The sequence below is a fragment of the Oncorhynchus gorbuscha genome, linkage group LG09 (assembly GCF_021184085.1).
Source record: "Oncorhynchus gorbuscha isolate QuinsamMale2020 ecotype Even-year linkage group LG09, OgorEven_v1.0, whole genome shotgun sequence".
Taxonomy (NCBI): Eukaryota; Metazoa; Chordata; class Actinopteri; order Salmoniformes; family Salmonidae; genus Oncorhynchus; species Oncorhynchus gorbuscha.
Genome location: NC_060181.1, coordinates 28050599 through 28122687, shown reverse-complemented (window position 1 = coordinate 28122687; position 72089 = coordinate 28050599). Strand labels below are relative to the sequence as shown.

General features: G+C 43.5%; 4 protein-coding genes across 7 annotated transcripts in view; 2 read left to right on the top strand and 2 right to left on the bottom strand.

Moving 5' to 3' along the window:
- Positions 1-29722: 29722 nt before the first annotated feature.
- On the top strand, positions 29723-43375 carry LOC124043344 (glycoprotein-N-acetylgalactosamine 3-beta-galactosyltransferase 1-like). Its single transcript, XM_046361870.1, has 4 exons — positions 29723-30040; positions 30341-30533; positions 35321-35985; positions 41868-43375. Exons 2-4 carry the CDS (start codon positions 30365-30367, stop codon positions 42042-42044), a joined length of 1011 nt encoding a protein of 336 aa, XP_046217826.1. The 5' UTR covers positions 29723-30040; positions 30341-30364; the 3' UTR covers positions 42045-43375.
- LOC124043346 (collagen alpha-2(V) chain-like) lies at positions 42331-60482 on the bottom strand. Its single transcript, XM_046361871.1, has 6 exons — positions 60426-60482; positions 60121-60165; positions 57597-57668; positions 57376-57442; positions 48938-49012; positions 42331-43474 (listed from the first exon to the last, which is right to left on the bottom strand). Exons 1-6 carry the CDS (start codon positions 60441-60443, stop codon positions 43245-43247), a joined length of 507 nt encoding a protein of 168 aa, XP_046217827.1. The 5' UTR covers positions 60444-60482; the 3' UTR covers positions 42331-43244.
- Positions 60483-70032: 9550 nt separating this feature from the next.
- On the bottom strand, positions 70033-70992 carry LOC124043343 (replication protein A 14 kDa subunit-like; the record flags this gene model as incomplete). Its single annotated transcript, XM_046361869.1, has 3 exons — positions 70033-70272; positions 70632-70743; positions 70939-70992. Coding segments are annotated over 3 exons (249 nt in total), but the record flags the coding sequence as incomplete, so codon positions are not given.
- A 676-nt stretch (positions 70993-71668) lies between these two features.
- The window catches only part of umad1 (UBAP1-MVB12-associated (UMA) domain containing 1), a 16341-nt gene continuing 15920 nt past the window's right edge, over positions 71669-72089 (top strand). The window contains exons 1-2 of one of the 4 annotated variants that reach the window (XM_046361868.1): positions 71669-71828; positions 72005-72033. The gene's annotated coding sequence lies outside the window, so the exon portion shown is untranslated. Of the gene's footprint in view, positions 71834-72004; positions 72034-72089 lie in introns of all 4 variants that reach the window. The other 3 variants (XM_046361865.1, XM_046361867.1, XM_046361866.1) reach the window with 3 other exon arrangements.

The following is a 72089-nucleotide window of genomic DNA, read 5'->3' as shown; positions in this document are numbered from 1 at the left end:
GAGCTAGTTTCTTATGAGAAATGTTTTTAGTTTTTAGGGGTGCAACTGCATCTTGGGTATTGCGCAAGGTTAAATTGACGTCTCTCTGACGTCCTTGGGTAGACAGAGGGAGTCTGGAAGGACAACAAGGAATCTTTGTGTTGTCTGTGAATTTATAGCACGACTTTTGATGTTCCTTGGTTAGGGTCTGAGCAGATTATTTGTTGCAATTGCAAACGTAATAAAATGGTGGTCCGATAGTCCAGGATTATGAGGAAAAACATTAAGATCCACAACATTTATTCCATGGGAAAAAACTGGCTCCATAGTATGACTGTATGACTGAGTAGGTCCAGAGACATGCTGGACAAAACCCACTGAGTCGATGATGGCTCCGAACGCCTTTTGGAGTGGGTCTGTAGACTTTTCCATGTGAATATTAAAGTCACCAAAGTTAGAATATTATCTGCTATGACTTCAAGGTCTGACAGGAATTCAGAGAACTCAATGAGGAATGCTGTATATGGCCCAGGAGGCCTGTAGACAGTAGCTATAAAAAGTGATTGAGTAAGCTGCATAGATTTCATGACTAGAAGCTCAAAAGACGAAAACGTCATCATTTAAAATATATTTTATTTAAACTTGCTATCGTAAGTGTTAGCAACACCTCTTCCTTTGCGGGATGCACGGGGGATATGGTCACTAGTGTAGCCAGGAGGTGAGGCCTCATTTTACACAGCAAATTCATCAGGCTTAAGCCATGTTTCAGTCAGGCAAATCACATTAAGATTATGATCAGTGATTAGTTCATTGACTATATTTGCCTTTGAAGTAAGGTATCTAACATTAAGTAGCCCTATTTTGAGATGTGAGGTATCATGATCTCTTTCAATAATGACAGGAATGGAGGAGGTCTTTATCCTAGTGAGATTGCTAAGGCGAACACCGCCATGTTTAGTTTTGCCCAACCTGGGTTGAGGCACAGACACGGTCTCAATAGGGATAGCTAAGCTGACTACACGGACTGTGCTAGTAGCAGACTCCACTATGCTGGCAGGCTGGCTAACAGACTGCTGCCTGGCCTGCACCCTCTTTCATTGTGGAGCTAGAGGAGTTAGAGCCCTGTCTATGTTGATAGATAAGATGAGAGCACCCCTCCAGCTAGGATGGAGTCCATCACTCCTCAGCAGGTCAGGCTTGGTCCTGTTTGTGGGTGAGTCCCAGAAAGAGGGCCAATTATCTACAAATTCTATCTTTTTTTTGGAGGGGCACAAAACAGATTTCAACCAGCGATTGAGTTGTGAGACTCTGCTGTAGAGCTCATGTCGTGGAAATTTCCTCTATTTACCAAATCATGGGAGCAAACCACACACACACGTCAGAGTTAGTTATAAAAGTCCATCTTTAATTATATGAGCTCTATCACAATCCTGTGACTCTCAGATAAATTCAGTGTCTCTCAGTGAATTCTCTGAGAGCCCCCTTACAATGCAACTGAGTTCCTTTAATAGCAAAGACGCACATAGTCAGACAGCATAGACATAATTCATCGTTCAGCTTTGTCACCTTTCCCAAACCCCAGAACCATAAACCAATCCTCCATATCAACAGGCATATATCAAATTGTCATTTAGATACAACTAACTCTAAATACAACCAAACCTGGAAAAACTCACGGAGAGGAGAGTGAGGCTATAGGTTAAGATAAAAGCAACATTAGAGGGAGCATAGAATGATTCCAGACACTGCAACCCTCCTTTCCCCACTGGGAAAGGTAAGGAGTAAAAGATATGTTTACACATGATGACACTTTGACCTCTCCCCTCTCAGCGGCCCATGCAACTTAGTCTTGACATAGAACAGATAACTTCAACCTCACCACAGTATTATACAAAAATACCATTCTGATGAGAAGTAACTTACACACATTTGATGAATATAATGTTACCAACAAATTTTGAATCTTCCACGACATTCCCCTCTCAAGGGCCTCAGTCCCTTTTGAAGAATCAGAATATTAATTACATACTCAATATTTTAAAATTCAAATCCCCTCAATGTCAAATACCTTAGCTTATATGTAAGCTTTCTCCCTTCTGAAAGTAATATTACAACCTTTATTCTACAAGACAAACTTGCACATGTTTAATAACACAGAATAATCCATTTGAGGAAAATAAAAACATAACATATTTATGCTCTTTAAGTTACATGAGAACCAGTGTCTAAACACAGGCCTCCTCACAACATATAGGACAGACATCCCTCTAAGTCCTCATGCTCAGAAATATACTTAGGAATAGAGCATAGGGCAGTGAAATCATTCATATTCCAAATCATAAGTAACAACCCAACTATTTATCCAACATTCCTCAGTGATTCAAATGGGTCATTATCACTTAAAGTAAAAACCTCAATTTTACACACATCAATATTAGCAGATTTACATACAGTATAATTATCCCATAATTCTACTATTAACTTTTTAAATCATGATTTTAATACAGATCAGTATCTCAATGCATTCTTAATCTAAATTACTACAATTTACATGGTGTAGACCTCTTCAATCAATCTGGTACCACAAAAGTATAAACAATTTTAATGGCACAGTTTGATTAAACCCCCTATACACAGGCACGGCATCTTCTGGCATCTTCGTTTTTCTTCAGATAGCTTTACAGTTCAAAATGGACGGCCCATGATAATGTCCCAATTTCAATGTCTCATCTTTACTACTCATGTCTTGTCCATTCGTCAACCAATATACCAGCATCATAAGAAAATGTTAGAACAGATCTTTCTCCATGATCACTCCAAGTGGACTCATCACAGTATGACAGAACCATAAAAGAAAAGCAGTTGATAGCTTAGATCTGATACTGTACACCAATTTCTGGCTTGGATCTTTTCTCTCGGTAGAAGTGGTTTGGAAAGCCTCCTTCAATGCCTTTGTCTCTCTTCTTCAGCCAGGTAGAGGGGGTTTTGAGGTACACACACCATTCGGTCCAAATGATCTATTCCATGCATTAAGATACCGTCTGATGTCACCTTTCATGATAACCTTGAAAGAACAGATCAGAACAACAGTTTAGTTCAGTTCATTAACTACATGATAAATTATTACTTTGACCAATTATTCTTAATACATTCTTAATAATTCAATTAATTCTTAAAACTGTAACTGATAGAGAGGCTGTGTCCCGATTATCCATCCTTATCCCAAAGTAGGCACATACACACTCTGCATCCTTGGGAGAGTTGGGATGCAGCCATAGATAGATAGGATCCCATGTCCTCAGTGCATCCCTCTATCATCAACATTGGGAAATGTGCAGGCTTTGCACACGGCCCAACTCTCTTTCAACAAAGCACAACTGTCTGTTTCTTGCGAGAACTGGTTTTGTAACATTATGATGTAATCTGAACAAGGAAACAGATCTGAGCCTACCATCCCACGCAGTGAGAATAGTTGGGATGTGATGACATTATCTATAGCGTTTAAATAGTTTACTGTAATACTGTAACTATGGTGACTGCTTTACATGCAATGCATTTTCACACGGTTTAAACTCAAATACTTACATTTTAAATAATCACTGCTCTCTCACAGACTTCATAAACTAAAGGGTTATATAAAGGTTTTTAACATTATCGAGTTATTGTCAAAGCAATTTTGGCCCTGTTCCATGCCGATCTACAGAAGTCAAGACATCCCCATCACAAACCCCTTAAGGGGCTCTTCCGGGTTGGAGCGGGTTGGAGCGAGCGGTCGCATCGGCATTTCGCTCCGCAGGTAGTATAACTTTTTCATTACATTTCATTACATTTCATTATAGTACAACGGTTTGATTTGTCTAATCTTAGCAATTTCTTCTTAGCTAGCTACATAGCCGTCTTTGTATCAAAGATAATTGCGTAATTATCGTATTTCGTCGTCCTAACGTAGTCTTCACTGCTCTGCCCAGCAGCTAGCCAGCAAGCCAGCTAGCCAGCTAGCAAACGTCCACCGATTAGCAGCACTGTAGAAACTATTACACTCAACTGAACGACTTGATTAGTGTAGTGTTAGCTAGCTACATAGCTGTCTTTGCTGTCTTCGTATCCAAGATAATTGTGTAGATTAGAGTGTGTTGTCTTGATTATCTTAATTTACCGAGGTTAGCTAGCCAGCTATTTGTCATCCTTAACGTAGGTGACTCTGCTAGCTAGCCAACAGCTAGCCAACGTCTTCCGAATAGAACTTCGCACTCAACAACCCGGTCGCATTCACAGGTAGTATCACATTTTCATTTCATTTCATTACAGTACAACGGTTTGATTTGTTTGATCGTAGCTAGCTACATAGCTAGCTACATAGCCGTCTTTGTATCTAAGATAATTGTGTAGTCTAGTAGTCTACACATCTAATTGTGTAGTCTAGAGCGATTTTCTAGGTTAGTTAGCCAGCTATTGTCGTTCTCTTAACGCAACGTAACGTAAACAACACTGCTAGCTAGCCAGCTAGCCCCCGAATAGCAGCACTGAAGAAACCATTACACTCAACGGAACGACTTGATTAGTGTAGTGTCAACAACGCAGCCACTGCCAGCTAGCCTACAAAGTCAACAACGCAGCCACTGCCAGCTAGCCTACTTCAGCAGTACTGTATCATTTTAATCATTTTAGTCAATAAGATTCTTGCTACGTAAGCTTAACTTTCTGAACATTCGAGACGTGTAGTCCACTTGTCATTCCAATCTCCTTTGCATTAGCGTAGCCTCTTCTGTAGCCTGTCAACTATGTGTCTGTCTATCCCTGTTCTCTCCTCTCTGCACAGACCATACAAACGCTCCACACCGCGTGGCCGCGGCCACCCTAATCTGGTGGTCCCTGCGCGCACGACCCACGTGGCGTTCCAGGTCTCCGGTAGCCTCTGGAACTGCCGATCTGCGGCCAACAAGGCAGAGTTCATCTCAGCCTATGCCTCCCTCCAGTCCCTCGACTTCTTGGCATTGACGGAAACATGGATCACCACAGACAACACTGCTACTCCTACTGCTCTCTCTTCGTCCGCCCACGTGTTCTCGCACACCCCGAGAGCTTCTGGTCAGCGGGGTGGTGGCACCGGGATCCTCATCTCTCCCAATTGGTCATTCTCTCTTTCTCCCCTTACCCATCTGTCTATCGCCTCCTTTGAATTCCATGCTGTCACAGTTACCAGCCCTTTCAAGCTTAACATCCTTCTCATTTATCGCCCTCCAGGTTCCCTCGGAGAGTTCATCAATGAGCTTGATGCCTTGATAAGCTCCTTTCCTGAGGACGGCTCACCTCTCACAGTTCTGGGCGACTTTAACCTCCCCACGTCTACCTTTGACTCATTCCTCTCTGCCTCCTTCTTTCCACTCCTCTCCTTTTTTGACCTCACCCTCTCACCCTCCCCCCTACTCACAAGGCAGGCAATACGCTCGACCTCATCTTTACTAGATGCTGTTCTTCCACTAACCTCATTGCAACTCCCCTTCAAGTCTCCGACCACTACCTTGTATCCTTTTCCCTCTCGCTCTCATCCAACACCTCCCACACTGCCCCTACTCGGATGGTATCGCGCCGTCCCAACCTTCGCTCTCTCTCCCCTGCTACTCTCTCCTCTTCCATCCTATCATCTCTTCCCTCTGCTCAAACCTTCTCCAACCTATCTCCTGATTCTGCCTCCTCAACCCTCCTCTCCTCCCTTTCTGCATCCTTTGACTCTCTATGTCCCCTATCCTCCAGGCCGGCTCGGTCCTCCCCTCCCGCTCCGTGGCTCGACGACTCATTGCGAGCTCACAGAACAGGGCTCCCGGCAGCCGAGCGGAAATGGAGGAAAACTCGCCTCCCTGCGGACCTGGCATCCTTTCACTCCCTCCTCTCCACATTTTCCTCCTCTGTCTCTGCTGCTAAAGCCACTTTCTACCACTCTAAATTCCAAGCATCCGCCTCTAACACTAGGAAGCTCTTTGCCACCTTCTCCTCCCTCCTGAATCCTCCTCCCCCTCTCCCCTCCTCCCTCTCTGCAGATGACTTCGTCAACCATTTTGAAAAGAAGGTCGACGACATCCGATCCTCGTTTGCTAAGTCAAACGACACCGCTGGTTCTGCTCACACTGCCCTACCCTGTGCTCTGACCTCTTTCTCCCCTCTCTCTCCAGATGAAATCTCGCGTCTTGTGACGGCCGGCCGCCCAACAACCTGCCCGCTTGACCCTATCCCCTCCTCTCTTCTCCAGACCATTTCCGGAGACCTTCTCCCTTACCTCACCTCGCTCATCAACTCATCCCTGACCGCTGGCTACGTCCCTTCCATCTTCAAGAGAGCGAGAGTTGCACCCCTTCTGAAAAAACCTACACTCGATCTCTCCGATGTCAACAACTACAGACCAGTATCCCTTCTTTCTTTTCTCTCCAAAACTCTTGAACGTGCCGTCCTTGGCCAGCTCTCCCGCTATCTCTCTCTGAATGACCTTCTTGATCCAAATCAGTCAGGTTTCAAGACTAGTCATTCAACTGAGACTGCTCTTCTCTGTATCACGGAGGCGCTCCGCACTGCTAAAGCTAACTCTCTCTCCTCTGCTCTCATCCTTCTAGACCTATCGGCTGCCTTCGATACTGTGAACCATCAGATCCTCCTCTCCACCCTCTCCGAGTTGGGCATCTCCGGCGCGGCCCACGCTTGGATTGCGTCCTACCTGACAGGTCGCTCCTACCAGGTGGCGTGGCGAGAATCTGTCTCCTCACCACGCGCTCTCACCACTGGTGTCCCCCAGGGCTCTGTTCTAGGCCCTCTCCTATTCTCGCTATACACCAAGTCACTTGGCTCTGTCATAACCTCACATGGTCTCTCCTATCATTGCTATGCAGACGACACACAATTAATCTTCTCCTTTCCCCCTTCTGATGACCAGGTGGCGAATCGCATCTCTGCATGTCTGGCAGACATATCAGTGTGGATGACGGATCACCACCTCAAGCTGAACCTCGGCAAGATGGAGCTGCTCTTCCGAGTAGCGTTGACTGGGAGACCCATGAGGCGGCGCACAATTGGCTCAGTGTCATCCGGGCTAGGAGAGGGTTTGGCATAGGAGAGGGTTTGGCCGGCCAAGATTTCCTTGTCCCATCGTGCTCTTGCGACTCCTGTGGTGGGCCGGGCTCATGTACGATGACACGGTCGCCTGGTGTACGGTGTTTCTTCCGACACATTGCTTCCGAAATAATATCCTATTCGTGAGCCAACTGGTAAATGCAGAGGGTCTTTTACTCAGTTATAAGGAAATCTTATCACTTTACAAGGTCCCTGTAACACCTAAAGATTTTGCAATTGTTTTAGATGCCGTTCCCTCAGAGGTTGCTTTATTATTCAGGAACGTGTCAAGACCTGCCCCTCAGAGCCTACCTTCCGTTGACCCTGTTGACTCATCAGTAGGAAAGATTTGTTTCTCTTTTGGTCCATTCAACAACGGAGCGATTACGAACCTTGTTTCAGCAGGATGTTGTATCTATCTATACCTTATGTCATGCCTTATTGGAATGGATTTATTGATAATATCTGTTGGAAAAAAGTTTGGATGTTGCCACACACATACCTACTTGTTAACAAAATTAAGGAAGTTTCCTTTAAAATTATTCATAAATATTATCCTGCCAACCACTATATGAAGAAGTTTGAAGCTGACCTGTGAGAATCTGTTCTCATTAAGGAAAACATCAACTCAAATTGCTCCTTTTGTAAGGACCACACAGAAACAGAGTTGCATCCTTTTTGGCATTGTATTCATGCAAGAAAACTGCGGCAAGATATTAGTAGATTTATAATTCAACACATTTATGATGATCTTACACTATTGCGGAGAGATGTACTGCTTGGATTCTTTATCGACGATAGAAGTAAGATGAAACTTTTTTATGTAATTAATTTCATTATTCTTTTGGCCAAATTTCATATTCACAAATGTAAATTTGCAAACAAAGAAACACATTTTCTTATCTTACAAAAATAAATTTAACTGTATTTTAAGACAATGAAATACTCTACTAACAAAAAAGCTGTTAGAATAATGAGTGTATGTATGTCCCTTAAGGTCCTTGTGTAATGTGATATTGTACCCCCCCAGGCCAACTGTCCATTGTATATTATTTATATATACTTGTGTTCCCACATGTACTTCCTGTATTGATTTGTTAATAAAAAACAGAATAAAAAAGATGTGGTGTGGACTTGTCATTCCCAATCGTCATCACTCACCGCTGCTATCAAATGGACTGATGCTAGCCACAAGTTCTGACTGAGCTCAATTGTCATGGAATGCGTATACAGCGATGAATTTCTCTCTCTTTCATACAAACTTATAACGAGGACCGCTCACAATGTGTTTTGTGTGTGGAAGTGCTTAGTAATGAGTCTCTCATAACGAACAAATTAATAAAACGACATGTCCTTACCAAACATACACAGCTCACGGATGTGATCAATCCGTTTATTCCAGTTCAGAATGAAAATGATTTATTGTATTTTAACAGCAACAGTTCCAACCTAGACAGATATGTAAGAGTGTTTTTAATGGGGGAAAATTAAAATGAATATATATTTATATGGATATTTAATTTCATTGTTATTTGTTTTTGTCTATATTGCATTTGTTTTAGGCATAAGTGCAATGAAATGTACTGATATTTATATATAGTTGCATAATTTTCTATGCTTAGGTCCCAGGAAAACACAGAATTTCTCATTTGGGTCCCAGGCTGAAAACGTTGAAGAACCCCTGACCTAAACGACTATTAATATACTTAATCAGACTGTCGTTCTTCTTTCCCCCAGGGCCCAGATTGTTGTTCAGATCACATCGTATCATTTCACTACATCTACCCTGTAGAGATGTACACGCTGGAATACTTCACCTATCATCTACGGCCCTATGGATACAAGTACAGGTACAACCCTGATGCTGTAGCAGCTGAAATTGAGAGTAACACCACCACACCTGTCTCTGCTTAACACAGAGATATCACAGACGGACTACTGCACTGAAGAAAGAACTTATTACTGTGTCATGTTTAAATGCCGAAACAACAGCCTGACATTGCCACTCTCTTTGGTAAGATGAGCAATGAGACTGAGGAAATGGAACCACTCTCAAATTCACTGACATGGTAGTTTTAAACATATTTTGAAGCTATACATTGTTTGTTTGCATAGACAACAAATACATGAACAGTAGAGTAATATATTTTTTTTGTGACAGTTAAGTTGAGTTCTTTCTGTTGATAGAGTTTCACATTTCCTTTTTTAATTTTGTAAAGGTAAAATGTAAAAATATATATATTCTTCAGTCAAGTGTAAATTTTTTACAACTTACAGTAAAACAGGATAACATGATATTTTGTTAAAATTCAAATAGAAGTACTTAATGTGTTCTCCAGATTTCTGGAGGTCTAGTGAAATATTACATTCAGATTGTTAGCTAAAGATGACATTTTGACTAAGTTCAGTACACAACAGATAATTTGATGTCATGAGACTCCTGACCTGTGAGAATCTGTTCAGTGTTTTTGGTTTGGAAGTTAAGGTGTCTTTTAATGGACAATTATTTGAAGCAACACAATGAGAAAAACAAGGGTTTGTGAAAATATAAAAAATATAAAGAGGTAGAATATTTGTACAGTACAGGGGGTGGTTCACAGACTACATAAATAACACAATAGAGAAATAGAGTATACAGGTCCTCTCTGGAGCATCAGTGTAGCAGTGCTGTCGTTCACCTGATCTTTGGTCAAACTGTAACTGATAGAGAGGCTGTGTCCCGATTATCCATCCTTATCCCAAAGTAGGCACTTACACACTCTGCATCCTTGGGAGAGTTGGGATGTAGCCATAGATAGATAGGAGCCCATGTCCTCAGTGCATCCCTCTATCATCAACATTGGGAAATGTGCAGGCTTTGCACACGGCCCAACTCTCTTTCAACAAAGCACAACTGTCTGTTTCTTGCGAGAACTGGTTTTATAACATTATGATGTAATCTGAACAAGGAAACAGATCTGAGCCTACTATCCCACGCAGTGAGAATAGTTGGGATGTGATGACATTATCTATAGCGTTTAAATAGTTTAATACTGTAACTATGGTGACTGCTTTACATGCAATGCATTTTCACACTGTTTAAACTCAAATACTTACATTTTAAATAATCACAGACTTCATAAACCAAAGGGTTATATAAAGGTTTTTAACATCATCGAGTTATTGTCAAAGCAATTTTGGCCCTGTTCCATGCCGATCTACAGAAATCAAGACATCCCCATCACAAACCCCTTAAAGGGCTCTTCATTTGTGTTGTTAGAATAGGTCCCTTGTCTGTTCTTGCCACACTCTGATTGGTTTCACCTGTCTTTGTGCTTGTCTCCACCCCCCTCTAGGCCTTGCCCATCTACCCCATTATCCACTGTGCATTTATACCTGTGTTCTCTGTCTGTTTCCAGTTTGTCTTGCCAGCATGTTTTCCCGTCTTCCTGTTTTCTCAAGTTTCTGTTAACTAGTTTCCCCGGTTCTGACCATTCTGCCTGCCCTGACCCCGGGCCTGCCTGCTGTTCTGTACCTGCCTGACTCTGACCCGATTACAAACCTCTGCCTGCCCTAGACCTGTCTTTTGCGTGCCCCCTGTTTGGGTCAATAAACATCTGTGATTCTAGCTGTCTGCATCTGGGTCTTATCCTGAGTTCTGGTAGTTATTTTATCAATGTATTTAGATAGGCCTATGTTATTTGCATGGATTCCATGTTGTATTGACTGCTATGAGTGTCAGTGGAAATAAAACTCAACTACAACCATATACTAGGCAGTCTAGCATCTAGTCTTGAACTTGATCTAGAGCATGGGTGTCAAACTCTGGCCCGCGAGACAATACCAAATTACTACTAGAGCTGGCCCGCCGGTATTATACAGCGCATTCACCACTAATACTACGAATCCCATAATGCTCTGCTGTTTTCACGCGCCAATCAGGACAGGACCCAGAAATGCTCTCTCCTCTGTGACAGTAGTCATAGCAACATAGACGCTACAACTGTCAGCGAGCTAACCCTTCCCAAAAATGGCGAAAAGAAAGGCAGAAAACAGGAGCTTTCTGGACAAGTGGGAGGCAGAATATCTGTTTACATATGTAAAAGACAAACCTGTTTGTCTTGTTTGTGGAGTCAACGTGGCTGTAAGTAAGGAGTACAACATTAGACGACACTATGAAACGGAACACCATGACAAATACAAGGACCTGGACATGACTCAAAGGTTCATGAAAAAGTGCATGATGAAGGTTTGTGACCTCGTATGCCCAGAGAAAAAACAAGCATTTTCAAACATGAGCCTGAGCAGGAACACAGTAGCTGATCGCACATGTGATCTTGCCACCAATCTGTATGACCAGCTGATGGAAAAGGGAAAAGATTTTGTTGCGTTCTCCCTCGCTGTGGATGAGAGCTGCGACGCATCTGATACTGCTCAGCTGTCCGTCTTCATCCGTGGAGTGGACTCAAATCTGTGTGTTACGGAGGAGCTATTAGGATTCAAATCAATGCATGGCACAACCACAGGAAAGGACATCTTTGAGGAGGTTTCCAAATGTGTAACTGAAATAAAGCTGCCGTGGGATAAACTCGTTGGATTAACGACAGATGGTGCGCCAGCGATGTGCGGTAAAAAGAGTGGACTGGTGGGCATGGTTCGGGAGAAGATGCGGGAAGAGAACTGTGCAGGTGAGCTAACTGTTTACCACTGCATCATACATCAGGAAGCACTGTGTGCCAAAGCCCTAAAGATGGAACATGTTATGACCACAGTAACACAGGTAGTTAACTTTATAAGAGCCAAATGTCTAAATCACCGCCAGTTTAAATCTTTTCTGGAGGAGTGTGGTTCGGAATACGCAGACGTGCCGTATCACACAGGGGTGAGATGGCTAAGCAGAGGAAAAGTACTGAACAGATGTTTCGAGCTGCGTGAGGAAATATGTCAATTCCTGGAAACCAAAGGGAAGGATACAGCAGAGCTCCGGGAGCAAAAGTTCCTATGTGAGCTGGCCTTTCTCTGTGACATCTCGAGCCATCTCGATGCGCTGAACCTGCAGCTTCAGGGGCGGATCATCACAGACATGTACGCTGCAGTGAGGGCCTTCAAAACTAAACTGTGCCTGTGGGAGAATCAGATGCTGCAAGGAAACCCTTGCCATTTTCCCTGCTGCCAATCCATAAAAGTGCAGATCTCTACCGCCGTGTTCCCATGCGCACAGTTTGCTGAAAAACTCAGTGTTCTCGCCGCTGAGTTTAGCCGGCGATTTGCCGACTTCGATGCCCAGAAATGCAAGTTTGAACTGCTTAGTAATCCCTTCGCAGTTGATGTGGAAAATGCACCAACCAACATCCAAATGGAGCTGATTGAACTCCAGTGCAACGACACGCTGAAGTCAAAGTATGATGCTGTGGGCGCCGCACAGTTTCCACGGTTCATCCCTGACACAATGCCTCAGCTCCGCACCCAAGCTGCTCAGATGCTCTCCATGTTCGGCAGCACTTATCTATGCGAGCAACTTTTCTCCTCGATGAAGATGACCAAAACAACTCACAGGAGACGTCTGACTGATGAACATCTTCGCTCGATACTGAGGATTTCTTCAGCTCAGAGCTTGAGCCCAGACATTGATGAACTAGCATCCAAGAAGAGATGCCAGGTATCTGGCTTGGGCACATCAGATTAGACCAGTGTGCAATAATTAACGTTTTCTTTATGCACTTTTTCTTGCTACAAGGCATGGGCTTGAATGGTTGATTGATTTATTATCATTTTATTTGTAATATTATTAGCCAGTGGAAAAAGTTTATTTTGGTATTTAAATCAGAAGGCTGCAAATAGAAAAGAGGCATACAATTTGTATTTAAATTTTATTTATTTAATAAATGAATGCCATTGATGTGTTTTTTCATTTGAAATTCGATTTTATATAAATTATAAAAATTATATATTGTATGGTAATAAGCGATGCTTGTTCCATATTTAATGTTAAAGCAAAACTTGTTTGGGTCCATATTAAAAGGTTAATTTGTTCAATGTTGGCCCGTGACTTTGTTCAGGTTTTACATTTTGGCCCACTGGGTATTTGAGTTTGACACCCCTGCCTTATTGGAATGGATTTATTGATAATATCTGTTGGAAAGAAGTTTGGATGTTGCCACACACATACCTACTTGTTAACAAAATTAAGGAAGTTTCCTTTAAAATTATTCATAAATATTATCCTGCCAACCACTATATGAAGAAGTTTGGAGCTGACCTGTGAGAATCTGTTCTCATTAACGAAAACATCAACTCAAATTGCTCCTTTTGTAAGGACCACACAGAAACAGAGTTGCATCCTTTTTGGCATTGTATTCAAAGATATTAGTAGATTTATAATTCAACACATTTATGATGATCTTACACTATTGCGGAGAGATGTACTGCTTGGATTCTTTATCGACGATAGAAGTAAGATGAAACTTTTTTATGTAATTAATTTCATTATTCTTTTGGCCAAATTTCAAATTCACAAATGGAAATTTACAAACAAATAAACACATTTTCTTATGTTACAAAAAGAAATTGAACTGTATTTTAAGACAATTAAATACTCTACAAACAAAAAACCTGTTAGAATAATGAGTGTATGTATGTCCCTTAAGGTCCTTGTGTAATGTGATATTGTACCCCCCCCCAGCCCAACTGTCCATTGTATATTATTTATATATACATGTGTTCCCGCATGTCAAATCAAATCAAATCAAATGTATTTATATAGCCTTTCGTACATCAGCTGATATCTCAAAGTGCTGTACAGAAACCCAGCCTAAAACCCCAAACAGCAAGCAATGCAGGTGTAGAAGCACGGTGGCTAGGAAAAACTCCCAAGAAAGGCCAAAACCTAGGAAGAAACCTAGAGAGGAACCTGGCTATGTGGGGTGGCCAGTCTTCTTCTGGCTGTGCCGGGTGGAGATGATTACAGAACATGGCCAAGATGTTCAAGATGTCATAAATGACCAGCATGGTCAAATAATAATAATAATCACAGTAGTTGTCGAGGTTGCAACAGGTCAGCACCTCAGTACTAAATGTCAGTTGCCGTTTCATAACCAATCACTACAAGTATCTCTACCGCTCCTGCTGTCTCTAGAGAGTTGAAAACAGCAGGTCTGGGACAGGTAGCACGTCCGGTGAACAGGTCAGGATTCCATAGCCGCAGGCAGAACAGTTGAAACTGGAGAAGCAGCACAGCCAGGTGGACTGGGGACAGCAAGCAGTCATCATACCAGGTAGTCCTGAGGCATGGTCCTAGAGCTCAGGTCCTCCGAGAGAGAAAAAGAAAGAGAGAAAGAGAGAGCATACTTAAATTCACACAGGACACCGGATAAGACAGGAAAAGTACTCTAGATATAACAAACTGATCCTAGCCCCCCGACACCAACTACTGCAGCATAAATACTGGAGGCTGAGACAGAAGGGGTCAGGAGACACTGTGGCCCCATCCGATGATAACCCCACCCACTAGACATGACATGTTGTTCAACAGATATTCAGAGCATTGCTGCAGATATAAATTTGGCAACATTCTAAAGGTTCCATGTTCTATCTGCAACATTCTAAAGGTCTGTGCACCATCAGACACATTCTAAAGGTTCCATGTTCTATTAGACACATTCTAAAGATTCCATGTTCTATTAGACACATTCTAAAGGTTCCATGTTCTATCAGACACATTCTAAAGGTCTGTGTACCATCAGACACATTCTAAAGGTTCCATGTTCTATTAGACACATTCTAAAGGTTCCATTTTCTATCAGACACATTCTAAAGGTTCCATGTTCTATCAGACACATTCCAAAGGTCTGTGTACCATCAGACACATTCTAAAGGTTCCATGTTCTATCAGACACATTCTAAAGGTCTGTGTACCATCAGACACATTCTAAAGGTTTCATGTTTTTATTTTTTTTATTTCACCTTTATTTAACCAGGTAGACAAGTTGAGAACAAGTTCTCATTTACAACTGCGACCTGGCCAAGATAAAGCAAAGCAGTTCGACACATACAACAACACAGAGTTATACATGGAGTAAAACAAACATACAGTCAATAATACAGTAGAAAAATAAGTCTATATACAATGTGAGCAAATGAGGTGAGATAAGGGAGGTAAAGGCAAAAAAAAGGCTGTGGTGGCAAAGTAAATACAGTATAGCAAGTAAAACACTGGAATGGTAGATTTGCAGTGGAAGAATGTGCAAAGTAGAAATATAAATAATGGGGTGCAAAGGAGCTAAATAAATATATACAGTAGGGGAAGAGGTAGATGTTTGGGCTAATTTATAGATGGGCTATGTACAGGTGCAGCAATCTGTGAGCTGCTCTGACAGCTGGTGCTTAAAGCTAGTGAGGGAGATAAGTGTTTCCAGCTTCAGAGATTTTTGTAGTTCGTTCCAGTCATTGGCAGCAGAGAACTGGAAGGAGAGGCGGCCAAAGGAGGAATTGGCTTTGGGGGTGACCAGAGAGATATACCTGCTGGAGCGCGTGCTACAGGTGGGTGCTGCTATGGTGACCAGTGAGCTGAGATAAGGGGGACTTACCTAGCAGGGTTCTATCAGCAACATTCTAAATATTTTAATGAATAAGACCTTGGGCAGGACTAGCAGTGGCATCCATGGTATTGCACTAAATAAATTCCACAGAGCTCTTCGGCCAAGGCCCGTCATTTAGAGAGACGTGAAGCTGCAGAGAATCTGGTGTGTGAGCTTTTTCATTATTTGTTTTTACAGCATTTCCATTGCAGCTTGTGTACAAGCACCACAGAGGCTATAATTTAACATGTAATATAATAAAAAAGAAGTGTTCAAACTGTACGAAATGTGACTTCAAAGTGTTACATACCCTTACCCAGGTGGTAAAGGTAGGTAACAACACATCCACAACGCTGATCCTCAACATCGGGACCCCTCAGAGGTGCGTGCTCAGCCCCCTCCTGTACTCCCTGTTCACTCATGACTGCATGGCCAGGCACGACTCCAACACCATCATTAAGTCTGCTGATGACACAACAGTGATAGGTAGGCCTGATCACCGACAATGATGAGAGAGCCTTTTGGAAGGTCAGAGACCTGGCCGTGTGGTGCCAGGACAATAACCTCTCCCTCAACATGATCAAAAGAAAGGAGATGATTGTGGACCCCAGGAAAAGGAGGACCGAGCACGCCCCATTCTCATTGACGAGGCTGTAGCGGAGTAGGTTGAGAGCTTCAATTTCCTTGGTGTCCACATCACCAACAAACTAACACGGTCCAAGCACACCAAGACAGTCGTGAAGAGGGCATGACAAAACTTATTCCCCCTTAGCAGACTGAAAAGATTTGGCATGAGTCCTCAGATCCTCAAAAGGTTTTGCATCATCGAGAGCATCCTGACGGGTTGCATCCCTGCCTGGTATGGCAACTGCTCACCCTCTGACCGCAAGGTACTACAGAGGGTAGAGGTCGACCGATTAATCTTAATGTCCGATTAATTTGGGCCGATTTCAAGTTTTCAATCGGTACCCGATTTTTTTTTACACCTTTATTTAATCTTTATTTAACTAGGCAAGTCAGTTAAGAACACATTCTTATTTACAATGACGGCCTAGGAACGGTGGGTTAACTTCCTTGTTCAGGGGCAGAACGACAGATTTTCACCTTGTCAGCCCGGGGGATTCAATCTTGCAACCTTACAGTTAACTAGTCCAATGCTCTAACCACCTGCCACCTGTTACACTTCACAAGGAGACTGTCTGTTATGCAAATGCAGTAAGCCAAGGTAAGTTGCTAGCTAGCATTAAACTTATCTTATAAAAAACAATCAATCAATCAATCATAATCACTAGTTAACTACACATGGTTGATGATATTACTAGTTTATCTAGCATGTCCTAGGTTGCATATAATTGATGCGGTGCGTATTGTTGCTTCAATGTGTACCTAACCATGAACATCAATGCCTTTCTTAAAATCAATACACAGAAGAATATATTTTTAACCTGCATATTTAGCTAAAAGAAATCCAGGTTAGCAGGCAATATTAATAACCAGGTGAAATTGTGTCACTTCTCTTGCGTTCATTGCACGCAGTGTCAGTGTATATGCAACAGTTTGGGCTGCCTAATTTGCCAAAATTTCATGTAATTATGACATAACATTGAAGGTTGTGCAATGTCACAGGAATATTTAGACTAATGGATGCCACCCCTTAGATAAAATACGGAACGGTTCCGTATTTCACTGAAAGAATAAACGTCTTGTTTTCGAGATGATAGTTTCTGGATTCGACCATATTAATGACCTAAGGCTCGTATTTCTGTGTGTTATTATGTTATAATTATAATTAATCTATGATTTGATAGAGCAGTCTGACTGAGTGGTGATAGGCACCAGCAGGCTCGTAAGCATTCATTCAAACAGCACTGCGTTTTGCCAGCAGCTCTTCATTGTGCGTCAAGCATTGCGATGTTTATGACTTCAAGCCTATCAACTCCTGAGATTAGGCTCGTGTAACCGATGTGAAATGGCTAGCTAGTTAGCAGGGTGCGCGCTAATAGCGTTTCAAACGTCACTCTCTCTGAGACTTGGAGTAGTTATTCCCCTTAACCTGCATGGGTAACGCTGCTTCGAGGGTGGCTGTTGTCGATGTGTTCCTGGTTCGAGCCCAAGGAGGAGCGAGGAGAGAGGCAGAAGATATATTGTTACACTGGCAATACTAAAGTACCTATAAGAACACCCAATAGTCAAAGGTGAATGAAATACAAATGGTATAGAGAGAAATAGTCCTAATAATTCCTATAATAACTACAACCTAAAACTTCTTACCTGGGAATATTGAAGACTCATGTTAAAAGGAACTAACAGCTTTCATATGATCTCATGCTCTGAGCAAGGAACTTAAACGTTAGCTTTCTTACATGGCACATATTGCACTTTTACTTTCTTCTCCAACACTTTTTTTGCATTATTTAAACCAAATTGAACATGTTTCATTATTTATTTGAGGCTAAATTGATTTTATTGATGTATTTTATTAAGTTAAAATAAGTGTTCATTCAGTATTGTTGTAATTGTCATTATTACAAGGATTTTATTTTATTTAAATCGGCCGATTAATCGGTATCGTATTTTTTGGTCCCCCAATAACCGGTATCGGCATTGAAAAATCACAATCAGTCAACCTTTAACAGAGGGTAGTGCGTATGGCCCAGTACATCACCGGGGCCAAGCTTCTTGCCATCCAGGACGTCTATACCAGGCGGTATCAGAGGAAGGCACGTCAAGCGGTACCAGAGCAACATGTCTAGGTCCAAGAGGCTCCTAAATAGCTTCTTACCCAAGCCATAAGACACCTGAACAACTAAGAGGAGGAGAAGAGAAGCGAGGAGAAGAGAATATCATAGAATCATAAGCAGTAGCTCCATCCACCATGGATCCCTATCCTCAGTCAATCAGGCAGTTAAGGCCTCCCTGGTGACAGACAAAAGGACTACATTCTCTCTGCTCTGGTATCCAGCTGCCATTCCATCATCACTTCATTTGACTCATTAATGCAGGACGATGGACTCCCTTCCTCTCTAATTCATCATTACACTGGAAAAACACTCTGTTGGTTCCTCACAGACAGTCATTGTAGTACTGGGCCATATCTGGCTTCAGTTTACCCCCATATCATATGAAGCATATTGAGCACCTGGTAGAAAGCACTAGGCTAAATCAATCCTATAAATTATGATTATTTCATGAATAAGGATAATTCATTAAGGATGACCCCTGTATGACAAATGAGATACATAATTATTGGTTAGATATATTATACATAAATTAATAAATGGTTTGCTAAACAAATCCTCAGAGGCTATCAGGACACAGGCCTATGCCAGTCTGCCTGTAAGGCAATTTTAATAAAATTCTGACTAGGAGACCCATACTGAATGTCAGAATAAGTAGTCTAGTCTCACTCCAGATACAGACAGAGCTGGTACCTGTCACAAAATACCTGTTGGATGAGTGTGCGTGTGTGTGTGAAAGATTAGTGAAATCTGTGTGGGTAGCTGGACAGGTAGGATGACTGACAGTGAAGGTGAACAGGTGGTCACGTGTCAGGTGACAGAGGAATGTATGAGACTGAGGCAGGAATTCCTTTAACCATAAAGTGGTATATTTACTGGTAGTCTGTGCTGCATCACAAAGGAAACAAATAACATGTATACAATCAAATTCATAATCAAAGATCAAATCATAGCAGTCATTATTAACAATTCACATTACACAATATGTTTGAAGCGTGCGCTCCAAGCCGCGCTCCGCGGTGATAACTATAAACAATAACTGAATGGCCCACTCTCCCGATCACCACAGATCATTCAGATGAAAGGTAAGAGTCGGTGGACTTACGTGGATTCATGGACGCACAGAACTTCTGGATCAGATGGATTTAGGGAAGAGAAAGCAGCGAGATCAGGCGATGGCAATTTCCTCCTTTTATAGAGTTGAGATCTGTAGGACATTTCCACCTGACCTAATTAAAGCGCCCCTGGCCCAGCTGAGTAAATGGCAATTAATTAAAGGAGTATTCCACCAACTCCATGGGCCTTTTCTACAGCCACCCCGGAAATTTGTTAATTTCCACATTCCTCAAAAAGGCTCATTGCTCCCCATCCTCTGTCATCTCAGGGAGAGGAATCAGTCGGGCAACTGGCCGGATATATGTCCGGTTCTTCACCTGGATTTCCACTGATCTAACACGACCATCGGTCCCAGGCATGGTCTTAGTTATACAGCCCACCGGCCAGGAGGCTCGAGGCAGCTGAGGGTCCACCATCATTACTACTTGGCCAGTTTCCAGGCTGGTCATTTCTCTCCGCCATTTCCCTCTGTGCTGTAGACTTGGTAGGTAATCCCGAATGAATCGGGCCCAAAAATGGTCAGCTAAGATTTGGCTGTGTCGCCACCGGCGTCTGCCTACGAGGTTGGTATCAGCATACATGGCTTGAGGAAGTGACGCATCTCGACGTCCCATCAAGAGCATATTCGGTGTAACCGGATCGGGGTCAGCGATGTCTGCAGAGAGATATCCCAAGGGTTTGGAGTTCAGAATCCCTTCCACCTCTATCAGGACAGTCCTCAAGACAGTTTCAGTGACAGTTTGGTCCCCTAGTACGACTCGTAAGGCCGTCTTTACAGATTTGATCTCTCGCTCCCATGTTCCTCCAAAATGAGGAGCGCCTGGAGGGTTAAATTTGAATGAGATTTGTTGGTCCATCAGCTGATCCTGGAGGCTGGGTTCCATGGCTTGGAAGGCTTCCTCTAACCTGGCTTCTCCTGCCTTGAAGTTCGTACCTCTGTCAGCCAGGATCTCGTAGGGTTTCCCCCGTCGGGAGATAAACCGCCGTAGGGCCATGAGGAAGGCTTCCGTATCCAAACTCTCCAGTAGGTCCAGGTGGACACATCTGGTTGTCATACACTTGAATAGAATGCCCCAGCGCTTTTCCACACGACGACATAACTTGATCATCAAGGGGCCGAAGCAATCTACTCCTGTTGACCAGAAGGGTGGTTTAAGGAGGCGCAAGCGAGCAGGGGGTAAATCTGCCATTTTGGGCACCGTAGCTCCGGCCCGCCATCTCCGACATTCTACGCAGGCGTATTGGTGCTTACGAATGGCTCCTCGTCCTCCAATTATCCAGTACTTCCGCCTCATCTCCCCATAGACCCTCTCTGGCCCTGGGTGGAGAAGCCGCTCATCATAACTCTTGATGAGGAGCCTGGTAAGAGGGTGTCTGGAGTCGAGGATAATTGGGTGGATAGCATCTGGGTCCAAAACCTCCGCTTGGCGCAGCCTCCCTCCGACTCTGATCACTCCAAGGATTGGATCATATTCTGGGGCAAGAGAGAGAAGACGGCTGCCCTTAGCCACTTCCCTACCGGCTTTCAGAGCTTTTAACTCCTCAGGGAAGCTAACTGCTTGTGCTTGCTGGAGGAGTAGTGTCTCTGCCGCGAGGGAGGTAGGTATAGAAGCCACCCCATCTGAGGTCTGGTTTGTGATCAGATCCGGCAGTGTTTGGGATTGTGTTAGGTCAGGGAGAGCTGTTGTTGGTTCCGTAGAAATGCTGTAGCATTGGGCAGACTTCCTTAACTCATGAGCTTCAGTCGGTCGCGGAGGGGCCGCACGCCTGGGGGCTGTCGGCCACTCGTTCTCTGGTTGGGACAAGAATGGTGGTCCCAAGCTCCAGCGATGGGGTTTAGCCAATTCCTTAAGGGTTTTACCTCTAGTAATGTCATCAGCAGGATTGTTTATACTATCAACATACCTCCAGTCCTGGACTTCTGTTAGGTCTTGGATTTCCGCAATGCGAGTCCCGACAAACACCTTATACCTGCAGGACTCCGACTTGAGCCATGTCAATACAGTGGTCGAATCACTCCAGTAGATGATCCTTTGGATTGGCAAGGTGAGCTCGGCTCGCAAGGTAGAGGCCAACTGGGCTCCGGAAAGGGCAGCACTGAGTTCCAGCCTAGGCATTGACAACTGCTTCTTGGGTGCGACCCTGGACCTGGCCATGACAAAGGAGACATGGGTGTGGCCTGCCTTATCCTCCACTCTAAGATAGGAAACCGCCCCATAAGCTCGCTCCGAAGCGTCACAGAACACATGCAGTTCCAGGCATGATCCCAGTTGGTCAACACAGGATGGTACATAACATCTTGGCATTTGGACATCAGAGAGCTCCGTTAACTCAGTTTCCCAACAGATCCATCGTTCCACTAGGTCAGCTGGGTGGATTGGTTCATCCCAGTCCCTCTTGGTCTGCCACAGTTCCTGGACTAAGACTTTGGCCCGTGTTGTATATGGCAGGATATACCCAAGGGGATCGTATTGACTGGCCAGGGTCCGATAGATGGTGCGCAGAGTGGGGGTTTCGGTACTCGGGGATGAGCGGTGCTTATACCCCAGGGTATCCGGTAGGCAGCTCCACCTCAGTCCTAGAGTGGGCTCTTCTGGGTTAGCACCAGACTGCGTTAGCCATAGTTCACTGCTACTGGACCTAGCTTGTGGCGGGAGGTGCTGGATAACCTCCGCTCTGTTACTAGCCCACTGTCGGACCTCAAATCCCCCTTTGGACAGGAGATTCCGCACTTTATCAAGGAGTGATTTCGCTTCAGCCGTGGATGGGATGCTTTGTAAGCAGTTATCCACATAGAAGGCATTTTCCACTGAATCCAATACTTCTGGGTCACTGTCTGGATGCTCCCGTGCGTGTCTCTGCAGAGCGTATATGGCACAGCAAGGACTGCAGGTGGTGCCGAATGGGAGTACCTGCCATTCATAGATTGTGGGCTCTGCATCTCGTTCCATATTTCGCCATATGAACCGGAGCAGTGTGGTGTCGGAAGGCAGTAAACAAATCTGATGAAACATGGCTTTGATGTCTCCACTGATGGCTGTAGAGTGCTGCCGGAACCGGAGAAGGACACCGAGCAAGGAAGGACCTAAGGTTGGTCCGGGGAGTAGACAGTCATTCAGGCTTTGACCAGCTGCTTGGAATGAACAGTTGAAGACAAGTCTATACTTCCCACCATGTTGCTGGATAACATGGTGAGGGAGATACCAGGATTCACGGAGTGCGTTTCCCTCTTCATGAGCTGTCACTTCAGTGACGTAGCCTGCCTTCACAAGGTTATGAATCTCTCGGTTATGAACTTCTGCAAGCTCAGGATTCTTCACCAGGCGTCGCTCTGTTCCACGCAGTAGTGGGAGTACAGCCCGTGTCGTGGTTGCCAGAGGAGGATGGTTGGGCACCCGTAGCAGTGGGGTTGCATACCTGCGAACGCCATCCATTTCAGTGGTGGTGGTGCTCTTCTCCAGGAGGTCTAATGCATAGGAGTCATTTTTCGAGCGAGTGACCTCCTGTAGCTTCCGGTTGGAGAAGGTGTCCATCTTCCATAGCATCTCAACATTCCGAAGGAGGTCAGTGGCTGCATCTGGATTGCTTCTGGTGAAGAGGACTTGCTGTGACTGTACAGCTTGGGTGGAGAGAAGTAGATGGGATGGACCTTGCACAGCCCAACCCAAGGATGTATGGACAGCAATGGGTCCTCCTTCTGGTCCAGCTCGTATAGGCTCAGTCGGGGTGACGAGATGTGGGTGGTCTGACCCAATCAGGATAAGTGGTGCTACTCTGGCCAGGTTAGGAAGAGGCAATCCTCGTAGATGAGGATATTGTTTCTGTAGAACACTTACCGGGCAGCAGTGCTCTGCGAGATTCAAGCCATCTGCCGTGAAGGCATTGGTGATGTTATAGGCCACGTCCCTGTTTCCTGAAGGTGAAATGCTAAAGGTTACAGCAGAGCCTTTCATTTGGATAACATCATGTCGCACCGTTCTGAGATTAAGGGTCTCGGGGGTCCCTTCCAGGTTAAGCTGACGGGTGGCCGGTGTGAGAATGATTGTTCTTTCTGACCCATCGTCTAGAACGGCGAATGTATCAATGCTTCTCCCTTCACTTTGCAGAGTGACCTTGACCACCTTCAACATGACCCTTGGAGACCGGTTCTGCTGGTCGAGATACAGCTCCTTTGCAGCTCCTACCATGAGCATACTCTGCTCCTTCTTTGCTTGGGGAAATAGATCATGCAACACGGTGAGATGGATTTCTTCACAGCGGTTGCAGGGTTTCCTCAATGTGCAGGTCTCCACCTTATGGCTACGGGCACACTTGTAGCATCGCTCGCCTGAAGTGATCCAGGCCTTCAATTGAGTTTGAGTGAGCTTTTTACTCTGGGGCATGAGCCAAGGAAGTGCCCCTTACTATTGCAATATGGGCAGTAAGGCTGGAATTTGATGTTCTTGCTCTTGAGAGGGGTCTTCTTCCCGGGTTCCTCCCTGGCCTCACTATTTAAGTACATGGTAGTGGGATTTGGTCTTTTCTGTCCCTGCTGGCGTTCAAACTCCTTCCTTCCCCCTGTGGCTATGGCGGAGATTGTGGCCTGGTGAGCGATGCTCTTCGCCTTTGCCTTCACCTCCAACCATGTGGCCAGGTCTCTGAGAGCATAGGTGCTTCTCGAGCCCTCTTTCAGGATGCCCTTATTCAAACAATGTTCAATGAAACTGTCTCTGAGGTACACTGGAAGTTTGCTAAGAAGCCTGTCCACGTGGGAGCCACATTTTAGCTCGTTCCCGTCTTCTCCTTCAACGGATTGGAGCATAGAGGTCAGGGATTGGACAGCCAGGGAGAATTCTTGGAAGGCAGCATGGTCTCCCATTTTAATTGGAGACGTGTTCAGGATGTTGTTTAGTTCATTCTGGACTAGCTGACGTGGCTCACCATATCTTGCCTTCAGGGCCTGGAGAGCTGTCGTGTATGGTGTTGCGGAATGCATAAAGGATTGGGCCAGCCTGTATGCACTTGGAAACCGCAAATGATCCATTAGTACTTGGTATTTGTAGCGTTCTGACAGATGACTGTGAATACCCAGTAGACTCTCCAATGCCATTTCCAAAAGGACAAATTCACTCTCCTTTCCATTTTCAAAGTATGGCAGTTTGGGTCTGGGAATTCCATAGGCTGAGGCTACTAGAAGTTTCATAATGTTGGCTCCCTCTTCTGGTTGCGTGAAGGATAAACCCGGGACTTCTGATGAGCCCACTGTGGCCTCATTGGGCCGGTCACCTACTGTCCCAGACCCACCATTTGTGGCAGCCGGAATTGGGCGAGAGCCCTCCGACCTGTCGTTTGAGGACTGGCCTGGCCCCGGATGAAAGGAACGATTTGCCTTGGTTGGTAATTGGCGGAAAGGCGAAGGAGTGATGCTTTGTCCAGATGGAGGAATGCTAACTTGTGTCACTGGCATAGAGGGCGTTGGCGGAGCGGCCCGTCTCCCGTGCTCCGTGTTGGCTGTTGACCCCGGAGCCTCCGAGGACTGTGTGCCATGCTGTACCAGAGGGGCAGATTGGGAAAGAAAGGCAGACAGTTCAGGTCCATGTGGAGGGGTGGTCAGGTCAACTCCCTGTTCGTTCCTCTCCAGGAAGGATGAGACCATCCGTGCCTCCTCTAATTCCCTTCTGGCTTGACGGTGCCGTCGCTGCTGTGCCAGGTCCTTGGCAATGAATTCCCTTTCCTGTAGAGCTCTACGGGCCTGCACATCCAATTGGTGACATCGTTCGTCAGCCTGTTGTTCCTCCTCAATCTGACGCTCAATCTCCTCCAAAGCTAATAGTTTCATCCTCTCTTGTAGGACAGCGTTCTGTGAATTGCTGAGGGCTAGTGAATGGCGGCTGCCATGGCCACTTCCAAAGGGGTATCCACTGGTCGAACTCCCACTCCGTCTAGAGTGCTTCGACGATTTCCCATTAGTTAAGGGGTGAGCGGAGCCTGCCTCTGGAAGCTGGTCGACCTGTGCAGTGGGAGTTACCTCTTCCATAGGTTCCTCACGTAGACCACATTCCTGCTCCAAAGCAGTTTCCGGTCCTTGGCTCAGAGGGGATGGTTGATGGCTGAAACATATAGTTGATCCATCAACTCTTTGAGCTCTGGTGGGCTTGCCCTTTGATGTCGGAACCTCGACCACATAGTCCTTAAGATAACCAGGTGCTTGCCTGGTTCTTCTGGTGCTCCTGGTAGTTGAGGATGAAGCCTTTGTTGCTTTAGGCTTAGCTCCTGGATATTTCCTTTGTTCCAAGACCTTTCCCTCAGCTGCTCTCTCCTCCTCTCTTCTTCCTTCCAGTGGAGACAATTCTTCCCTCTCCGCCTCCATTTCCTTTTCACCTGTCTTTGGTTCAGTCATCATCCGGCTCAAAGGACCATTGAAAGATTAGTGAAATCTGTGTGGGTAGCTGGACAGGTAGGATGACTGACAGTGAAGGTGAACAGGTGGTCACGTGTCAGGTGACAGAGGAATGTATGAGACTGAGGCAGGAATTCCTTTAACCATAAAGTGGTATATTTACTAATAGTCTGTGCTGCATCACAAAGGAAACAAATAACATGTATACAATCAAATTCATAATCAAAGATCAAATCATAGCAGTCATTATTAACAATTCACATTACACAATATGTTTGAAGCGTGCGCTCCAAGCCGCGCTCCGCGGTGATAACTATAAACAATAACTGAATGGCCCACTCTCCCGATCACCACAGATCATTCAGATGAAAGGTAAGAGTCGGTGGACTTACGTGGATTCATGGACGCACAGAACTTCTGGATCAGATGGATTTAGGGAAGAGAAAGCAGCGAGATCAGGCGATGGCAATTTCCTCCTTTTATAGAGTTGAGATCTGTAGGACATTTCCACCTGACCTAATTAAAGCGCCCCTGGCCCAGCTGAGTAAATGGCAATTAATTAAAGGAGTATTCCACCAACTCCATGGGCCTTTTCTACAGTGTGTGTGTGTCTATCAACATCATGCTTCGTGACTGTTGTTGAGACCCAACGTCTTAGAGCAGGGGTCCCTAAACACTGGGCCGCGGACCGATACCGGGCCGCACGGACAAAATAAATACATTTTTAGCCAAAAGAGAAACCTGTGCTATCATTTTAGCTGCAGCCTCTCCTAAGAGTTTACGACAAATGTCCTTTGCAGCAGATAAAATCAACTCCTCGCCAATAGTGAAAGGCTTCTTGGCCTTTAGCAATATGGCTAGCCACTAAGTATGACGCTCTCAGTGCAGCCACGTTTGTTGATGTGGTGGCTTTCAAGACTTACTTCTGTCGTTCATGTTCACGGTTTCTTCGCTCGAAGAATTAAACAGGTTTGTCTTTAAGTGTAGGGTGTTCGGATTAGATGTGCCGAAGCAGATTTGAGGGCTTCATTGCCTCGTTAGATAGCCTATCTCCACATACTATGCACAGGGGGCTTGGAACATGCAAGTCACCTGACACAATAAAGCCATATTTTAGGTAGAACATCATATTTTCTATTGAATGAGGCTATTTGTTTTTTGCAGTCTCGGGCTCCGCTGTCTGCATTATCAACAACGTCGTTGGGCCTTTTATCTCCCTTACACCTTCTGAAGAAGCTCTCCAGCTATGTTTGTTTGTTTTTATTCATGTCAGCTAACATAGAACAAAGTTGTCGGGCAACACAGCTCACGCAGACCGTGATGAACACGCATTACTCAAGTTCAAAGTCTGTAAACTGTTGTGGGTCTGACAGAGATATTAGAGTGGTGAGAAAGGACCAACAGACTGCAACAAGTTCAATGTAATTACTGCACAAATGGCCTATAATTGTATAGAATTATTATTTTACCCCCCAAAATAAAGAAAAATATATATATTTATCCTTTCCGTGTGGCCCAGTAGCGAATGTCCGCGGCCCGGTGGTTTGGGACCGCTGCTATAGACTACAATATTATGCAACGCTAGTGTTGATGATATTGAACAACATTTCTTTATTGCCGTTTACATTTTGTGCTACTGCACCCTTTAAGCCAGTGGTACCGGTCGATCTCATGTGTCTGAAGGTACAAATCAAGTGCACTATATGCCGACCGCTGGCTAATCGGATGGCTAAGATTACCGTGTCCGCATTAACATAGCAGGCGTTAAAAAGAAAGTTACAGCAAAGTTGATACTGTGAGATTTCAAAACATTTAAAGCCATGACTAAAGAGAAACTGTCGAAGACTGTTCATGAAAGTGAGTTTATGTTTAAGTTCTTACTCAGCACTTTCAACACTCTTTATTCAACACTTTTATAAGCCATAAAATGTGCATTCTTCCTACTTCCACTCCTGCTACAACCAACTGTAATGAAGGAGTAGGAAAGTGTATCATGAATTTGTGCATGAGGAGACTCGAGTTTCGCCATCAGCTGGAAGACAGTGTCAGTGGAGGAAAGGGAGAGCGGGGGGACGTTGAGAGGTGGACCCTGTGACTGACCATCAGTATCATGTTTTTAAATGGTCTGAACAACAATACATGTGAGCGGTAGGTCTCGGCTTGCATTTTGACTCAGAAAAGGTTGGTGACCACCGCTTTAAGCTCACCTGAGAAAAATGTCAAACTGACAAAAATGATATATACATCAATGCAAGGTTCATTTAACAGTAAAATAAGACTAAATGCATTTCAAAATGTAAGCTGTGAATGCCTGAAATCTATTATCTTGTAGAAGTTAACCAAATGATGCTGCTATTGTGTGCCTGTGACACACCGGCTCAATAACTAGCATGAAAAATATTTTCAATTGGTAAGAAATAGTCATTAATGCCCATGACATGTGCTATCCTGTGCATATATATGCACATTAATATTTTAATTGTACATAAAGTATGATCTGAGAAGATACAAAACATATCTGAAAAATGTGTTTATCTGGGCGTCACCTCAACACCAACGTTTTTTTACAGCTTTGAAAGTGGTCACTAGTGGGTACTTACACAGCTGTCAATAACCTAATAATAAAACATCTGAATGGCTTAAAATAAAAACGGTCATGGATATAACAACCAGATAAATGGATTGAACCCAAAGATTGACGTGGGCTTAATAGATACGCTGCATGTACTACAATACTGATGATAGATAACATATGTCCATTGTGTGCTGTGCTAAAATCTTGAATCAGAGATGCAGAGATATTGTCTAGGCTCTGGAATTATGGTAAACACTGCCATCGTGCGGCGGGGGATTAAACGGCACATGTTCTTCGAGAAAAAAGTGACCAACGATATTTGTTAAATCTCCTGTCCCTTCAAATATCCTCTATTCAAGGCAATAACTAGCATGGCCATAATTATAAGTACTTATATATAAGTACAATTTACCCCCCATTCCCTTATGAAGACAGTGACCTCCTCGGGCGCCGCCGTTTTGTTCCTTCTTGAATTCATCTTTGACATACTGGTCTCCCAGCGCTCTCAAATCAATGGGCAGGAACCGGTGCAACAGTAGAATCCTCTTGTACAAAGAGAAAACTCTTGATACATGGGAAGGATTCGCCATGAAGTTGTTGGCAAGAGAAACGCATAAACAAATAAATCTAGTAAGATCGCTAGCCAACTATGTATGACGGTTAGCTACTTGACTTTCCTTCAAAGACAACTTGGTGGCTGATGTATGACAGGTGAATGTTAACTAAACAAGCTATACTAATCTGTGACTGCTGGCTCGAACTCACAACTTTCAGGTTTCAAGCAAAACATCGCGTTCACAAGTCCTTTCGTGACAAACGTAGAATGTATGCACACATGACTGTAAGTCGCTTTGGATAAAAGCGTCTGCTAAATGGCATATATTATTATTTATTATATTACAAATGTGAAAGCAAGCAGGTGAAAGCAAATACCTTTGTAGAAAGTTATTCACGTGAATTTCATATGTTCCAGTTATTGGAAATTACTTGAACCAAATGACATATGCATTGCAGCACTAAGCAGTAGCCTAAACGAAAAAAAAGAAAAAAAAATCAGTCAGAGGATTCTCAATGTCCATCGCAACCTGAGATAGGTATTATAAAGAGTGGTTATGAACATGTTATAGAACTGTTACAAAGTTGTTTTTTTTTTTTAAATGACATTTTTTTATTTGAGTTCCCTCTCCCAAAGATAAAGAGAAAAAAATAGGGGCGACACTGACTAAATCGATTTTTGTTTCCTATAACATTCTTGTGATTGCAGGTAAATGGATGAAAGCACGATCCGTATACCGTTCGTTCAATATCCGAATTTAAACAACAAATACGGATACCATTTGTATCAGTGGATATGATCATGCACAGACTGAAAATGTGTCAATTATAGCCTACTAGTGTACATACATACTCGCAGTCTCGTCATCAGATGTATCAGACGTGGCAAAATTAAGACAAACTGCTTGGTAACATTCCTGCCTATAAAACCTGCCTATAAAACTCACTCCCACCTCTATGTGCTCTTACTCTTGTCAATCCATGCTTCTATGCGTTATCCACAATCAGAGGAGAATATTTGTGTTAAACATTTTTGTGTGAACAGGTAAGCCCGTTTTCTTCCAGTAAAAATGACCAACGATAATATCGAAATATTTGAATATCAAAATGTTGCAAAATGTGTTGTTGTGACTTTAAAAGTAACAGTAACTTTGATTGAGAGTCATTATTACAATCCTTTATTTTAAATACATCCCCACGTGTAAAGTGATCTTGAACATGATAGCACAGTCAACGTCAGTTGTATACTGTATATAGCATATCTGCAAATGATTTTTGACAGGTTGGAAGTAACAAGTGTTTGTTCACCTGCCCTAACTCACTTATTTTTTTGTATCACTCACAGGGTTTGGTCTGAAAGAGGGGAATTATGATCACTCTTTCACTGGTACCCTTTGTGTCTGGGCTGTGTATAGGATTTCTGTCTGTTCAATACTTTGTTTACTCAGACACCAGCACTGCAAAACCAGCTGTTTTCTCACTGGGCAACTCCAGTGGAGTTCATAATGACAAAAGGGTTCCAAGACACACACACTCAGGTAATTGACTTCTGAATATACATTCACTGCCTTTCATTTGTGGCTTTCTTAATCCCAATATTGCAGTTAAATGTTATTCGTCAAAAACGAATGTAATGTAAACAAATGCGTTTTGAGGTTTTCTCCACTTGCTATGACGATGTAAGGTCTAAGTAGAAAGCTTTTTTTGTGTGTGAGAGAATCTTCAAACATCTGTGATTCCTGAAAGAATTCTGGTTCCAAGAGGCCAGTGGATTTGAGCTCAGTGCTGGGAACACTACTGTTCGGGTTTTGATTCCTGTATAGGCCAAATGCAGTTGTTTCAATGACAACCAAATACTTTGGATAAAGTACAGTTTCCCAAACTCGGTCCTGGCCCCCCAACAAAAAAACGTTGGTGCCCTATCACTACACAGCTGATTCAAATACAGTGCCTTCAGAAAGTATTCACACCCCTTGACTTTTTCCACATTTTGTTGTGTTACAGCCTGATTTAAAATTGATTAAATTGAGATTTTGTGTCATTGCCCTACATTCAATACCCCATAATGTCTAATTGGAATTAGGTTTTTAGACATTATTGCAAATGTATAAAAAATGAATAGCTGAAATGTTTAGAAAAGTTGAAATGTGCTTTAAGAAGTCACAAAATTAAATGAATGGACTCACTCTGTGTGCAATGTGTTTAACATGATTTTTGGTACCTATGTCAAGCAGTGAAGTTCAAACATAGATTCAACCACAAAGGCCAGGGAGGTTTTCCAATGCCTAGCAAAGAAGGAAACCCACCTATTGGTAGATGGGTAAAAACTAAAATCTGACAATGAATATCCCTTTGAGCATCGAGAAGTTATTAATTACACTTTGGATGGTTGTATTATATACCCAGTCACTACAAAGATACAGGCGTCCTTCCTAACTCAGCTGCCAGAGAAGAAGGAAACCGCTAAATGTTGGAATATTGCTGTAGAGACTTGCTTCCATTAAGCCACAAGAGCATCAGTGAGGTCGGGCACTGATATTGGGCGATTAGAACTGGTTTACAGTTGGCGTTCCAATTTATCCCATAGGTGTAAGATGGAGTTGAGGTCAGGGCTCTGTTCAGGCAAGTCAAGTTCTTCCACACCAGTCTCAACAAACCATTTCTGTATGGACCTTGCTTTGTTCACGGGGGCAATGTCATGCTGAAACAGGAAAGGGCCTTACCCAAACTGTTGCCACAAAGTTGAACACACAGAATCATTTAGATTGTCATTGTACAGAATGTACCAATAGGTAAGGATGAAGTAACTAGTCAAGAAGATAGATAATTAACAGTAACAGCTGTAATGTCTGCTTCCAACTCACATGCTCTGTCACGCCCTGATCTGTTTCACCTGTCCTTGTGATTGTCTTCACCCCCTCCAGGTGTCGTTGATTTTCCCCGGTGTATTTATCCCTGTTTCCGGTCTCTCTGTGCCAGTTCGTCTTGTGTTTCCAAGTCAACCAGCATTTCTCCTGTTCTCGTGCTATTTGCATTTTGTCACGCCTTGGTCATTGTATTTTGTGTTTTTGTTATATGTTTGGGTAGGCCAGGGTGTGACATGGGTTTATATGTTGTGTTTCGTATTGGGGTTTGTATTATTTGGGATCGCGGCTGATTAGGGGTGTGGTATAGGCTTGGCTGCCTGAGACGATTCTCAATTAGAGTCAGGTGCTTGTCGTTGTCTCTGATTGGGAACCGTATTTAGGCAGCCTGAGTTTCGCTTTGTATTTCGTGGGTGTTTGTTCCTGTCTTTGTGTAGTATTCACCAGATAGGCTGTAATAAGTTTCACGTTCTGTTCTGTTGTTTTTGTATTTAGTATTCAGTTATTTCATGTACCGCGATTCATTTCATTAAAGTCATGAGTAACCAACACGCTGCATTTCGGTCCGACTCTCTTTCTTCAACAGACGAACGCCGTTACACATTTCTCTTTTTTCTAGTCCTCCAGGTTTTGACCCTTACCTCTTTCTGGACTTTGTACCCACCTGCCTGACCATTCTGCCTGCCTTAACCATGAGCCTGTCTGCCACTCTTTACCTCCTGGACTCTGATCTGGATTTGACCTTTTGCCTGTCTACAACCATTCTCTTGCCTACTCCTTTTGGATTAATAAACACTGTAAAGCTCCAACAATCTGCCTCTTGTGTCTGCATCTGGATCTCACCTTGTTTCATGATATGCTCCAACACCACATAGATCCCCTGAACGCAGCTCACTCTCCAGATCCCAATCACCTGAATTCTGATCACCTGTTCACACACCTTTACGTCATTATCACACTATTTAGTTCAGTTTGAAGCACCCCATCATTGTGAGGTATTGTATTTTTTGTGACACACTTCTATTCGGAGCTCTGTTTCCCCCGTAATTTAATACTCCCGTGTATGATAGTTTTTGCCTGCCTCACTAAAAACGCATTTTGAAAATTCTCTGCCTGTACCTTAGCCTATCGGATATTTGGCAGTCTTACTTCCAGCGCAGACAGAGATAGCCGCCTCGCTTCGCGTTCCTAGGAAACTATGCAGTATTTTGTTTTTTTATGTGTTATTTCTTACATTGTTACCCCAGGAAATATGAGGTTTTATTACATACAGTCGGGAGGCACTATTGGAAATAAGAGCAACGTCAACTCACCAACATTACAACCAGGAATACGACTTTCCCGAAGTGGATCCTCTGTTTGGCCCACCACCCAGGACATGGATCGAATCCCAGCCGGTGACCCAAAACAACGGCGCAGCAGAAGGGGCAGACGGAGCGGTCTTCTGGTCAGGCTCCGTAGAAGGGCACATTGCACACCGCTCCCGAGCAAACGACTAGCCAATGTCCAGTCTCTTCACAACAAGGTAGACAAAATCCGAGCAAGGGTTGCCTTCCAGAGAGACATCAGAGATTGTAACGTTCTTTGTTTCACGGTAACATGGCTCACCCGGGATACGTCAGAGTCGGTACAACCACCCAGCTTCTTCACGCATCACGCCGACAGAAACAGACATCTCTCTGGTAAGAAGAAGGGCGGTGGTGTATGCCTTATGATTAACGAGACGTGGTGTGATCAAAACAACATAGAGGAACTCAAGTCCTTTTGTTCACCCGACTTAGAATTCCCCACAATCAAATGCCGACCACAATATCTACCAAGAGAATTCTCTTCGATCATAATCACAGTCGTGTATATCCCGCCCAAATCAGACACATCGACTGTCCTGAAAGTACTACATTAAACTCTATGTAAACTGGAAACCACATATCCTGAGGCTGCATTTATTGTAGCTGGGGCTAATCTGAAAACAAGGCTCACAAAATTTTATCAGCAAAACCCTGAATCATTGTTATTTTAACTTCCACGACGCATATAAAGCCCTCCTCCACCCTCCTTTCGGAAAATCTGACCACGATTCCATTTAGTTGCTCCCAGCTTATAGACAGAAACTAAAAAAGGTAGCGCCCGTGCTCAGGTCTGTTCAACGCTGGTCCGAGACAAGGACAACAACCAACCGAGCTACTGCCTGTTCACCCCGCTATCATCCAGAAGGTGAGGTCAGTACAGGTGCATCAAAGCGGAGACCGAGAGACTGAAAGACAGCTTCTATCTCAAGGCCATCAGACTGTTAAACAGCCATCACTAACATTGAGTGGCTGCTGCCAACACACATCTCTAGCCACTTTAATAATGAAAAATTGATGTAATAAATGTATCACTAGCCACTTTAAACAATGCCACTTTATAAAATGTTTACATACCCTACATTACTCATCTCATATGTATATACTGTACTCTATACCATCTAGTGCATCTTGCCTATGCCGTTCGGCCATCGCTCATTCAAATATTTGTTATGTACATATTCTTATTCATTCCTTTACACTTGTGTGTATAAGGAAGTTGTTGTGAAATTGTTAGATTACTTGTTAGATTTAATGCATGATCAGAACTAGAAGCACAAGCATTTCGCTACACTCACAATAACATCTGCTAACCATGTATGTGACAAATCAAATTAGATTTTATTTGAAAAGCTGTTCAGGGCCCTGTTGGTTTCAGACCTGGTGCACCAGTACAGCTTGCCATGCAGTAGCAGATAGAACAGAACTTTTTAGGGCCTTCCTCTGACACCACCTGGTACAGAGGTCCTGGATGGCAAGGAGCTCGGCCTCAGTGATGTACTGGGCCGTACACACTACCCTCTGTAGCGCCTTAGGGTCAGATGCCAAGCAGTTGCCATACCAAGCCGTGATGCAGCCAGTCAAGATGATCTCAATGGTGCAGCTGTATACCTTTTAGAGGTTCTGAGGGCCCATGCCAAATCTTTTCAGCCTCCTGAGGCGGAAGAGGTGTTGTCATGCTCTCTTCATGACTGTGTTGGTGTGTGTGTGAACCATGATAATTCCTTAGTTATGTGGGCACAGAGGAACTTGAAGCTCTCGACCTGCTCCACTACAGCCCTGTCGATGTGGAAGGGTACGGGCTTGGTCCTCTGTTTCCTGTAGTCCACAATCAGCTCCTTTGTCTTGCTGATGTTGAGGGAGAGGTTATAGTCCTGGCACCACACTGTTAGGTCTCTGACCTCTTCCCTGTAGGCTGGCTCATCGTCGTCGGCGATCAGGCCAACCACCGTTGTGTCGTCAGCAAACTTAATGATGGTGTTGAAATTGTGCGCGGCCACGCAGATGTGGGTGAACAGGGAGTACAGCAGGTGTCTAAGCACGCACCCCAGGACCAAGTTTGGGACACCATGTACTAATTGACCACACTTTTTATTTTTAAATGATCTCTTTCAGATGAGGACAGGAGTGTTGCAGCCAGCCTGTCCCAAAATGTACGAGTACTATGTTGGATCATGACTGGGCCTAAGAACCTGGAGTCCAGAACCAAACACATCCGGGCCACCTGGGGCAAACGATGCAACAAAGTCCTCTACATGAGCTCAGTGGAGACAGAATTCCCCACGGTGGGGCTCAACGTAACTGAGGGACGAGACCAGCTCTACTGGAAGACCATCAGAGCCTTCCAGTACATCTACCAACAGCACCGCAACGACTATGACTGGGTCCTCAAAGCCGACGATGACACGTTCGTGGTCATCGAGAACCTCCGACACACATTGTCTAAACAGGACCCGGAGAAGCCTGTATACTTTGGGAGAAGGTTCCGCCCGTTCGTCCAGCAGGGTTACATGAGTGGTGGAGCCGGCTATGTCCTCAGTAAAGAAGCCGTCAGAAGGTTCATCAAGGGATTCGACACTGGGAAATGTTCCCACTTCTCCACCATAGAAGACATGGCTCTAGGGAAGTGTATGGAGACTATGGGTGTGGAGCCGGGGGACTCCAGAGATGTGAAGGGAAGGCAGACGTTTCATCCCTATCCACCACAGAAGTACCTGGTCAAAGAGCTACCCAGAAAACTGCCCTGGTATCTCTTATACGACCACTACAAACCAAGAGAGGTAAGCATAGCCTAACCCTAATGAAGTGGACACTTACATCAAGTATGATCACACATATCACTATATTCAATTATATTTTCAGGTCTGTATGTGGGTGTGATGCTGTCTCCATGCGTAATCTAATCAAATCTAATTTTATTAGTCACATGTGCCGAATACAACAGGTGTAGACCTTACAGTGAATTGCTTACTTACGAGCCCCTAACTGACAGTGCATTTAAAAAAAAAATACAGATGAAAAATAAGAGATAAAAGTAACAAGTAATTAAAGAGGAGCAGTAAAAAAATAACATATACAGGGGGGTGCCGGTACAGAGTCAATGTGCGGATGCACCGGTTAGTTGAGGTAGTATGTACATGTAGGTAGAGTTAATTAAAGTGAGTATGCATAGATGGCAACAGAGAGAGGTGTGGAGAGGGGAGGGGAGGGGGGGGCAATGTGAATAGTCTGGGTAGCCATTTGATTAGCTGTTCAGGAGTCTTATGGCTTGGGGGTAGAAGCTGTTTAGAAGCCTCTTGGACCTAGACTTGGCGCTCCGGTACCACTTGCCGTGCGATAGCAAAGAGAACAGTCTATGACTAGGGTGGCTGGAGTCTTTGACAATTTTCAGGGCCTTCCTCTGACACTGCCTGGTATAGAGGTCCTGGATGACAGGAAGCTTGGCCTCAGTGATGTACTGGGCCGTTCGCACTACCCTCTGTAGTGCCTTGCGGTCGGAGGCCGAGCAGTTGCCATACCATTCAGTGATGCAACCATTCCCTCGATGGTGCAGCTGTAGAACCTTTTGAGGATCTGAGGACCCATGCCAAATCTTTTCAATCTCCTGAGGGGGAATTGGTTTTGTCGTGCCCTGCTTTACGACTGTCATGGTGTGCTTGGACCCGTTTGGTGGTGATGTGGACACCAAGGAACTTGAAGCTCTCAACCTGTCCACTGCTGCCCCGTCAATGAGAATGGGGGCGTGCTCTGTCCTCTTTTTCCTGTAGTCCACAATCATCTCCTTTGTCTTGATCATGTTGAGTGAGAGGTTTTTGTCATGGCACCACAAGGCCAGGTCTCTGACCTCCTCCCTATAGTTTGTCTCGTTGTTGTCTGTGATCAGGCATTCCACTGTTGTGTCATCTGCAAATTTAATGATGGTGTTGGAGTCGTGCCTGGCCGTGAAGTCATGAGTGAACATGGAGTACAGGAGGGGTCTGAGCACGCACCCCTGAGGGGCCCCTGTGTTGATCAGCGTGGTGGATGTGTTGTTACCTACCCTTACCACTTGTGGGCGGCCCGTCAGGAAGTCCAAGATCCAGTTGCAGAGGGAGGTGTTTAGTCCCAGGGTCCTTAGCTTATTGATGAGCTTTGAGGGCAATATGGTGTTGAATGCTGAGCTGTAGTCAATGTACAGCATTCTCACATAGGTGTTTCATTTGTCCAGGTGGGAAAGGGCAGTGTGGAGTCCAATAGAGACGGCATCATCTGTGGATCTGTTAGGGCGGTATGCAAATTGGAGTGGGTCTAGGGTTCCTGGGATGATGGTGTTGATGTGAGCCATGACCAGCCTTTCACAGCACGTCATGGCTACAGACGTGAGTGCTACGGGTCGGTAGTCATTTAGGCAGGTTACCTTAGTGTTCTTGGGCACAGGCACTATGGTAGTCTGCTTAAAACATGTGTCACGAACTTCAAAATGAGCAGACCAAGGCGCAGCAAGCAGCATCCATTGAGTTCCACATCTTTTTAATACAAAGTGAAACTAGAAACAAAACCACAAAACTTACAAAGAACGTGAAGACGTAGTGCCCAAACACACAAACACAAACAATATCCCACAAAGCAGGTGGGAGATAGGGCTTCCTAAATATGATCCCCAATTAGAGGCAACGATTACCAGCTGCCTCTCATTGGGAACCATACAAAACCACCAACATTGAAATACACATTCTAGAACATGGGTGTCAAACTCTGGCCCATGGGCCAAATTTGGCCCGCGGGGTAATTATATTTGGCCCGCGAGACAATACCAAATTACTACTAGAGCTGGCCCGCCGGTATTATACAGCGCATTCACCACTAATACTACGAATCCCATAATGCTCTGCTGTTTTCGCGCGCCAATCAGGACAGGACCCAGAAATGCTCTCTCCTCTGTGACAGTAGTCATAGCAACATAGATGCTACAACTGTCAGCGAGCTAACCCTTCCCAAAAATGGCGAAAAGAAAGGCAGAAAACAGGAGCTTTCTGGACAAGTGGGAGGCAGAATATCTGTTTACATATGTAAAAGACAAACCTGTTTGTCTTGTTTGTGGAGTCAACGTGGCTGTAAGTAAGGAGTACAACATTAGACGACACTATGAAACGAAACACCATGACAAATACAAGGACCTGGACATGACTCAAAGGAGCCAGAAAGTAGAAGAGATGAAAAGAAGTTTGGTTTCACAACAGAATATGTTTAAAAAAGCCACATCACAAAGCGAGGCTGCTGTAAAGGCTAGTTATATAGTGGCAGCAGAGATCGCAAAATCAGCCCGGCCCTTTAATGAGGGAGAGTTCATGAAAAAGTGCATGATGAAGGTTTGTGACCTCGTATGCCCAGAGAAAAAACAAGCATTTTCAAACGTGAGCCTGAGCAGGAACACAGTAGCTGATCGCACATGTGATCTTGCCACCAATCTGTATGACCAGCTGATGGAAAAGGGAAAAGATTTTGTTGCATTCTCCCTCGCTGTGGATGAGAGCTGCGACTCATCTGATACTGCTCAGCTGTCAGTCTTCATCCGTGGAGTGGACTCAAATCTGTGTGTTACGGAGGAGCTATTAGGATTCAAATCAATGCATGGCACAACCACAGGAAAGGAAATCTTTGAGGAGGTTTCCAAATGTGTAACTGAAATAAAGCTGCCATGCGATAAACTCGTTGGATTAACGACAGATGGTGCACCAGCGATGTGCGGTAAAAAGAGTGGACTGGTGGGCATGGTTCGGGAGAAGATGCGGGAAGAGAACTGTGCAGGTGAGCTAACTGTTTACCACTGCATCATACATCAGGAAGCACTGTGTGCCAAAGCCCTAAAGATGGAACATGTTATGACCACAGTAACACAGGTAGTTAACTTTATAAGAGCCAAAGTTCTAAATCACCGGCAGTTTAAATCTTTTCTGGAGGAGTGTGGTTCGGTATACGCAGACGTGCCGTATCACACAGAGGTGAGATGGCTAAGCAGAGGAAAAGTACTGAACAGATGTTTCGAGCTGCGTGAGGAAATATGTCAATTCCTGGAAACCAATGGGAAGGATACAGCAGAGCTCCGGGAGCAAAAGTTCCTGTGTGAGCTGGCCTTTCTCTGTGACATCTCGAGCCATCTCGATGCGCTGAACCTGCAGCTTCAGGGGCGGGGGCGCATCATCACAGACATGTACGCTGCAGTGAGGGCCTTCAAAACTAAACTGTGCCTGTGGGAGAATCAGATGCTGCAAGGAAACCCTTGCCATTTTCCCTGCTGCCAATCCATAAAAGTGCAGATCTCTACCGCCGTGTTCCCATGCGCACAGTTTGCTGAAAAACTCAGTGTTCTCGCCGCTGAGTTTAGCCGGCGATTTGCCGACTTCGATGCCCAGAAATGCAAGTTTGAACTGTTTAGTAATCCCTTCGCAGTTGATGTGGAAAATGCACCAACCAACATCCAAATGGAGCTGATTGAACTCCAGTGCAACGACACGCTGAAGTCAAAGTATGATGCTGTGGGCGCCGCACAGTTTCCACAGTTCATCCCTGACACAATGCCTCAGCTCCGCACCCAAGCTGCTCAGATGCTCTCCATGTTCGGCAGCACTTATCTATGCGAGCAACTTTTCTCCTCGATGAAGATGACCAAAACAACTCACAGGAGACGTCTGACTGATGAACATCTTCGCTCGATACTGAGGATTTCTTCAGCTCAGAGCTTGAGCCCAGACATTGATGAACTAGCATCCAAGAAGAGATGCCAGGTATCTGGCTTGGGCAACATCAGATTAGACCAGTGTGCAATAATTAACGTTTTCTTTATGCACTTTTTCTTGCTACAAGGCATGGGCTTGAATGGTTGATTGATTTATTATCATTTTATTTGTAAAATTATTAGCCAGTGGAAAAAGTTTATTTTGGTATTTAAATCAGAAGGCTGCAAATATAAAAGAGGCATACAATTTTTATTTACATTTTATTTATTTAATAAATGAATGCCATTGATGTGTTTTTTCATTTGAAATTCGATTTTGCATGTCTCCACTATTAAATTATATATTGTATGGTAATAAGCGATGCTTGTTCCATATTCATTGTTAAAGCAAAACTTGTTTGGGTCCATATTAAAAGGTTAATTTGTTCAATGTTGGCCCATGACTTTGTTCAGGTTTTACATTTTGGCCCACTGGGTATTTGAGTTTGACACCCCTGTTCTAGAACACCCCCCTAGTCACACCCTGACCTAAACCACTATAGAGAATCCAAGGGCTCTCAATGATCAGGGTGTGACAACATGTTGGTATTACAGACTCGGACAGAGGTTGAAAATGTCAGTGAAGACACTTGCCAGTTGGTCAGTGCATGCTCGCAGTACACGTCCTGGTAATCCGTCTGGCCCTGCGGCCCTGTGAATGTTGACCTGTCTAAAGGTCTTACATCCGCTGCGGAGAATGTGATCAGTCTTCCGGTACAGATGGTGTTCTCATGCATGTTTCAGTGTTATTTGCCTCGGAGTATCAAGTTGTTTAGCTTTCCGGTTGGCTCGTGTCACTGGGCAACTCTAGGCTGGGCTTCTCTTTGTAGTCTGTAATGGTTTGCAGGCCCTGCCACAACCGACGAGCATCAGAGCCGGTGTAGTACGACTCGATCTTAGTCCTGTATTGATGCTTTGCCTGTTTGATGGTTCGTCGGAGTGCATAGCGAGATTTCTTATAAGCTTCTGTGTTAGAGTCCCACTCCTTGAAAGCGGCAGCTCTAGCCCTTTAGCTCAGTGTGGATGCTGCCTGTAATCCATGGTTTCTGGTTGTAGTATGTACGGTCACTGTCGTACCCACGTTATTGATGCACTTATTGATGAAGCCAATGACAGATGTGGTGTACCCCTCAATGCCATTGGAGGAATCCCGGAACATATTCCAGTCTGTACTAGCAAAACAGTCCTGTAACTTAACATCTGCTTCAGCTGACCACTTTTTTATTGATCTAGTCAAGTCTAGTCTAGTTTATTTATTGATCTAGTCACTGGTGCTTCCTGCTTTATTTTTTGCTTGTAAGCAGGAATCAGGAGGATAGAATTATGGTCAGATTTGCCAAATGGAGGGCGAGCTTTCTATGCATTTCTGTGTGTGGAGTAAAAGTGGTCTAGAGTTCTTTCCCCTCTGGTTGCACATTTAATATGTTGATAGAAATTAGGTAAAACTGATTTAAGTTTCCCTGCATTAAAGTCCCTGGCTACGAGGAGCGCCGTCTCTGAGTGAGTGTTTTCTTGTTTGCTTATGACGGAATACAGCTCATTCAATGCTATCTTGGTGCCAGCCTCTGACTGTAGTGGTATCTACACAGCTACAAAGAAATATATTGCGTGTAATGTATTGTGAAAGGTGTCATATATGCTTTGGGATTAGAATTCAGTGTGTCATGATTATGGCTTATGAGTAGCTAAAGAAAATATTTACTCATGGCTTTGTACTTATAGGTAAGTAGCCAAGGTTTGTGCGAGCAGGAAAGGCTCATAAGACAAGAGCCTATATCTTGTTTCTGTAGCGTGAGGCAGCTTGATGTCTATCGCAGGGCCTTATATAAAAACTTAATACGGCATTTGGCATACTACCTAAACGACTATTAATATACTTAATCAGACTGTCGTTCTTCTTTCCCCCAGGGCCCAGATTGTTGTTCAGATCACATCGTATCATTTCACTACATCTACCCTGTAGAGATGTACACGCTGGAATACTTCACCTATCATCTACGGCCCTATGGATACAAGTACAGGTACAACCCTGATGCTGTAGCAGCTGAAATTGAGAGTAACACCACCACACCTGTCTCTGCTTAACACTGAGATATCACAGACGGACTACTGCACTGAAGAAAGAACTTATTACTGTGTCATGTTTAAATGCCGAAACAACAGCCTGACATTGCCACTCTCTTTGGTAAGATGAGCAATGAGACTGAGGAAATGGAACCACTCTCAAATTCACTGACATGGTAGTTTTAAACATATTTTGAAGCTATACATTGTTTGTTTGCATAGACAACAAATACATGAACAATAGAGTAATGTTGTTTATTTTTGTGACAGTATGAGACTGTTGAACTAAGCTCATTGGGCATTTGCATATCATTATTCAAATTTGCATTGAGAAGCAAGGAATCTTCCAGAATTTGCCTTTAACTGTAGGCTTGCACTATCGACCACAACTGTTAATCGTATAATCTGTGTAGGTCTTATCTGTACATATGATATTTATTAAAGGTTCTTATGATTCGGGCATTCTATATTTTGTGTATATTTTATGATATATTTATTCAAACAAACAGCTAAGTTCATTCAGTTTGAGTTTCACATTTCCTTCTTTGCTTTTGTTGTACAATGTAAATATATGTATTTTACAATTGATATATATATAACATGATATTTTGTTCAAATGAAAATAGAAGTATGTACTTAATGTGTTCTATAGATTTCTGAAGGTCTAACGCAATATCACATTCAGATTGTTAGCTAAAGACGTGTACTGAACTTAGTCAAGATTTCAACATGAAATTATATTTCTATATTTCTATTTCTATATTTCTAAATTTCTTTGAGACTCCTGACCTGTGAGAATCTGTTCAATGTTTTTGGTTTGGAAGTTAAGGTGTCTTTTAATGGACAATTATTTGAAGCAACACAATGAGTAAAAACAAGGGTGTGTGAAAATATAAAAAATATAGAGGTAGAATATTTGTACAGTACAGGGGGTGGTTCACAGACTACATAAATAACACAATAGAGAAATAGAGTATACAGGTCCTCTCTGGAGCATCAGTGTAGCAGTGCTGTCGTTCACCTGAGCTTTGGTCCAACTGTAACGGATAGAGAGGCTGTGTCCCGATTCTCCACCCTTATCCCAAAATATGCACTTACACACTCCACATCCTTGGGAGAGTTTGGATGCAGCCATAGATAGATAGGAGCCCATGTCCTCAGTGCATCCCTCTGACATCAACATTGGGAAATGTGCAGGCTTTGCACACGGCCCTCCTCTCTTTAACCAAAGCACAACTGTCTGTTACGTGCGGATGCAGGTGCTCCTGCACCTGGCTTCCGACTCAAACTGATTTCCGTTGCCCTGGCAACCTCCGTACCAGAACTGGGCATGGCCCAGGGTCCAACACGGCCCAGGGTCCAACACTGCCCAGGGTCCAACACGGCCCAGGGTCCAACATGGCTCAGGGTCCAACATGGCCCAGGGTTCAACTGCTGTCTGCACCCCACCACTGGAACAGACAAGATGTTTTTGTAAGACTTTATAAAGTCTTCTACATCATTATAACAAGTTATAAAGCATTACACTTGTTTTATAAATGCTTATATTATATGACTTTATATTTTAACTGACTTACAGAGAGACAAATGGGTTAATACCATCTGTTTGCTGAAGATGTGACAACTGCTTTTGTAACATTATGATGTAATCTGAACAAGGAAACAGATCTGAGCCTACCATAGACAAAACATTTATAGTGGGTGTATGGGAAATATGTGAAGAAATCCATGCACAGATAAGACAACCTAGCTTGATAAGCCACACAAAGACAAACAATACACACAGACCCATGCAAAAAACAAACATTAATTCAGTTCCACGTGCCAATTTTCAAAAAGAAAAACATTTGACCTTTTTAAAAAAGGACACTGGTATTGAAAAGAAACAGGAGATGTTGATAATATGTGTCTGCAAACAGATCTACAGCAAATGAAGGGTCTATGCCAGGGTGTAGGTTCTAGGCGTAGGAGCTAGAGGTAGGAGCTAGGGGGTAGGAGCTAGGGGTAGGAGCTAGAGGTAGGAGCTAGGGGTAGGAGCTAGAGGTAGGAGCTAGGGGTAGGAGCTAGGGGGTAGGAGTTAGGCGTAGGAGCCAGGGGTAGGAGCTAGGGGGTAGGAGCCAGAGGGTAGGAGATAGGCGTAGGAGCCAGGGGTAGGGGCTAGGGAAGGGGTGGCAAACTTTTTGGCTCGAGGGCCACATTGGGATTTTGCAATTTAACGGAGGGACACATTTTTGATTTTTTTTAAATCAATTTGCGGGGGCCTCCTGAGTGGCGCAGTGGTCTAAGGCACTGCATCGATCCCAGGCTGTATCACAGTTGGCCATGACTGGGAGACCAATGAGGCGGTGCACAATTGGCCCAGTATCCGGGTTTAGGAGAGGGTTTGGCAGGCCGAGATTTCCTTGTCCCATCGCGCTCTAGTGACTCCTGTGGTGGGCCGGGCGCATGCACGCTGACACCGTTGCCAGGTGTACGGTGTTTCTTCAGACACATTGGTGTGGCTGGCTTCCAGGTTAAGCGGGCATTGTGTCAAGAAGCAGTATGGCTTGTCTGGGTCGTGTTTCGGAAGGTCGCACGCCTCTCAACCTTCGCCTCTCCCAAGTCCGTACGGGAGTTGCAGCAATGGGACAAGACTGTAACTACCAATTGGATACCACGAAAGGGGGGGGGGGGTTAAAAATATATAATAATAATAAATACGTCCCGTACCCCCCCCCTAGGAGCTAAGGGGTGGGGGATAGGGTTAGAAGCTAGGGGGTAGGGGCAGGAGCTAGGAGGTAGGGGCTAGAGGGAGAGGCTAGAAGCTATGGAGTAGGGGTAGAAGCTAGTGGGTAGGGGCTAGGAGTAGGGTCTACGTGTAGGAGCTAGGGAGTAGGGGCTACAGGTTCAGGGCTACAGGGTAGGAGCTGGGGGTAGGGGCTAGGAGTTAGGGGGTACAGGGGAATGGGGTAGAGGCTATTGGATAGGGGCTATGAGTAGGGGTTACGGATACAGGGTAGGGGATATGGGGTAGAGCAACGGGGTAGGAGAAAGGGGGTAGGTCCTACGGGTAGGAATGAGGAGGTAGGGGGTAGGGGCTAGGAGTAGGAGCTAGGGGTAGGGGAAAAGGCCTAGAGGGTAGGAGCTAGGGAGTAGGGGCTACGCGTTAGGGGCTACGCGTTAGGGGCTACAAGGTAGGAGCTAGGGGGTAGGGGCAACAGGGTAGGTGGAACGGGATAGAGGATACAGGGGAATGGGGTAGGGCCAAGGGGTAGGAGGTATGTGGTACGATCTAGAGGTAGGGGCTAGGTCTAGGGGGTAGGAACTGGGGGTAGCAGCTAGGAGGTAGGGGATAGGGACTAGGGGTAAGAGATAGGGGCTATGGGTTAGCAAACACACACAACCTGTTCTACTGATATGTTGAACTAGCTGTCAAAATCCACATTTCATATTATGAGCCAAATCTACTGTAAAAGAGCGTAATGGGAGTTTACTGGTATTGTCATAAACATATAGTTAAAAAGACCTCTCATAAGATTAACAACACTAAAAGAGATGTAAAATACAATCATGCGTGGGAGAGCTTACTGGTATTGTTATAAAGCATATTGTTCATCTGTCTTTATCCCTAATCAAACAACCTCATATCACACAATAGCCAATTAAATAGTCTGTAAAGTAATAGAAGCAATACTTATGTCTTTTGAAATCTGTGGCTTATGGTATGAAGGCAAATACTGATAGTAAAAACAAACATTGCATTGTAGTGAAGTAATTTGATAAGAATTGATCACACTAAAATGCAACCTGGTTTCAGAGCATTTCGTATTGTGTATGTAAATCTGTGACAATCCATTTGATATCCAGTATGATATGTTAGGTTTTGTATGTTATGCATTCATTTGTGGATGTCCATCATGCATTTTGAATGATATGTTACGAATAACAATTTATATATGTTACAAATTTGCAAAATGTACAATATGTTAGGAATTTGCTAACTGTACAATATGAAGCAAATTTGCAAAAACGTATGCTGTTACGAATTCCAATTTGATGCGATTAACATTAGCTGGGTGGCTAACGCTAACTTTAGCTAGCTGGCTAACAATAGCTCGGTTAGGGTTAAGGTAAGGAATTTGTAATAAAGGTTAAGGTTAGGGTTAGTTAAATGGGTTAAGTTTAGGGTTAGGGTTAGCTAACATGCTAAGTAGTTGCAAAGTAGCAAGTAGTTAAAAAATGGCTAATTAGTTAACATGCTAAATGAGATTTGAACACGCAACCTTTGGGTTGTTAGATGTTCGTGTTATATAGCCAAGCCATCCACCCCGACCAACCACCCTCCTTTCATTTTTGCCTTGAGTAACATTCTGTCTCATGAAACCATACCAAATGTAACATGTCACACTAATTTGAGTATCCAGGATTTAGATTTACTATGTTATGTCCAGTGGTGACCCGTATTTCAGGGAAGGTGGGGCCCAATTTTAGGGGGGGCTTTTCTGTTTTGCATGTTATTTTGGCATAAATACGCGTCACATATCAGTTTGCAAACCATGTAAAATAATATATATCATTGAGATAATAAAGCCGCATAGAAACGTGGTCTCTTTTCTTTTTTTTTTTAGTAAATCAGCTCCAAAATGCAGGTGTTTCAGCGTAGCTCAGTGTTTTCTGTGGTAGTGTTGCACCGTGATTGTCTCAGTGTTCTGTCACTCATGAGGACACATCATCATCGCCAAGTCTAAGGGTAGAGCTAGAAAATTCCAGCCCCTTGGGTGCTGCCATAGAGTTACAATAGAAGTGCCCATCCAAGAAGGCTCAAGGTCATTGGCCACTGATAAAATGTCAAATCACATTACATCTACAATAGCTTTGATTGCACTGATCATGTCAACATCATACTTTCAAAATCTTAGCTAACATTCATCATCATGAATCAAGTCGACAATCTACTGGCAAATCCTTTTTAATGCTTGTCATATGAAGAGAAATAATGAAGAGAAATTATAGATAAAACTTATTGGTGTTCATCGGCCAAAAACATTACACAACAAGTTGGAAATTGCAAAACAATGAGTGGTTTGGAAGGAATCAGTGTGGCTAACAATCAGTCAGTGTGGCTAACAATCAATCAGTGTGGCTAGCAATTATTAGCCTGCGATTCAGTGGAGTGGCTGTGTGGTCCAAAGTCTAAGATTAAGAGTCTATTTTCCTAGTTTAAAACTATAAACATTCAACATTGGCCATACTGTCAATGAAGCATGATTTGTGCCGCGCACAAAACAACTGTTAACTCGGAACTGCAAAATCTGACTTTAGTGAGTTCAAGACAACTGGGAACTTGGGAAAAACGAGTTATGACTGGGAAAATACATTTTGAACATTCATCCAACTCGGAATTGTAAATTCGGAACAGGGGCTTCTTTCAAAAGCTACGACCTGAAGATCACTGACGTCATCATGATTCAATCACCCCCACCCCAGGGTTCCCAGGTCTCTTGAAAGCACCCTAAATCCAGAGAATGCCAGACTTGGACGATAAAGTTTGATGACAAAATTTCCCACAAAGGACCGCCGCGCCACCTTCCTGTTCAAGTGAGTACAACAAGGTGAGTACAAAAATGTTTATTGTATGCTGTTGCATAAATTAGGGAGATACAGTTGAAGTTGGAAGTTTACATACACATAGGTTGGAGTCATTAAAACTCATCTCTCAACCACTCCACGAAATTCTTGTTAAAAAACTATAGTCTTGGCAAGTCGGTTAGGACATCTACTTTGTGCACGACACAAATATTTTTTTACAGACTATTTAATTTATAATTCACTGTATCACAATTCCAGTGGGTCAGAAGTTTACATACACTAAGTTGACTGTGCCTTAAAACAGCTTGGGAAATTCCAGAAAATGATGTCATGGCTTTAGAAGCTTCTGATAGGCTAACTGACATCATTTGAGTCAATTGCAGGTGTACCTGTGGTTGTATTTCAAGGCCTACCTTCAAACTCAGTGCCTCTTTGGTTGACATCATGGGAAAATCAAAAGAAATCATCCAAAAAGAAGGTGCGACAAGTGCAAATCAATCCCAGAATAACAGCAAAGGACCTTGGAAGATGCTGGAGGAAACAGGTACAAAATATCTATATGCACAGTAAAGCGAGTCCTATATCGACATATTCTGAAAGGCCACTCAGCAAGGAAGAAGCCACTGCTCCATTAAATAAGCCAGACTACGGTTTGCAACATTACATGGGGACAAAGAAATGTCCTCTGGTCTGATGAAACAAAAAATAGAACTGTTTGGCCATAATGACAATCGTTATGTTTGGAGGAAATGTGGATATATTGAAGCAACATCTCAAGACATCATGGAGTTAAAGCTTGATCGGAAATGTACGATGACCCAAGCATACTTCCAAAGTTGTGGCAAAATGGCTTAAGGACAACTAAGTCAAGGTATTGGAGTGGCCATCATAAAGCTTTGACCTCAATCCTATAGAACATTTGTGGGCAGAACTGAAAAAGTGTGTGCAAGCAACTAGAACTACAAACCTGACTCAGTTACTCCAGCTCTGTCAGGAGGAATGGGCCAAAATTCACCCAACTTATTGTGGGAAGCTTGTGGAAGGCTACCCGAAAAGTTTGACCCACAATTTAAAGGCAATGTTACCAAATACTAATTGAGTGCATGTAAACTTCTGACACACTGGGAACGTGATAAAATAAATAAAAGCAGAAATAAATCATTCTCTCTACTATCATTCTGACATTTCACATTCTTAAAATAAAGTGGTGATTCTAACTGACCTAAGACAGGAAATTTTTACTAGGATTAAATGTCAGGAATTGCAAAAAACTGAGTTTAAATGTATTTGGCTAAGGTGTATGTAAACTTCTGACTTCAACTATATATCTCTCTCTCCCCTCTTACCTTGGTAAGGGGACAACAATGACAGGTAGCAGTCTCCCATGCAGGCAGAAATCCATAGCCTTCGCGTGAGAAAGGCTGGAGAAAACTTGCTTTAAAAGATTGATACTAAGAAATCACACATTATTTTGTTTCTTATATTTAGTTGTTTTTGAAGTATTTTTGTAAATTAGGTGAAGAATGCTGAAGGGAGGGAGTACATAAATATTGATTACAGAGTAAGCCTACAAAAGATTCATTGTCCCTTTCAAATCGCTTAATGAACAAATGGTATGGATTTGTTTTATTCTATTGTACATCTTTGCTTGGAACCATGGTTACCACAAACAAAGACTGCAGATTTAATCAAACACTAATTAATGAAACATATATTCTGCCCTCAAATCAATGGTTGAATGTGTTGAAGATTTTTTTTGACACTACCTAACCCCCCAACAGGTGTATGTAAATGTCTGACTTCAACTGTATGTATACCGTAGCTAAGAAAGTAAGATGAAGTGTATGTTGTATAGTAAGCTGTTAGTAGCCCATGTGCCTCACCATAATAATTTGGTCTATTTACCCCTCTTAATTTTGTCTACTGTTCTGACTTGGTGGTGCACATGTAGCCTATAACCTGTTTTGAGAAATTCAATCATCAAATATTGTAAGAGCTTTCATTGTCTGCTTTTTTGCCCCCTTTATTTATCCTACTGTTCTGACTTGGTGTACAGGGAGAACACCTTAAGAACAGCCCATGTTCTCAATTCTGTTGCTGTACATTTCAAAAGTGCTGAACAAATAGTTATATTGACTACATCCGTCGCAGCTCTCTCATTAATGTCTTAATCGAAATTACGGATTGCCTCTTATCCGCTTGTCATCCCCTTATGCCCTCAATTGTCAGTAGAAACCACATTTGTTTAAGCAAATCAGCCATATCAGCTATGTTTCTTTTGAAAAAGGCAGTAAATGAGGCTGAATGAACTGTTTCACTGCCAGACAAGGCTCCGCTGATAGCCTGGTGTAGCAGTGGTAAGGTGTTGGGACTGCTCAAATCAAATACTATTTTATTGGTCACATACACGTGTTTAGCAGATGTTATTGCGGGTATAGCAAAATGTTTATGCTTCTAGTTCCGACAGTGCGGCAATATCTAACAAGTAATATCTAACAATTTCACAACATATACCCAATACACACAAATCTAAGTAGAGGAATGGAATTCAGAATATATAAATATGTGGACGAGCAATCTCAGAGCGGCATAGACTAAGATACAGTAGAATAGTATAGAATGCAGTATATAATGTACCTGTACATGAAGAGTAATGCAAGATATGTAAACATTATTAAAGTGACATTAACAAATGGAAAACAAGTCACTTTACTAAAGTGGCCAATGATTTCAAGTCTGTGTATATAGGCAGCAGCCTCTCTGTGCTAGTGATGGCTATTTAACAGTCTGACGGCCTTGAGATAGAAGCTGTCAGTCTCTCTGTCCCCAGGGTGAACAGGCAGTGGCTCGGGTGGTTGCTGTCCTTGATGATCTTTATGGCCTTCCTGTGACATCGGGTGCTGTAGGTGTCCTGGAGGGCAGGTAGTTTGCCCCAGGTGATGCATTGCGCAGACCGCACCACCCTCTGGAGAGCCCTGCGGTTGTGGGCGGTGCAGTTGCCATACCAGGCGGTAATACAGCCCAACAGGATGCTGTCAATTGTGCATCTGTAAAAGTTTGTGATGGTTTTGGGTGACAATCCAAATTTCTTCAGCCTTCTGAGGTTGAAGAGACGCTTTTGCGCCTTATTCACCACACCGCCTGTGTGGGTGGAGCATTTCAGTTTGTCAGTGATGTGTACACCGAGGAACTTCAAATGTCCACCTTCTCCACTGCTGTCCCTTCGATGTGAATAGGGGGGTGCTCCCTCTGCGTTTTCATGATGTTCATGATCATCTCCTTCATTTTGTTGACGTTGAGTGAGAGGTTATTTTACTGGCCCCACACTCCCAGAGCCCTCACCTCCTCCCTGTAGGCTGTCTCGTAGTTGTTGCTAATCAATGCTGTTGGGACAAACTAACCGTTTGTGGACACCATTCGTCACCGTTATCATGCAATTAATGTATTTGTTAGTGTTGTATTGCGTAGTGGCTTTGCTGGCATGCATCCCAACATTGATTTTTCCCCAACCAAGATTTCCATGCTAAAATCACCACTGGTTATGTCTAGTCTATGATACCAGGCTGTAAAATGCAGTGAAGGAAAACAGTGTCTGCTGGCTTCTTGTCAATGCTTCTGGGAAACATTTGCATAGAAGGCCTGATTGAAAATGTAGATAGGCACAACTCAGACTTCCTTGATGTTAATGGGAGACTTTCTTAAAAATGTTGTGCTAAGATCTCAAGTCCGAAAACCACCCAGACTGAGAAAGTTGAAGAATTCCATGTGGCCTTCCACACATGTAACTTGACTGAGAACCTCAGATGACACTCATAACGGCCATATAATCGAACCCTAAACTTAGCCCCTAGAATTCCCTTCAAAAAACACTTAAAACCAAACCCAGGCATAAATCCTAATGCCTCCTCTATTAAAGATGCCCCGCCTTAAACCCTAACATTCTCTAACATCTACAGCAGGGATGGTCAACTTTGATGGGGGTGGGGGCCACTAAAAATCTGAACTCATCATAAGGGACCCCAGTGGCTCGTGAGTCTGTGTACCCACATCCATACCCCTCCAACTTGCATGTAAGGTGGAAAAAAATCTGTTTTAAAGCTAATTTACTGCAATTCTGCAAATTTTGCCATGGGGCATAGAGAAAATGTTGCAGTTTTAAAGCAAGTTTGCTGCATTTCTAATCATTTTGCCATGGGGTGGAGATAAAAATGTGCAGTTTTACAGCTAATTTCCTGCAATTCTACACATTCTTTAAAAAAAAATTTATTTCACCTTTATTTAACCAGGTAGGCTGGTTGAGAACAAGTTCTCATTCACAACTGCGACCTGGCCAAGATAAAGCATAGCAGTGTGAACAGACAACAACACAGAGTTGCACATGGAGTAAACAATAAACAAGCCAATAAAGGGTCTATATACATTGTGTGCAAAAGGCATGAGGAGGTAGGCGAATAATTACAATTTAGCAGATTAACACTGGAGTGATAAATTATCAGATGGTCATGTGCAGGTAGAGATACTGGTGTGCAAAAGAGCAGAAAAGTAAATAAATAAAAACAGTATGGGGATGAGGTAGGTAAATTGGGTGGGCTATTTACCAATGGACTATGTACTGCTGCAGCGATCGGTTAGCTGCTCAGATAGCAGATGTTTAAAGTTGGTGAGGGATATAAAAGTCTCCAACTTCAGCGATTTTTGCAATTCGTTCCAGTCACAGGCAGCAGAGAACTGGAAGGAAAGGCGGCCAAATGGGGTGTTGGCTTTAGGGATGATCAGTTAGATACACCTGCTGGAGCACGTGCTACGGGTGGGTGTTGCCATCGTGACCAGTGAACTGAGATAAGCCGGAGCTTTACCTAGCATGGACTTGTAGATGACCTGGAGCCAGTGGATCTAGAGACGAATATGGAGCGAGGGCCAGCTGACTAGAGCATACAGGTCACAGTCGTGGGTGGTATAAGGTGCTTTAGTAACAAAACGGATGGCACTGTGTTAAACTGCATCCAGTTTGCTGAGTAGAGTATTGGAAGCTATTTTGTAGATGACATCGCCGAAGTTGAGGATCGGTAGGATAATCAGTTTTACTAGGGTAAGTTAGGCGGCGTGAGTGAAGGAGGCTTTGTTTGCGAAATATAAAGCCGACTCTAGATTTGATTTTAGATTGGAGATGTTCTACGTATATGAGTCTGGAAGGAGAGTTTACAGTCTAGCCAGACACCAAGGTACTTATAGATGTCCACGTATTCTAGGTCGGAACCATCGATGGTGGTGATGCTAATCAAGCGTGCGGGTGCAAGGCAGCGAACAGTTGAAAAGCATGCATTTGGTTTTACTAGCGTTTAAGAGCAGTTGGAGGCCACAGAAGGAGTGTTGTATGTCATTGAAGCTTGTTTGGAGGTTAGATAGCACAGTGTCTAAGGAAGGGCCAGAAGTATACAGAATGGTGTCATCTGCGTAGAGGTGGATCAGGGAATCGCCCGCAGCAAGAGCAACATCATTGATATATACAGAGAAAAGAGTCGGCCCGATTTGACACTCTGAACTCTGTCTGCAAAGTAGTTGGTGAACCAGGCAAGGCAGTCATTAGAAAAACCGAGGCTACTGAATCTGCCGATAAGAATATGATGATTGACAGAGTCGAAAGCTTTGGCAAGGTCGATGAAGACGGCTGCACAGTACTGTCTTATCGATGGCGGTTATGATATCATTTAGTACCTTGAGCGTGGCTGAGGTGCAACCGTGACCAGCTCAGGAACCAGATTGCACAGCGGAGAAGGTACGGTGGGATTCGAGATGGTCAGTGATCTGTTTGTTGACTTGGCTTTCGAAGTCCTTAGATGGGCAGGGCAGGATGGATATATTACATTACATTACATTTAAGTCATTTAGCAGACGCTCTTATCCAGAGCGATATAGGTCTGTAACAGTTTGGGTCCAGGGTGTCTCCCACTTTGAAGAGGGGGATGACCGCGGCAGCTTTCCAATCCTTGGGGATCTCAGACAATACGCAAGGGAGGTTGAACAGGCTGGTAATAGGGGTTGCGACAATGGCGGCGGATAGTTTCAGAAATAGAGGGTCCAGATTGTCAAGCTCAGCCGATTTCTATGGGTCCAAGTTTTGCAGCTCTTTCAGAACATCTGCTATCTAGATTTGGGTAAAGGAGAAGCCGGGGAGGCTTGAGTGAGTAGCTGCAGGTGGGGGGGGGGGGGTAGATCTGTTGGCCGAGGTTGGAGTAGCCAGGAGGAAGGCATGGCCAGCTGTTGAGAAATGCTTGTTGAAGTTTTCGATTATCATGGATTTATCAGTGGTGACCGTGTTACCTAGCCTCAGTGCAGTGGGCAGCTGGGAGGAGGTGCTCTTGTTCTCCATGGACTTTACAGTGTCCCAGAACTTTTTGGAGTTAGAGCTACAGGATGCAAATTTCTGCTTGAAAAAGCTGGCCTTTGCTTTCCTGACTGACTGCGTGTATTGGTTCCTGACTTCCCTGAACAGTTGCATATCGCGGGGACTATTTGATGCTATTGCAATCCGCTACAGGATGTTTTTGTGCTGGTCGAGTGCAGTAAGGTCTGGAGTGAACCAAGGGCTATATCTGTTCTTAGTTCTGCATTTTTTGAACGGAGCATTCTTATCTAAGATGGTGAGGAAGTTACTTTTAAAGAATGACCAGGCATCCTCAACTGACGGGATGAGGTCAATATCCTTCCAGGATACCAAGGCCAGGTCGATTAGAAAGGCCTGCTCGCAGAAGTGTTTTAGGGAGCGTTTGACAGTGATGAGGGGTGGTCGTTTGACCGCGGACCCGTAGCGGTTACAGGCAATGATCGCTGAGATCCTGATTGAAGACAGCGGAGGTGTATTTGGAGGGCCAGTTGGTCAGGATAATGCCTATGAGGGTGCCCATGTTTACAGATTTAGGGTTGTACCTGGTAGGTTCCTTGATGATTTGTGTGAGATTGAGGGCATCTAGCTTAGATTGTAGGACTGCCGGGGTGTTAAGCATATCCCAGTTTAGGTCATCTAATGGAACAAACTCTGAAGCTAGATGGGGGTCGATCAATTCACAAATGGTTTCCAGGGCACAGCTGGGAGCTGAGGGGGGTCGGTAGCAGGCGGCAACAGTGAGAGACTTATTTCCGGAGAGATTCATTTAAAAAAATTAAAAGTTCTAACTGTTTGGGTGTGGACCTAGAAAGTATGACATTTGCATGCTATCTCTGCAGTAGACTGCAACTCCTCCCCCTTTGGCAGTTCCATCTTTACGGAAAATGTTATAGTTGGGTATGGAAATCTCAGAATTTTTGGTGGCCTTCCTAAGCCAGGATTCAGACACGGCAAGGACATCAGGGTTGGCAGAGTGTGCTAAAGCAGTGTGTAAAACAAACTTAGGGAGGAGGCTTCTGGTGTTGACATGCATGATCCAAAGGATTTTTCGATCACAGAAGTCAACAAATGAGGGTGCCTGGGGACATGCAGGGCCTGGGTTTACCTCCACATCACCCACGGAACAGAGGAGGAGTAGGATGAGGGTGCGGCTAAAGGCTATCAAAACTGGTCGCCTTGAGCGTTGGGGATAAAGAATAAAAGGAGCAGATTTCTGGGCGTGGTAGAATATATCCAGGGCGTAACGCGCAGACAGGGGTATGGTGGTACAGCGGAGGTAAGCCCAGGCACTGGGTGATGATAAGAGAGGTTGTATCTCTGGACATGCTGGTTGTAATGGGTGAGGTCACTACATGTGTGGGAGATGGGACAAAGGAGGTATCAGAGGTATGAAGAGTGGAACTAGGGACTCCATTGTAAACTAAAACAATGATAACTAACCTGAACAACAGTATACAAGGCATATTGACGTTTGAGAGAGACATACAGCGAGACATAAAGTAATCGCAGGTGTTGATTGGGAGAGCTAGCTAAAACAACAGGTGAGACAACAACAGCTAATCAGCTAACACAACAACACAACAACAGCAGGTAAAATGGCGATGACTAGGCAGAGAGGGTCGGATTAACTACACACAGAGCCTGAGTTCGCGGCTGGTGCTGACAGATAAAAAAATTAATAGACAGAATGGAGTACCGTGATTAATGGACAGTCCAGCAGGCATCAGCTATGTAGCCAAGTGATCATAGTGTAGCCAGAGCATGGCGCAGCAGTAGATGGAACGTAGAATGTATGCACACATGACTGTAAGTCGCCGTCCTAAATGGCTATAGTGTCCAGGGGGCAGCAGTAGATGGAACAGGGGCCGCCACACAGCATTTACACAGCATTTAAAGTTAGTAGCCCGGGGCTAGTAGGAGCGTCTGCTCCGATGGAGGCCGGTTGAAGGCACAGCGGATGGAGTATTCGTCGGCAGACCAGTCGTGGTGGTGCGGCGGGGCGCCGTGTCGACAGAGAATCCAAGCCAGATGGCGAAAGAGGTGTGAAGATCAGAAGTAGTGGTCCAGGGATTACGGCAGGAATCCGGCATTGTTCTGGAGAGATAGTCCGATACTGGTAGACTGGCGAGTATTATCCAGGCTAAAAACAGGGCTGTTATCTGTGCAGAAGGTAAAAGCCGCTAGCAGTGGCTAACAATGACTAAATCGCTTGTAGCTAATCGCTTGTAGCTAATGGTTAGCTTCTGGAGGTTCTTGAATGTGTTCTAAAATTTAAAATAATAGTGATTCCATATCACATTGGGTGAGGCAGGTTTCCGGAAGGTATAATCAAATAAAAAATCGAAAAGAGATTGAAAATAAAATTGAAATATATATACAAAAAAATACGAAAAATACAAAAGTACACGAGAGGACGAACAAAACCCTTCTTCACTGCTACGCCATCTTGGAAGAATGGCCATAGGTTGCCATAGGTTGAAGGCAAATGTTTGCAGTTTTTAACATGATAGCTGATGATCAATGGGCCCCTACCCCGGTTTGTAATTCGACCATGCTTACTACAAGTTTAGATAGCTGGCCACTACACTAACTTACCAACCTAAAAAAAATGACATGGGCTAATTGAGTGACTGATGACGCACAACCAAATTTCCAAATTGCACCTTATGTATTATATTATTCTTACTATCAACAGTAAGTTAAGACTCCGAGTTTTATGGGGGGGAAATTGGTCCGCGGGCCTATAAAAGGGGACTCCAGTCTTGACCATTTTGGTCGTCATTGTCAAAAGTTTCACTGCAGAAGTCATAGAAAGGACCCAGTTCCACGAGAGTGCAGTGGACCACACTTTAAGGGTATAAGATGCTATTTGGGACACTCAACCCTGTCTGGATTCTCTGAAAGCACTACTACTGTGTTTAAGCTTCCGTTATCAACACAGGTGCCATTCATAATTCATCATATTTCATTATGATGCATAATATTGCTTGGAATTGCCTTTTGAAGGTACAGCAACAGTCAGGGAGTCTAGTTGTAGTGGATATATATTGACTTTGTGTTCAGGAAATGTTTATTCAGCCAGCCTGACGTATAAGGCATGTGCAATATTTTGTCACCCGGGAGAGGGTGACTGGTAAACTCACTCAATAAAGTTGTGTAAGGCCCAGCACAATATTTGTCCATCCTGTACTTCAAAGGTAGACTATTCAGGATATCCTCTCTTGTATTGCTTAAGTCATACTGAGTTAATCAGTATGACTCTTATACTGGAAGCAGACAATGCTGTGTTTAACATAGGTGTATGCAGGTAGGCCAGAACTAACAAAGGATTCTATAGGACTGTGGGTGGTTGTCTGGCTAAACATTCTAGATCCCAAACCTTCAAAAATAGAACTCTACCTTTTCTCCAGGAATACCTTTCCCAGGCACCCTCTGTCCCTCGCAGTCCTGGCAAACCAATCTCACCCTGTTTCAAGACACAAAGAAAATGAAGACTATAAACAAGTTAACAAGTTATGGAATAACTACTTCAAATGTCTGTGCTCTTTATACTCTATAGTACATGTACATTGGGACCTAATGAACTATGACCTCTAAATTAACTTTGACACCTTGCTTACCTTAGATTCGACCACTCCATCTTCCCCAAGTATACCAGGTATCCCAGAGGATCCGTCAGGTCCTGGTTCACCCTGGAAATGACCACAGATCAGACACACAGCATTTCAATACCTCACATCTTGAGGTGTTTTAGGTTAACGTCAGGGTTAGGGTCAACATACCTTGTCACCTTTGAACCCATGTCATCCTGAAACACATAAGACACTGAGACATTATCTAGGTACATACTTCACTGTATGAGTATAAGAATACTCCAGTACATGTCATATCTCACGTACAGCATCGCGTACACATATCCAAGCTAGACTAATCAGTGGGTGGAACAGCTAGTGATGGTGTCTCAACTTAGGCCCTGGTAGATCCTCTCCTGGGAACCCTTGTGTTCCCTGAAGCCCTGGAGGACCAAACAGACTCTAGTAGAAATACTAAAGAAGAGAAAAATGATTTCTATCCATCAGAAAAGAGCATATTTACAATATGTCTCCGCCTAGTGTACATCCTGACACACTGCAGGGTAATTCTACAAAGAGGGCTATGTCAACCATTTACGTACGGAAGATATCTAGTCATAAAACCTAAGTCAAATCAAATCAAATTTATTTATATAGCCCTTTGTGCATCAGCTGATATCTCAAAGTGCTGTACAGAAATCCAGCCTAAAACCCCAAACAGCAAGCAATGCAGGTGTAGAAGCACGGTGGCTAGGGAAAAACTCCCTAGAAAGGCCAAAACCTAGGAAGAAACCTAGAGAGGAACCAGGCTATGTGGGGTGGCCAGTCCTCTTCTGGCTGTGCCGGGTGGAGATTATAACAGAACATGGCCAAGATGTTCAAATGTTCATAAATGACCAGCATGGTCGAATAATAATAAGGCAGAACAGTTGAAACTGGAGCAGCAGCACGGTCAGGTGGACTGGGGACAGCAAGGAGTCATCATGTCAGGTAGTCCTGGGGCATGGTCCTAGGGCTCAGGTCCTCTGAGAGAGAGAAAGAAAGAGAGAATTAGAGAGAGCAAATGTGGGGTGGCCAGTCCTCTTCTAGCTGTGCCGGGTGGAGATTATAACAGAACATGGCCAAGATGTTCAAATGTTCATAAATGACCAGCATGGTCGAATAATAATAAGGCAGAACAGTTGAAACTGGAGCAGCAGCACGGCCAGGTGGACTGGGGACAGCAAGGAGTCATCATGTCAGGTAGTCCTGGGGCATGGTCCTAGGGCTCAGGTCCTCAGAGAGAGAGAAAGAAAGAGAGAAGGAGAGAATTAAAGAACGCACACTTAGATTCACACAGGACACCGAATAGGACAGGAGAAGTACTCCAGATATAACAAACTGACCCTAGCCCCCGACACATAAACTACTGCAGCATAAATACTGGAGGCTGAGACAGGAGGGGTCAGGAATGCTGTGAACTTACCGGCATCATTCACCTTTCCCCAACTTTCTCTGTACATTTGAGCTGTATCTTTATCTTGAACATTTCTGGAGGTATAGGAAGTTTAGCATCATCCTTACTTTGGGTCCTACAGGTCCTTCAGGGCCCTGGTCCTCAGGAACTCCACTAAGTGGTGCAGCGGTCTAAGGCACTGCATCTCAGTGCTAGAGGCGTCACTACAGACCATTTTTTTTAACTGACTTGCCTAGTTAAATAAAAATGTATTCATTAAAAAAGACCCTGAAAAAGAGACAAGACAAACACCTCGGTCAATGCCTGAATATAAATCTTCTGCGGTGGGCTATAATCACAGGGCCTTGAGGTTTTCACAAATACTGCATAATCCCAAATAAGAAAACCAATCAGTCAAGGCCTCCCAGGTGGCGCAGAGGTCTAAGGTACTGCATCGCAATGCTATAGGCGTCACTACAGACTAGGGTTAGATCCCTGCAGGCTGACCTCGGTCGTCATTGAAACCTCCAAGTTTATTTAGTTAAAAAAAAATATCTCTCCTGGAAATGCGTGTGAGTAAGAACATAGTATGGTATGGCAAACAGGTCATGTATATTTTGGAGGGTCAGGGTGTGGTCAATCAAATGATGTTTCCACTCCCCATGTGAACATGGTCTGGACCAGGTCTGAAACTCAAATCACCAACCGTATTCAGACGATGGACTGATGTTGTCATGGCAACACTGGAGGGGTGTGAAAAGCATTTAAGGAGGAATTAAGAGGGGGTGGATAACATGTGCGAAACACTAATCCTGCTGGACAATAGTCTGGTGGGAGATAAAGACAGTGCACTGCAGGCTTGGATTGACAGCTTTAGATAGGCTCCACTAGGACAAGGATAAGAACTTAGCCAGGACTCACATTCCACAAGTGCAGACTGGGAGAAGAGCTTCATACTCAGTGTGCATGTCCATGAGATACTGATGGTTCCAGTGAAGGGTCGGATGTGGGGGTGTAGACACAGGAATCGTTCAATTTGACCCCTCACTCATTCACACACAGGTATGAATGGGCAGAGTGTTGTGTGGGGAGTGGGATTTATGGCCATAAAAGTTGTATTGTATTATATTGAGTCACCTGCTCTCCTCTGGGTCCCTGAGGGCCTGGAGGTCCGCCTGGCCCCTGTGGGAACAGGTCACAGTCGGGAGGGGAAAAGGGACAAAACAGCCTATTGAGGATATGTGCAATTCTCACTCACAGTTACAAGCTTACAGGCTGTTAAGTCTAGCGTATAGCTATTTCTTCACATAAAAATGTATTTCATCCACAGTCGGAAAGCTAAAAGAATGCACTGAGCAGCAGTTAGCTTTGGGGAGAGCCATTCACAATGAACAGAGCAGAGGCATGGGGAGAGTAGGGAGAGCAATTCATAAAAAACCTACTTGATCTCCCTTCATCATGGGGCGCCGCACTTGTCTCTAATCCCCTGGAAAACAGGAAAAGCTGAGAAAAACTGCATTTTGACTGCGCTGAGCCTTTTTAAACAGTGGCGTGCCAGAGGACCATGGGCACTGGTTCAGACTGATATTATCTAGCTAGCATGTAGTGCAGAACAATCACTACTGTTTGTTGTCAGGGTCAGGATTGTTTACAGACAGGTTATTTAACTTATAATTCACCGTATCACAATTCCAGTGGGTCAGAAGTTTACATACACTAAGTTGACTGTGCCTATAAACAGCTTGGAAAATTCTAGAAAATGATGTCATGGCTTTAGAAGCTTCTGAGAGGCTAATTGACATCAGGTGAGTCAATTGGAGGTGTACCTGTGGATGTATTTCAAGGCCTACCTTCAAACTCAGTGCCTCTTTGCTTGACATCATGGAAAAATCAAAAGAAATCAGCCAAAACCCCAGAAGACAAATTGTAGACCTCCACAAGTCTGGTTCATCCTTGGGAGCAATTTCCAAATGCCTGAAGGTACCATGTTCATCTGTACAAACTATGGTACACAAGTATAAACACCACGGGACAACGCAGCCATCACACCACTCTTGCTTTATCTTGGCCAGGTCGCAATTGTAAATGATAACTTGTTCTCAACTTGCCTACCTGGTTAAATAAAGGTTAAATAAAATAAATAAATAAAAGGAAGGAGACGCGTTCTGTCTCCTAGAGATGAACGTACTTTGGGGTGGAAAGTGCAAATCAATCCCAGAACAACAGCAAAGGACCTTGTGAAGATGCTGGAGGAAACAGGTACAAAAATATCTATATCCACAGTAAAACAAGTCCTATATCACTGCTCCAAAACCGCCATAAAAAAGCCAAAAGTAGAACTGTTTGGCCACAATGACCATCGTTATATTTGGAGGAAAAAGGTGCTTTGCTGCAGGAGGGACTGGTGCACTTCACAAAATACATGGCATCATGAGGCAGCAAAATTATGTGGATATATTGAAGCAACATCTCAAGACATCAGTCAGGAAGTTAAAGCTTGGTCGCAAATGGGTCTTCCAAATGGACAATGACCCCAAGCATACTTACAAAGTTGTGGCAAAATGGATTAAGGACCACAAAGTAAGGTATTGTAGTAGCCATCACAAAGCTCAGACCTCAGTCCTATAGAACATTTGTGGGCAGAACTGAAAATGCGTCTGCGAGCAAGGAGGCCGACAAACCTGACTCAGTTACACCAGCTCTGTCAGGAGGAATGGGCCAAAATTCACCCAACTTATTGTGGGAAGCTTGTGGAAGGCTACCTGAAACATTTGAACCAAGTTAAACAATTTAAACGCAATGCTACCAAATACTAATTGAGTGTATGTAAACTTCTGACCCACTGGGAATGTGATGAAGGAAATAGAAGCTGAAATAAATCATTCTCGTTACTATTATTCTGGCATTTTACATTCTTAAAATAAAGTGGTGATCCTAATTGACCTAAGAGAGGGAATTTTTACTAGGATTACATGTCAGGAATTGTGAAAAACTGAGTTTAAATGTTTTTGGCTAAGGTGTATATAAACTTCTGACTTCAACTGTACATATGATATGAGTAATGTAAGATATGTAAGCATTATTGAAGTGGAATTATTTAAAGTGGCATTGTTCAAAGTGACTAGTGATTCATGCATTAAAGTGACCAGTGATTGGGTCTCAATGGAGGCAGAAGCTGTTTTTCAGTAACTCGGTCCCCGCATTGATGCACCTGTACTGTCCTCGCCTTCTGGATGTAATGGTGTGAACAGGCAGTGGCTCGGGTGGTTGTTGTCCTTGGTGATCTTTTTGGCCTTCCTGTAACATCGGATGCTGTCCTGCACCTGACTCTCTACACCAGCTACACATAGGACCCATTACAACAACCTGTAATTTAAATGAATTTTTATTTGAATTTCATTATAATGGACATACACAAAATAGTCCAAATTGGTGAAGAGAAATTAAAATAACTTTATTATAATTTTTTAAAAACGGAATGCTGTCCAGTGAAGTTCATTGAGGGCCGTCGTGGTTTGAGGGGTCTGTTTGAGGGGGAATGTACACAGCTGTGAGGATAACTGATGAGAATTCTCTTGTGAGGTATTATGGCCGCCATTTGATTGTAAGGAATTCTAGTTCGGGTGAGCAGAAGGACTTTAGTTCCTGTATCTTGTTATGATAACACAATGAGTTGTTAATCATGAAGCATACACCACCACCCTTCCTCTTCCCTGAGAGGTGTTTATCTCTGTCGGCGCGATGCATGGAGTAGCCCAGTGGCTGAATTGATTCCGACAACATATCCTGAGAGAGCCATGTTTCCATGAAACAGATAATGTTACAATCTCTGATCTCTCTCTGGAAACCTTGCTCGAATTTCGTCTACCTTGTTGTCAAGAGACTAGACATTGGCGAGTAGTATACTCGGGAGCGGTGGGTGATGTCGTTTACGGAGCCTGACCAATGGCCCTTCTGCCGCGCTGTATTTTTGTGTCGGCTTCTGGGAGTAGATCCATTGTCCTGAGTGGTGGTCCAAACAGAGGATCCGCTTCGGGAAAGTCGTATTACTGGTCGTAATGTTGGGAAGTTGTCACTCTTCTATCCAATAGTTCTTCCCGGCTGTATGTAAAAAGTCTAAAGATTTCCTGGGGTAACAATGTAAGGAATAATACATAAAAAACTAAATACTGCTGTCACGCCCTGGTCGAAGTATTTTGTGTTTATCTTTATGTATTGGGTCAGGCCAAGGTGTGGCATGGGGTTTTTGTATTGTGGTGTGTTTTGTCTTGGGGTTTTGGTATGTATATATTGGGATTGTAGCTAGTGGGGTGATCTAGCAAAGTCTATGGCTGTCTGGAGTGGTTCTCAATCAGAGGCAGGTGTTTATCGTTGTCTCTGATTGGGAACCATATTTAGGCAGCCATATTCTTTGAGTTTGTCGTGGGTGATTGTCCTTAGTGTCCTTGTTCCTGTCTGTGTTAGTTTTCACTAGTATAGGCTGTTTCGGTTTTCGTTACGTTCTTTGTTTTGTAGTGTTTGTGTTTTAGATTCGTGTTACGTTTTTGTTCATTAAACATGGATCGCAATCTACACGCTGCAGTTTGGTCCGACTCTCCTTCACCACACCTAGAAAACCGTTACAGACTCTGTCACGCCCTGGTCGAAATATTTTGTGTTTATCTTTATGTATTGGGTCAGGCCAGGGTGTGGGCATGGGGTTTTTGTAAATAATTTGTAAATAACTCCTTTCACCTGGTATTAATTGAAAGGAGAAAACAAAAACCAGCAGACACTAGGATTTCTGTGGAATGAGTTTGACACTATCTAGGTTAGCTGATGAGACAGATAGGAAAGTGGACTGACTAGGCTTCCAGGGGGACCTCTCTCTCCTATATCACATATACAAGAATTTGGCTGTGGGCACTGAAACCAAGATATTTATTTTATATATTTTTTATGTAACTAGTCAGTTAAAAACAAATTCTTAATTAAAATGACGGCCTACCAAGAGGCAAAAGTTCTCCTGCGCGGACGGGGACTGGGATTGTAAGCATTTCACTATAAGGTGTTGTATTCGGAGCATGTGACAAATACAATTTGATTTGATGAAAAATACAATTGTAGAACAAAACACACATCACTACAAGAGACACCGCAAAACCACATAAAGAGACCTAACACAATAACACAGAATGGTAGCAACACAACATGACAACAACACGGTAGCAACACAACATGGCAGCAGCACAAACTTGGTACAAACATTGTTGGGCACAGACGACAACACAAAGGGAAAAAGGTAGAGACAACAATACATCACGCGATGTAAGAGAAGCAAAATTTAAATATACACCTCAGAGATAATTATCTTTACATTCCCAATGGATGATTACAAAAAAAGGGACTTACCCCTGTGTTGACAAGCACATTCTAAAAAATAATAGCTCACACTCAGTGCTCAGTAATGTATGTTCCAATTTATCCTCCAGCAGGTTGTTTGTGAGGCTGAGGACGTGCTGCTGTGGCGGGGTGCTGGCGATGGAACGTAGCCTGGCGTTGGTGGGCCAGTCCCTGCCTGGGTAGTCCGACAGCCTGATGGTGAACAGACAAATGTTGTGGTTCTTGGCCTCGGCCGCGGCACTGGGGCTGCAGGGATGGTCCACACTGTCGGTCATCAGCAACGTCACCCTCAGGCTGTCAGCCGCTGTCTCACGGCTAAACACCTGGGTTTTATTATTATTTATTATTTATTATTATTATTTCAATGGACATTGGTGTTGGGTTTCACACACACACACACACACACACACACACACACACACACACACACACACACACACACACACACACACACACACACACACACACACACACACACACACACACACACACACACACACACACACACACACACACACACACACACACTGAAGATTGCTATGACTATTGTACACACTAGATGGGCGCCAACACCATAATACAAAACATGAATTAATGCCAGATCAATTTGGGCCAGTGTAATAGTTTATAGGAACAGGTTGCACATGAAGTCTCCAGTGAGGGAATGACTGCAGGTGTAACATAATGACTACCCAGGGAACCAGAACTACTAGTCTCTGTCAGTTCCTCTGTTTCATTCACCCGATAGAATGGATTCTGATGCCAAGTTATTCTCAGTTACCTTTTGCCTCTATAGCAGTAATTTGCAGGATATGGTCAAACCATTTTTTCTTCTGAAATTTTCTCCATTTAGTTCCAAAAAAGTTTTACATTTCTTGAGCTCCATTTCAATTGATTTATTTCATATCAAATATTTCATTGTAAATATGTTATTAAAAATGTATAATTCCTGAGAATTATTCTGAGAACTAGTTAATACTCCCAGATCAACGGATTGATTAATTTAAAAGCACAAACAACCCTGAGCTCATCATCAAAATGACAGGGTTACCCATCATCATTTGTAAAAAATAGCATTTCGATCTGCAACACAACATACAACACATGCGATTGTCATTTGCCTACAACAAATTTCTCTCTGGAGATGACTGTGGTCCTTCTGTAGCTCAGTTGGTAGAGCATGGCGCTTGTAACGCCAGGGTAGTGGGTTCGATCCCCGGGACCACCCATACGTAGAATGTATGCACACATGACTGTAAGTCGCTTTGGATAAAAGCGTCTGCTAAATGGCATATATTATGACTTGATGTTCAATAGCCTACAGTGCACTTGACACAAATTTTACATAACATAGTTTCAAATCAATTAAACCGTCCCTTGATTCTTATTTAAATACAACGAATCATAGTAATAGTCAGCTAATTTGCTCTGAAATACATAGTCCGGTGGGCAACCTTTTTAATCCCCGGTTTAGTCCTAAAGCAGGAGAGAGCCACCGTGATCAACCTGCTCGAATCGATTAAAACCTGCACAAGGGGGCTGCACTGGGACACTGAATTTTTATGAAGCGCACCGACCATCACACTGTTGTCAAACGGATTGATGGAAAGAAATATGAGTATAGGTTATTGCACATTCTTGACGTTGATAACATCAATAGTCATTCCGTTTTTTTCACTCTACAACATTGAGGTCAGACCATCTGGATGACTTCAATGTGAAAGAGACATCATACCTGTACCTGTCTCCTTCCTATAACCTACAGCACAGAGACATGACCAAGAGGGTTTTCATGCCAACTCCTGAGGATGTAAATAAAAAATGTTGAGAAAGAGGGATTGCTCCAACTGAAAAGGTTAACAATCTTCCCATGAGATGTATTCAGGTTTGGTGCAACAGGCCAGAAGGACTACAGATGTTGACACAATATGTTTTTCTGAGATGTAATGAAGACACCTAGCGACTTCATCAAGGTCACTCACTATCACAAGATCCCAGGTTCACAAACTTGCTCAAATGACAAATCACCAACCTATATTGACAATAGGACACCTGTTGGTGGCATTAGTAGCCTCATATATTTGTCTTTCACAGTACTTAAAATGTCATCCTGAGGAATCGGCCAGAAACATCCCTAGTTGAAGGGTGCTCATTAGCTGGAGGGGGACAGTGATCTACATCTACACTGTGACAGGGACCATGCTGCTTCTTCTTCCACACATTATAAAGATGTCAAACCACAGAACATGTCTGCCAAAAAGTTCTACTTCTGAGAATGTTCAAGGAATGATGCTTGATAACTGCATGGCTGGAATTGAAGTACTGTGTTGCTCTATTGGTAAGAGCAGGACACTAGCAAGATCCAAGGTTGTGGGTTCAATTCCCACAGGGATTACAAAGGCCTACACAAAATGTAAGAACTGTCCTATGCTGTAAGTCAATTTGGATGAAAGTGTCTGCACAGTGGCATATAGTGTTATTATTATTCAGTGTGGTTGTTGTGAAAGCCATGCTCTGGCACTGTGAGAGCGAATACTGGGTCGGTAGCTGGGGTAAGGCTGGGTGTCTGGGCCAGGCTATGTTAAACCAACAGAGCCGGGCGGCAGGACCGATGCCAGCCCTGCCACCACTGGCCAGGGAGTTTGAAGGGCGGCTTCCTGACATCTCTTGGGATGCAGCAACTAAACATGAGACTGAGATAACAAAGAAACAAAACTATAGACAGCAGGCTCTGATGGAGAATAGAGGACTCCAACCCAGGTTGTCTTGTCTCTCCATCATGTTGGGCGTTTGCACAGTCTGTCATCCAAGAGGCAAGAACACCAAATAGTGTCATGACTAGACATGTTGTTCAACAGAGTCCAATGTTCAGAGCGTTGCTGCAGATATAAATATGGCAACATTCTAAAGGTTCCATATCATATCTGCAACATTCTAAAGGTTCCATGTTCTATCTGCAACATTCTAAATGTTCCATGACCAATCAGACACATTCTAAAGGTTTCATGTTCTATCTGCAGCATTCTAAATGTTCTAATGAATAAGACCTTGAGCAGGACCTGCAGTGGCATCCATGGTATTTCATTCAATAAATTCCAAAGAGATCTTCTGCCAAGGCCTGTCATTTAGAGAGACGTGAAGCTGCAGAGAATCTGGTGTGTGAGCTTTTTCTTTTTAATTATTATTATTATTTTTACAGCATTTCCATTACAGCTTGTGTACAAGCACCACAGAGGCTTGGATTTAAAATGTAGTATAATAAAAAAAGAAGTGTTCAAACTGTACGAAATGTGACTTCAAAGTGTTACATACACTTACCCAGGTGCCCTCTTCACAACTGTCTTGGTGTGCTTGGACCATGTTAGTTTGTTGGTGATGTGGACACCAAGGAACTTGAAGCTTTCAACCTGCTCCACTACAGCCTCGTCAATGAGAATGGGGGCATGCTCGGTCCTCCTTTTCCTGTAGTCCACAATCATCTCCTTTGTCTTGATCACGTTGAGGGAGAGGTTCTTGTCCTTGCACCACATGGTCAGGTCTCTGACCTCCTCCCTATAGAGCCTATATCTGGGATAGATGTGTGAAACTGGGGAGAAGGTTGTTTTAGACATGTCAGTTCATATTGTATGATGGAGAGTTATTTCATTCATGGGAAAGAGCCACGAAGCTAATAGAAGAGATATCTGGCTTGGTATGTAAACTAAAATTTAGTCAGACTCTGTTACTCATAGAGACTGTTAGCTCTCTCTCTCTCAAAAAGACAGCTATCTTTGACAGACTGTCTCTGGTTGGATAAATGATGTCAAGTGACAGTGATAGCAACTTAACAATCCCCACTACAGTTTGTCTGAACATCCCACAATATGACAGCTGACCTGCCTCCCATAGGCTACTGCTCTCACTCATCAAGAAGCACAATATAGCAAGCAGCATATCATATAACATTAGCACTATCAGACAATCATTACAGCTCCTGGGCAGGTCCTATAGATGAGAAAATTACAATAACAATTAGAATTTTACATCCGGTGATATTCAGTCAATTGTGCATCTCAGATTTCAGGTGAAGAATGTGAACCATGCATAGATGTCATAATATTTGGATGGCATTTGCCAAATCTAAAGTGATGAACAATCTCAAACTTGTCAACCCATGAATATATTGATGGGATATACTGAAACAAAAGCAAAAACATTGTTTTTTAGGGGTGGGGAAACTACTTTTTATTTTAGGGTTAAGTAATACAGTGATAGTGTTGCTGATGGTTATTTAGTCCCTACCTCGCCACCTGGTGGTAAGAAGTGTGGTTCCAGCAGTACAGCAGCTTGTGTTGAACACTTTGCATCAACAGAGGGCGTTACAACACAGCCATGCATGCAGTAGAGTAGAAGATGCCAGAAAGCCATTTTCAAGTCAGATTTTAAATACAGTATATATTGCAGACCCCTCTAGCTCAGTGATCAACTAGATTCAGCCACAGACCGATTTTTTTCTTGAGTGGAGGGTTAGAGGGTTGGAACATAATTACAAATCATTTGTAGACTGTAGACTGACTGCAGATTCGCTGGTGTTTTTAGTCTTGTCAAAAAAAAAAAAGGTGCTCAGAAAACATGGGAGGGGAATATATATACATTTTTTTATTTAACTAGGCAAGTCAGTTCAGAATAAATTCTTGACGGCCTCCCGTGGCAAAACCCTGACAACGCTGGGCCAATTGTACGCCGCCGTATGGGTGAACCAAACACGGCCGGTTGCGATACAGCTTGGAATTGAACCAGGGTCAGTAGTGACACCTCTAGCACTAAGATGCAGTGCCTTAGACCCCTGTACCACTCGGGAGCCCACACCCCAAAATTTGACTAGCCAAATGCTTTTACAGTTATATCTTTCCTGTTTGGCCCTGTCCAGGGGTGTCCTCGGATGGGGCCAGTGTCTCCTGACCCCTCCTGTCTCAGCCTCCAGTATTTATGCTGCAGTAGTTTGTGTCGGGGGGCTAGGGTCAGTTTGTTATATCTGGAGTACTTCTGTCCTATTCGGTGTCCTGTGTGAATTTAAGTGTGCTCTCTAATTCGCTCTTTCTTTCTCTCTCAGAGGACCTGAGCCCTAGGACCATGCCTCAGGACTACCTGACATGACTCCATGCTGTCCCCAGTCCACCTGGCCATGTTGCTGCTCCAGTTTCAACTGTTCTGCCTTATTGGACCATGCTGGTCATTTATGAACATTTGAACATCTTGGCCATGTTCTGTTATAATCTCCACCCGGCACAGCCAGAAGAGGACTGGCCACCCCACATAGCCTGGTTCCTCTCTAGGTTTTGGCCTTTCTAGGGAGTTTTCTAGCCACCGTGCTTCTACACCTGCATTGCTTGCTGTTTGGGGTTTTAGGCTGGGTTTCTGTACAGCACTTTGAGATATTAGCTGATGTACAAAGGGCTATGTAAATAAATTTGATTAGGACAATCCTCCTATCCCTCGCTGTTCAAGTTAATTAGCTAAGGAGTAGACCCGCTAACGACAATATTATAAACAGTCGATGCAGTAACTTGGTTGAGTTAAGATAATAAAGCTTGTGTTTAGTCAAGGAGGATGATATCAAACCAATTGAGACACTGTTTATTTTGGGTTTATTAATGAATATTGTTGTAATGACTAAACAGACCGTTATAAAAGCACTCATTTTTATTTTCTACATCAAGAAATAGAAGAAACTGTACATATACATTTAACACTCATATACAAGTATATTAAAAAATGGCAAACAAGAGAATGGAGTTTCATGTTGACAATGATCTTTAGGAAGTAATGAATAAGTGCAAAGTGCTCATCCACTGGTGGCTATTCCAAATGGATAGTGCTGGTGGAAATCATGGATGACTTTCAGGACTTCATTGTACAGCTCCAGGTCTGGAAAGAAAATTAAAATGCTATTAGTTAAACCATTATGTGAAGAAAATAAAGGGATGTCAAACCAGTTGAACACCGTCTTTGGTACATTTAAAAGTAGACTCTGTAAGAGGTCAATATCATCAAATACTGTGGGGCGACATCCTAGAAACACCATCATCAGCGATAATTAAAATATGCCAAGACCACCATTATTATTTATCCCAAATATGTGCTCTCCATTGAGATGTGCCCACATTGGAAAGATAACATATTTTGTTGACTTTGTTGCAGGAAGTCACCCTGCTGTGTATAATGTCATTTAGCAGTCTAACTTTGAGAACACATTCCCTTTTCCACAGGAGAGATTATGTACTTACTGAAAGGAATGCCTTTGTCTTCTCTGAGAATGTTGTATGCAGAGGCCATTATTATCCCTTTGTTGGACACCATACCAAGCACCTCCATCACCCCGCTCAGCTCCTCATCAAGCTGGGGAAAAATAAACAATGTTACATCAGGCAATATACTAAACTCAAGTACAATGTTCACTTTCATCGAGTGTTGTCTTTGTCAGATATTTGTATTCTCAATTCCTTGCTACTTACTGTTCAACCAGTCTACTGTAGCTAGCTAGTTAGTTATGTCTTGCAACTAACGTTATAGAAACGCAGTGACTGTACTTACGGGCTCGTTGAGTTCCACTGATGCAGCACTCCAGTCTCCGTCCGAAAGACTGAATTAGTTTCCTGTTGGGTGGACCTGTCATAGACGACAATAAACAACGAATTGCGATTTCGTAATGCTAAGTATCGAATTCCATTGCAATTTCTGCCCGTGTAGTCTGGTGTAACGTTACCACCACGAACCTTTCGTAAAGAGAAGACCGCCATCCAAATCAAATTGTATTTGTCACACGCGCCGAATACAACAGGAGTCGACTTTACAGTGAAACACTAACTAGAAATCCATTTTATAGTGCTGAACTAACGGTGGACCAATAACACTAGCATATTACCATAGAAGCAAATCGGCCTGCTGATATACCGAGACAGCATATCAGAGTTAATCCTGGCTTTTTGTGACTCGAAAACTGCCATTTCGAAAGATTTTGCTGTGCACAACGATTGTACATCAGCCAAGCAAGTTGTAGCGCGGGAAATATCATGTATGACGATGTTTCCGCATTGTTCTATGTTACATTCTTTCCCAGGATACAAGCTCGTATTAATGATCGTCCCTCATATTAATATTGAAATGCCAGCTGAAGGAATACTTTTTATAAATAAAACTTCAGTCATTTAAAAGTTGAGTATAATAACCAAACACCCGAATCCAAGCGATATATTGCGGTATAACCATTGTGAAACGGATCAGCATTAGATCATTCTCGACATTGTTTCTACACGGACCATTTATAGGACAGGAATGACCGGAAACACGTAAGACACAAAAACAACAACACACGGGCCTATGTCTAACTAGCTACACGAAATCGAAGTGAAATTGCATAGATCATCTAACAATAGCAACATTTTATGTTACTTTACTCAACTTTTTAAAGAAACTAAACACTGGTAAGGTAAGTCATTTACATTTGTTTGATAACCGAGCTAAGTAGACGTTAGAAAGAGCCGCTAACGTTAGTTCGCTGGTCAAACGTGACATTTGATACTTCGCAAGTTACATTGATATCAAACTGAAAGTCACATTGTATTTAGTTCTGATATTACAATCTATGATCAACTTTCAGGCATAGTCCTATGTTCTACATACATAAAGGTAACAACAGCAGAATGTTTACTGCATTTTATCATTCCAAGTGTCGTGATGATGTT

Bases quoted from the DNA above. Each gene is read 5' to 3' on its own strand.
- LOC124043344 (XM_046361870.1), top strand. From the start codon at position 30,365: ATGATCACTCTTTCACTGGTACCCTTTGTGTCTGGGCTGTGTATAGGA. The intron at 30,534-35,320 runs GTAATTGACTTC...GATCTCTTTCAG, and splicing joins TCCAAGACACACACACTCAG to ATGAGGACAGGAGTGTTGCA. The intron at 35,986-41,867 runs GTAAGCATAGCC...TCTTTCCCCCAG, and splicing joins ACCACTACAAACCAAGAGAG to GGCCCAGATTGTTGTTCAGA.
- LOC124043346 (XM_046361871.1), bottom strand. The intron at 57,669-60,120 runs GTGACTCAATAT...GGTCATTTCCAG, and splicing joins AGGGACCCAGAGGAGAGCAG to GGTGAACCAGGACCTGACGG. The intron at 57,443-57,596 runs GTAAGCAAGGTG...GTCTTGAAACAG, and splicing joins ATGGAGTGGTCGAATCTAAG to GGTGAGATTGGTTTGCCAGG.